Source organism: Ahaetulla prasina, chromosome 2, assembly GCF_028640845.1.
Source record: "Ahaetulla prasina isolate Xishuangbanna chromosome 2, ASM2864084v1, whole genome shotgun sequence".
NCBI lineage: Eukaryota > Metazoa > Chordata > Lepidosauria > Squamata > Colubridae > Ahaetulla > Ahaetulla prasina.
Window position 1 is genome coordinate 118,900,479 of NC_080540.1, and position 56,533 is coordinate 118,957,011.

The 56,533-nt window shown below is 39.3% G+C and overlaps 1 protein-coding gene across 3 annotated transcripts; it reads left to right on the forward strand.

Moving 5' to 3' along the window:
• The first annotated feature begins 3,211 nt into the window (after positions 1 to 3,211).
• Positions 3,212 to 51,152, forward strand: STXBP2 (syntaxin binding protein 2). 3 transcript variants are annotated; one of them, XM_058169408.1, is made up of 19 exons: positions 3,213 to 3,369; positions 30,965 to 31,014; positions 32,062 to 32,143; positions 32,455 to 32,531; positions 32,827 to 32,905; positions 35,120 to 35,223; positions 37,530 to 37,678; positions 38,153 to 38,237; positions 43,023 to 43,153; positions 43,272 to 43,379; positions 43,722 to 43,779; positions 44,697 to 44,762; positions 46,391 to 46,471; positions 46,630 to 46,768; positions 47,898 to 48,004; positions 48,400 to 48,495; positions 48,963 to 49,048; positions 49,473 to 49,630; positions 49,718 to 51,152. In XM_058169408.1, the coding sequence occupies exons 1-19, from the start codon at positions 3,333 to 3,335 to the stop codon at positions 49,795 to 49,797; spliced, it is 1,773 nt and encodes a 590-aa protein (XP_058025391.1). In that variant the 5' UTR covers positions 3,213 to 3,332; the 3' UTR covers positions 49,798 to 51,152. The 3 variants fall into 3 exon arrangements, with proteins under 3 accessions (XP_058025392.1, XP_058025391.1, XP_058025394.1); XM_058169411.1 differs by having other exon boundaries at positions 3,255 to 3,325; XM_058169409.1 differs by lacking the exon at positions 49,718 to 51,152 and having other exon boundaries at positions 3,212 to 3,369; positions 49,409 to 49,542.
• The last annotated feature ends 5,381 nt before the right edge of the window (positions 51,153 to 56,533 follow it).

The window sequence follows — 56,533 nt, forward strand, 5'->3', positions numbered from 1 at the left end:
TAATGCCTGGATGTTTGGGGTTTTTTTTTGTTGCAAAGTATTGGTGAGATATTACATAGACTGATCCCTCTACAGGAGTCAGGGGCCCAGCTCCTCAGCTCCTCAACGTCAAAATGGTCCTAGAAGGCAGTACACCGTCATCAGAAGGGGATCCTACATTAGCCAATGAAAGCTAACAAGATCCCAGCTTCTAACCACATCATCACTAACACTGTCAATTTGGCATGCTAAACATGTTGGAGAACGAAGGAAGTATTTCCTTAAAATCTGTACAGATAAGGTGGATCTCAGCTGACTCTACAAATGGCCCGGTGATGTACAGGCAGATATGTCTTCTGTGCAAGGCATTTTATACATACTAACATGAGGACATGAGGATGAACCCACTAAAAACTCTACAAGATCGATCTATCATTCCCTCCAGCTGATCAATAGCTGGAAAGCAAAAACTGGCATTCAACCAATGATAGTGTGCAATGATAGTGTAGCATTTAACCTTCATGAGGAGGAAGAAGCCCAGAGGCCAGAAGCTGAGGTGAGGCAAAGAAAAAAAACCTAATTAAAACTATTCATCCCCAGGATAGGTACCATGAACTTACATCAGCAAATACCTGTTTGGCACCACAGCGAAGTTGGACTGTTCAGCTGCCAAGAACAAGCAGAGTACAGGAACAGCAGGCTCATCCCGGAATGGCTGTCTGAAATGCCCCAAAAATCCCCAAGAGTTGGATTCTAGCTCTTCTCATCATTTTGGTTGCACCTTTTCTCCATCCTTTCCAGGCCCCAAGAGGGAGAAAATATTCTTCTACTATTTCAGAATTCCAAGATTTTTTTTCAGGTTTGGGCTGAGGGCCTGGCCTATTAATTTATTAGGAAACTATTAAAGGGCTCTTTTGCAAGTGAGCCATGAAGTAGCTTCAATCAGAGCTAGTCCAGTTTGTCCCTGCTTTTGTTTGATGTAGCCATTGTTAAAATCAGCTGTTAGCTAACACCTACTTTGACACCAGAAGAAGCTAAAGAGGCTGACCACAAATGTTTCAGTTATAGAAGTGCTAGTCTAGCTGGCCTTTTGTAGCTGTTCTGAAGAATTTAGCAAGTAGGTCCATTACAACAAGGAAAGGTAATATTAAACTGTGGTCAAGAATTGATCAAGAATGGGCCAAGAGGTAAAAAGTTCATCATTAATACCCCAAGGTAGTGTTCTTGGACCAACGCTCTTCATACTGTACATAAATGATCTCTGTGACCTTATCTCAAGTTATTGTGTTCTCTTCGCTGACGACGTCAAACTATTCAATACCACTAACAATATTTCTACCCTTCAAGATGACCTTGACTTTGTTTCCGATTGGTCTAAAACTTGGCAACTTCAAATATCAACCAGCAAATGCTCAGTCTTACATTTTGGTAAAAAGGACCCTAACATCAAGTACAAGCTTGATGGACATTACCTTACTGATGACCCCCTCCCTGTCAAAGATCTTGGAGTTTTCATATCAAATGACCTAAATGCCAAAGCCTACTGCAACTACATAGCAAAAAAAAGCTCTAAGAGTTGTAAACCTAATTTTACGTAGCTTCTTTTTCAAAAACTCTACACTACTAACCAGAGCATACAAAACATTTGCCAGATCTATTCTTGAATATAGCTCATCCGTCTGGAACCCATACCACATCTCTGACTTTAATACTATCGAACGTGAAATATTTTACTAGAAGAGTTCTTCGCTCCTCCGAAAACAACAAAATACCTTATACCACCAGGCTTGAAATCCTGGGATTAGAAAATTTAGAACTCCGCTGGCTCTGACATGATCTGTGTTTAACACACAGAATCATCTATTGTAATATCCTTCCTGTAAAAGACTACTTCAGCTTCAATCGCAACAATACAAGAGCAAACAATAGATTCAAACTTAATGTCAACCGCTTCAAACTTGATTGCAGAAAATATGACTTTTGTAACAGAGTTGTTAACGCTTGGAACTCACTACCTGACTCTATAGTCTCTACTCAAAAGCCCAATATGTTCAACCAAAAACTGTCTACTATTGACTTCACCCCATTCCTAAGAGGACTATAAGGGGCGTGCATAAGAGCACAAAAGTGCCTACCGTTCCTGTCCTATTGTTCCCTTCATTATATCAAATTAACATAGTTGTTGCATACTTTTACTTATATATACTTTTTTTCCTCTCATGATGGGTTATTGTTTATGTTGATGATTGTATATACTGTTGTGACAAAATGAAATAAAAAAAAATATGTTAAAAAAATCAGAGGATGAAAAGCTTAGCTAATTAAGTGCACTCCTTATACTTATATGGGATGTTAGCCTAAACTTGCCATTTCTTCCGTAAATTAAGAACAAGTGATGAGGTATCAGGACAGGACATCATACTTCTCTTTAATTCTGCCCAGAAATAAAGTGTTGAATTGCAGTTTCCTTTCTCAGCCCAATTATTGGCTCAAATTGTGTTGGGTAAAATAAATCGTGTGTTGGGCTGACCAACAGGGCTTTGATTTTGGCCTCTTGACTGTTCCTGGATAAAATCCCAAATCATATGGCTTTCCAGGGAATTCATAACAAGTTAGCAGGAGCCTCTTTTGATTCTGTGGCCTTAGACTGTCTCTCTCCATCTAACCCACCCCTTCTTTATTTTACAACTCACATATTCCTATCAAACTATTCTTTTTTCCTCCAAAATCTTCCTTCGCTTTGCAGTTTTCATAACCCGAACCAAATGACATCTCGATCCAATTAAAGGGAGAAAGAGGAAAGTTCTTTTTTCCCCAAATTTTTATTTTATTCAAAATACAAAATAATTATTTCAGGCAAAATAATGCTTAACCGGAACATTAAAATTAAAGCGAGAAAGAGGAAAATTAGTTCCGAAATGTTATGGAACAAATCGAAGGAGCTCCTGTTCAGTACTGGGTGGTTTCTTTTTATCTATCGCCAGTCGCTATTTTATCACCTCTGCCCTTTTCATAAGCGCGCCCTGCTTGTGCAAAGGCTGCTTCTCTTGGCCGATCAACAGCAGCCCCAAGACCTACGCACCGAGTTGACAATCAGTTGCAGGTACAACCCGTAGCAGGCAGCCCATTCCGAGCCTACGCGGGCTCCCACATCCGGTCCGCAGAGCCAACGCGGGAGCCCAGGAGCGCCTGCTGCACGTGAGGGGTGTGTCCCCGCCGGCCGGGCTGAGAGGTGGCGAGGTTCGAGGTCGGCTCCTCCCGCCTGAAGACGCGGAAGTGGCAGCCTCCGGCGGAGCAGCAGCAGCAGCAGGAGGAGCAGCAACCGAAGGAGCCAAAGAGGGATTAGGTGGGACATGGCGCCCACCGGGCTGAAGGCGGTCGTTGGCGAGAGTGAGTGTGAAAGGGCCGTGTGGGTCGCTTAACACCTGCGGAATTCGTGGCTGTGAGGATGGTAGCTTTCTCGAGATGGGGGGGGGCGCGATTAGTGCCTTCCGTTCCACGTCGCTTTTCCCCGCGAGTTTTCCCGGGGTTTATTTATCCTAAGCTTTTGGTAGCAACAGGGGCTTCTCTGATAGGCAGGTTTATGTTGGGGGGGAGGGGAGAGGAAGGGCGGGCTGACAATCCAGTCGCCTCCTCCTAACCCGCTTCTCATGGTCTTAAGGTCCGAATGTGGAAATAGGACTTCCTGAACTCTGGTGATCTTTGTTGCTTACATTTCTTCATTCTTCCTGCTGCTTGCTTCTTAAATTCTTCACCTCTACGCACAGCGGTTGATTCTATCTTAACTAAACCGTCAACATATTTGCAATCACTAATCATGCAGAAGAGTCCCCTCCTTACAAAGCCTTATTTTTTTTTCTTTCTTTTTTTAAAAAAACCTTTATTTTATTGTGGTACACGTTGTTTAAAAATAGGAGATATTTATATGTTGTGTGTTTGTCAGATTGTGTGTCACAATAATTTTTTTTCTTAATGTGTCCTTAATTTAACACTGTCAAACTATTTACTAAATCTGCACTACTATTAATCTACTCATCATTCCCATCACCAATCTCTTTCCACTTATGACTGTAACTTTGTTGCTGGTAATCCTTACGATTTATATTGATATATTGACCATCAATTGTGTTGTAAATGTTGTACCTTGATGAAGGTATCTTTTCTTTTATGTACACTGAGAGCATATGCACCAAGACAAATTCCTTGTGTGTCCAATCACACTTGGCCAATAAAAAATTATATCCTGTTCTATTCTATTCTATTTTTTTTTCCAGAGAAGTGGCACCAGATTTTATTGCTTTTTAGGTATCATGCTGTTTTTTCTCCTGTCCTAAATCAAACACTCTGGTCTGTCTACACTTCGTTCTAAATTCAAATTTTCATTCTTAAACTACCAGATGCTAAGCTTTTATTAAAAAGTACAGCATCATAATGTTTGGGGAAAGAACCATCAAAAATTCACATTTTTCCTCCCTCACTAAATTTGAGTATTGCGCAACATTAAGCCATGATATAAATAGTTTTTATCGACTTAGCATGTTGTGGGGAACCACCAGTCATAGCTTAACATATTTGAACTAGGGCAGGGATGTCAAGCTCGATTTCCTTGAGGGCTGCATCAGGGTTGTGTTTGACCTTGTGGGGCCAGGGTGGGCATGGCCAGCTCAATGTCACTTGTGTCAGGGATGCCTGTGGCGGCCTGAGCGGTCTGCCAGTGAAAACAGGCTCCCAAGCTCCGTTTTCGGTTGCGACTGCCTCCTGCAACCTTCTGCCAGCGAAAACAGCTCCGTTTTTGCTGCCAGAGGCACCATGGGCCAGTCTTTTGGTGTTTCCCCCATGGGCCAGATCTAAGCACCCCACGGGTCGGATCGCGCCTCTGGGCCTTGCGTTTGACACCCCTGAACTATAGAGCATTGTGATTTGTTTGACAAAGGGTAATCTAAAAATGGGACATAGAATACCGTTCTTCCAACTCAGGTTTAAAAGTAAAAGCTTGAATTGTTCCTCTTCTAAGTAAATTTTATTTGTATCCCCAAGGGTTCCATATCCAACACACCTTCCTCTTATTTCCCCCACAACAACAACCTTGTGAGGTAAAGGGTTGGGCTAAGAGAGAGGAAGTGGCCCAAAGTCACCCAGCTGGCTTTCATGGCTAAGGTGGAACTTGAACTCATAGTCGTCTGCTTTCTAGCTTGGTGCCTTAACCACTAGACCAAACTGGTTCTGTATCTTCATAAGCTTATAAACATGTCTTCATGCTTGGGAATTAATTTCTTAGTAAACTATGTCATAGTAAAATATTTAACTTCAACCTACCACTGATAATGGCCTGCAATTGCAGGTGCAGTTGTAGGCCACTATCAGTAAGCAGCAGGTACAGCTTTGAACCTTTCTTAGTTACTTAAAATAAATGTTCTTGAAACTTGTATATCTTTGTTGCCTTATGACGTTATTTAGCAACTGCCTACACTAGTGCCTCAAGCCCTAAATGAGCCCTCTTGATTTCTGTCTTCCTGATAAGACCCAGTATTTCTTGCTCTGCAATAAATTCCGAAACTTAGTAATGGTTTCAGTAGTTTTGCTCAATTTCCTTACTTGAACTAGGAAAAGTATTGATTAAACCATCTTGGTATTTCCCAAATATACTGATGAAATATATAATTTTTGAGATTGTTTTTGAGATTGTTATTCCAACACATAGGGAGGGAACCCAGCTAGGTAAGACAGAATTAAAACATTGTAGTAGGAATTGATTAACGTTAAATTCTTATTCATGTTTTGATTATCATTGATATGTTCTATCTAGTTCTACTGACTGAGCTCATTTTAACGAGGATTTGTGACTCCTCACTTCTAGTATAGTTGAAACAAAATGGCCTCCCCTTCACTACCATAAAATATCCAACTGATCATAGAAATAAAGGTTGGGGTAAAGGAGTAAAATGTTGGAATGTCATTTAATTCTGGTATTCAAAGTAATGCTTGCATTCCAGTGTTTCTGAATTTTAGTAATCTAGTTAACCCTCTATTCGATCCCCAAAGAACAAGAAAAGGAAAATCAAATTTAATTTCTGCAGATAAAAAAAGATTATACTCTATGGCCATACAATATATTATATACTGTAGCTATTTGGTATGTTTATTGTAAATGTAATACGTCTGATAGAAAAAATTAGTATTATCATCATCATCATCATCATCATCATCATCATACCCTGAAAATTTTGAGACTGTTTTTGAGACAGGAGAAAGGCTAATACATTGCTGATATACTAGACTTAAGAATAAATAAATAAATATTCTAGCTCATGTATCATAAAGAGTTGGATTTTAATTGGTAATATTTTACAGTCCAAAGTATCTTTTCCCTTGCAGAATTATTCTACAGTTAATGGCCATTTTACAAAGCAAGATCTTCAGTTAGCAAAAGAGGAATATTCCAATTCCACTAAAATCCAATGATACATGCATTGTTTACATTGTTTACAACCTTATGAGGTGTGCAAACAATGATCTGATTTCCTTCAGGGATGAAATGAGATGCATTAGTTTAAACAAAATTGTTAAATATTTTGCTATTCTCCTATAGACATTTTAAAACAATAGCTGAAAAAGTATGTAAATGTACTTCTTTTGAGTGTGAAGATATTTTAAACAAGATTGAAATCTTTTAATCTCTTGTAAATAAATCTCTTTTGCAATTATTAGGCACAGTAAGCATTTTTTTATACTTTAGCACTTCAAAAAGAATATGTCTCATGTACTTTGAAAATAGAGTTTTTTTCATTTTTGTGTATCATGATTAGATTCCTATGACTTGTGTTGTTAAGTACATAACATTTTAGTAAACATATTCGTTTTCTTTCCATTTTGGTTCTATCATCATTTGATTGAAAAAGATTTTTACTAAAATTTCAGGATGTTGGCATAATTCCCCTTCAACCACGAGTTGAACACACAGAAGGAAAACAACCTACAAATCCTCTGTTCCATACATTATGCCTGAAAATATTCTGCATGTAAGGAGAATAATTTTGAAAAGTTATTGGAGGAATTTAAGCCTTGAAGTAAATATTGTATCATTTTCTTTTCTTATTGAACATTTGATTTAAAAGATAATTAAAACAAAGTAAAAAGGAATGACAGAATAAATGCCAAAAACAAAGAAAGATATGCAGAAAGAAAAGAATATAGTAAAGAAAAAGAAAATATATGTAAATTATCTTCCCCTTCATAATAAATATAATCATTTTAGTAATATCACTTTCTTTTAAAATACAATAAATAATCTCTGCTTTCTCCATCTCATTTTCTATTCATAAGCAAATCTTTAAAAACTCATTCAGTCCTAATCAGTGAAAATCAATTAAGACTTACCAGAGTAAATATATCTATTTTAACCTTGATCAAATAAACTTGCATCCCTTCCCTTTATCTTTAATCTTGATCTTTAATCCCTTCAAATACTGTCCTAGAATTTTATTTGTATTCGTTTTTTTGTCCCTTCTCATAAAATCTCTCAAAACTTTAAGATTCTTTTGTAAATCAAATATAGGAAAGTTAGCCATATCACTGTTTTGGTTTGTTATTTCTATATTCTTTTTAATTATTAAGGCATCAGCCAATTTCACTTATATATCCAGTATAGTATCTTTTTCCATATCATTCTTGTAGTCGTAATTTTTAAATCCACATTCAAATCAGACTCAGTCTTTTTTTTTTTTTTTTATTCAAAAAGTTTTACAAAATTTTTTCCCCCTGCTCCCCTCATAACCCCTCCCCCGACTTCCCGGAACGAGCACAAGGTATAGTTAAAAATAAAACAAACATATGCTAAAAAATTTTCGTCCCAACTTAATTATACCCCTACAATCATCAATTCCTAACTTCCCCCAAAAGCAATCAAAAATAATACATCATAATCATTCAAAAACAGTCTGATAACTCTTAGTCTGATATCTACGTTGAATATAGCCAATCCATTTTTTCCATTCCTTTAAGTATCTTTCTTGCGTATTGTCTTTCAAAAAAAATCAGACTCAGTCTTGTCCAGTAAAACTTGTTTCTCTTCCATTATGTCTTTTAAACACAGTCTTATCTATAATGACAGAGATTTTTAAAAGTAAAACAAAATCCTTTAATATCTGATGTTAAAGTATTTTGCTGTATTCGGTATTAGTAAATCAAACTGTATTCTCCTTTAATTGTAATCATAGTTCGTTCTGGTCTCCTCTAACAATTACGGTAACCTTCAAAATCCTTTTTTTCTTTTTTCTTTTTTAGAATTCAGAAGGAGTGAATTTATAATCTTTATAATTAAGCTTTATAATTAATTTCAAAATATTATTTCAATATGGTGGCTCAAGGCTATAAGAAGCCTGTTATTAAAACCAGCTGCCTGCAATTACTGCAGGTTCAAGCCCCACCAGGTCCAAGGTTGACTCAGCCTTCCATCCTTTATAAGGTAGGTAAAATGAGGACCCAGATTGTTGGGGGGGGCAATAAGTTGACTTTGTAAATATACAAATAGAATGAGACTATTGCCTTACACACTGTAAGCCGCCCTGAGTCTTCGGAGAAGGGCGGGATATAAATGTAAACAAAAAACAAACAAAAAAAAAAACAAATCCATCTGGATCTTTAATTCATTTGTAACATTCCAAAACCTATGTTTTAATCACCCCTTTGGTGTTTATTCCAAAATAAATGAATTTTCTAATCCTCAAATCTGTATTCAAAATTTCTTTTTCTAAGGATTAAAAGAAACATACCGGGTACTCTAAAGTATGTGATCGCAAAGGTTTCTAATAACTTAAAAGCAACTAAGCAATTTTTAAAAGAAATGAGGCTGTGCAAACTATGTCCATTTTGGATCCCTAGTGCTGTGTAACAGGGTGAGCTCCCATTACTTGTCCCAGCTTCTGCCAACCTAGTAGTTTGAAAACACATAAAAAATACAAGTAGACAAATAGGAACCATCTTTGATGGGAAGGTACAGCGTTCCGTTCGCCTTTGGCGTTGAGTCATGCCGACCACATGACCACGGAGACGTCTTCGGACAACGCTAGCTTTTCAGCTTTGAAACGGAGATGAGCACCGCCCAGGGCTGAAATGCTCTCGGTTCAGACCGGATTGCCTGATCCGGTAGCAAAAATCCTTGTCTCCGCTCCCTCTGTGCCCAGCTGAGCCGCGCGATCATCAGAGGTTTTTTTTTTACTTTTTTTACTTTTCTTCAGCCGAAAAAATGTTTTTAAAAGTAAAAAAAAAAGCTTCTGATGATAGCGCAGCCTAGCTGGGATCATCAGAGGCTTTTAAAAGCATTTTTTTACAACCTCTTCAGCCAAAGCGGTTGTAGAAAAAATGCTTTTAAAAGGCTTCTCTGGCAATCCCAGCTTAGTTGCCTGATCGTCAGAGGCTTTTTTTTTCTTTTAAAGGCAAAAAAAAAATGCTTGAAGAGGTTGTAGAAAAAAGGCTTTTAAAAGTAAAAACAAAAAAAGTTGGCCATACCCACCCAATCACATTAACACCCCCCCCACCAAGTCACGCCCACACAATCGGTAGTAACAAATTTTACATTTCACCCCTGGCACCACCTCTTAGAGTCAGGAACGACTAGCATATACGTGCGAGGGGAACCTTTTTCTTTTCCTTTTACTTCCAGTGTCTCAGCTCACGAACCAACTGGTTGGTCTGTTGTGCTAGAAACTTCTTCGGTAACAAGAGAATCCAGGTTCTCTTGGATTCTAAAAGACAGAAGAAGCATCTAATTCAGTGGTAAATTCCTTTGCAATCTGTGTCTTCATCCAAATAGAAATACTGTATATTGCTGCTATTATTCAGTAATCTTTAAAATTTAATTATGTTTGCATTTTCTCTTTTTTTTTATGTTTAAAAAAGTTTTATTTTAACATTCTTATCCAATAACATATCCAATAACATATTTAATGTACCATCATATACAATTAATCGGAACTGCCCGGTCATCACCCCCTTCCTTTTACTCTCCTTCTCTACCTTCTTCTACTTTCCACAACCATCCTCCCCCTCTCTTATCTACATCCTCTCCTCCTTCTTCCCTACTCCTTTCTTCTCCCTCTTCTATCCCTCTTCCTTCCTTTCCTCTTCCTCCTCTTCTCTTTCCTACCTCCTTCTCTCTTCTACTTCCTTCTTTCCCATCATTCTGAAGTGTTAGCCAGGCAGCTCCGATCTTACATTAATTATACATCTTCAATCATCTTTGTACATTAACTATCAATCCATTTTCTACCCTCATCCCCCCTCCCCCTCCCTTCCCCTTCCTCCCCCCACCCCCCAGGACTTCCGAGAACCGAATACAGGGTATAAAACTAACAACAAAAATTAAAATATAGCACAAATCATAATCCATAATCACTCCTTAAAACCTCCACTCCCCTTCCAGAGACAAAGAAGATACTTTTCTTCCAATCCATTATATATCGGACCATTCCACTCCTAGAGTTTTCAGAAATTTCCGATTGAGTTAGTGTTTGTTCTTGAATAAAGTTAATATCCAACCTTCATCAGTCAATATCAAAACAACGTTCCATCTTCCGATATTCACCAAGGGTTCTTCTAAAATGTCTTTCTTCCTTAAGCAGTCTCTCAAGAATAGTTCATATTTCCAACTTAATTTCTTTAATTTTTCTGTCCAACCTTCAAGGGTAAACAATAGTCCATCTTTTCACATCTTTAACATTTATATACAACAAATAATATTACAAATATCCAATATATCAATTGTAATAATTAAAATCTTCACTTTACCTTACTTATATCAAATAACATTATTAAAATTACACCTATAACTTATCCAAAATATATCTATTATAACAATTACATTCTAATTAGCCATATAACAACATTACATCCATCTCTTAAATATAATATTTAATCCAAATTCCTAAATTTTACTATCTATCCTCCAAAGTTAAACAATATTCCATCTTCCTATTCCTTTATACCTTAAATATATCAAATAGTACCCCTAAAATTACACATTTATATCCAAATAAAATCATTTACAAAATTAACCATAATCATATATAATAAAGTTAAACATTCTCCTCCTTCTTCTATCTTACATTTTCCACCATCTATTCACCATTCAACTTAACATCTATTAATAAAGAATTCCCAATCTTTAATACATTAGTGTAAAAATCTCGTGCTTTACAAATTGTATTGAGAAAATACTTTCTTCCTTTATAATTCACTGTTAAACCAGCTGGAACCTCCCATCTAAAATATATCTGATGTTTCTTAAATTCATCCACTAAAAAGGCAAATTCTTTTCTCTTTCTTAACATTTTAGGAGGAATTTCCTTCATCATTATTATATCTTGTCCTAATATTTGAATTTTTTTTTTATAAAATGCTTGCAAAATTCCATACCTAATCTTCTTATTTGTAAAATAAATAACCACATCTCTCGGTAAACACTTCTGCCTTGCCCACCAAGAATTAACACGATAAATTTTTTCAATATTAACTTCAAAATCTTCTGGTTCCACTCCCTCTATCTGAGCAAAGGCCTGAATAAAAATCTCTTTCAAATTTTCTTCCTTACACTCTTTTAATCCTCTCACCCTTATAGCATATTCCATTAATTTATATTGTAATATAACCCTTTCTTCATCTGCCTTATCAACCTTAACCTGAATATCATCTATTTTATTTCTAAATTCAAATTAACTTGAACTTCATCTATTTTCCTTTGCAAATCTAAATTAATTTGGTTAAATTCATCCAGTCTTTCTTCTGTCTGTGTGCTAGATAACAATAATGGGGTAATTGATTCCTTTAATTTTTTCATCTCCCTCCTCTGCTCTTCCACCAAATCTTTAAAATCCAGTATTTCTTTCTCCATTTCAAAATTTTGAATAGCTATCCCTTTTCCCCAACTGTTTTTGGTCCCTATCATTTTTCCTTTCTCCTCCATCCTTTCCTAATCTACTCTAGTACTTTCCAGATTATGAACCAACTTTGGAGTCGATGTAAAGATAGAGATTTGTTGTCATAGCCATCTAAGAAAATTATTTACTTAACAGACCCAGCCTTAAAGTGAATAAATAACATGTAAAAGTATATACCCGTGATGGCGAACCTATGGCACCCGTGCCACAGGTGGCACGCAGAGCTATATCTGTGAGCACACATGCATTGCCTAGCTCAGCTCCAACATGCATGTGCGTGCTGGCCAGCTGATTTTCGGTCCTTCGGGTTTCCTAATTTGGAAAGAGTGTAAGAATAATGTATAGGGAAGTCAGCCTTTTTCTCTAAACTTCCCAGAGGCATGCAAATGTGATGGGTTTGGGCTATAGAAATTTGATAAATATATAAAAAATAAATAAAGGCACCAGGCAAGAAACTGGGAAATTGAGTTCTAGTTTCACCTTAGGCATGAAAGGTGCGTGACTTTGGGCTATTTATTCTTTCTCTGTCCAACTCACATCACATGGTCAATGTTGCAATAAAAATAGGAGGAAGGAATATTAGGTATGTTCACCATCCTGAGTTATTTCTAAAAATATTAAAGGCAAAATAAAAATATTCTAAAAAAATCTAATTTAAATGATGTTTACCTGGATTGATATAACAAACTGTAAAGTAAAGATGTACAGCCTAAAGCTGCATGCAGGATTTAGTCCCAGAGCCCTCCAAATATTGTTAAGAAATTGTAATTTTAATATGATGGAAGTGAAAAACAATTAAATGTCTATAGTTAATTGTCTATTAACTATATCTAATGTTGCAAATAAAATCAACTCAAATTTAGTTTCTTCTCTGTTTCCACTCCCAGCAAGTCTGGGTAAAATGACCCTATCCTATAGCATGATTTACTTATTATGATTCCCATAACATAAGACAACTTTATGCTTCATCCAATTTATATTTGACTGAAGACTACATTTCAGAAAATAACATTTCAATAAGAAAATCAATGAGGTATGCTAAGTGCATTTTATCTCCCAGTTTATACATTAGACAAACATCTAAGAGTGTGTAGAGAGAGAGAGAGAGAGGACAAGAGAGAAAGAGGGACCAAATGAAGTACGTCTAAACTGTTGTGTAATATAGGAATCAACCCTGGCGAGGCTTTCTTGCTTTCCCCACACATTTTCTTCTTTGGCATAGCATAGCTGTGGGGTGAAAATCAAGTGCTTTTATGTCCATTTGATAACTCTTAGTTTTTCATTTATTTTTTTATTTTTTTTTAATTTGAATTTATATCCCGCCCTTCTCCGAAGACTCAGGGCGGCTTACACTATGTCAAGCAATAGTCTTCATCCAAATAGAAATACTGTATATTGCTGCTATTATCCAGTAATCTTTAAAATTTAATTATGTTTGCATTTTCTCATTGCATATAAATAAGTTTACAAATTAGACTACAAAAAAGTGACACGGAGCGGAATTTAGAAAAAAGCTATGATTTGTTTTTAAAAGCTCCAGTTTAAACTTTCAGGTTGTCATTTAATAAGTCCAGCAGCTAATTTCCAAATAAATACAGCTCAATTTCTAACTACAGTATTTCCAGTTGTGTTTCTTTGGAAAATGGCTTGTTTTATTTCTCCAGCTCAAAATTTTGAATAGCTATCCCTTTTCCCCAACTGTTTTTGGTCCCTATCATTTTTCCTTTCTCCCTCCATCTTTTCCCTAATCTACTCTAGTACTTTCCAGATTATGAACCAACTTTGGAGTCGATGTAAAGATAGAGATTTGTTGTCATAGCCATCTAAGAAAATTATTTACTTAACAGACCCAGCCTTAAAGTGAATAAATAACTTGTAAAAGTATATACCCGTGATGGCGAACCTATGGCACCCGTGCCACAGGTGGCACGCAGAGCTATATCTGTGAGCACACATGCATTGCCCTAGCTCAGCTCCAACATGCATGTGCGTGCTGGCCAGCTGATTTTCGGTCCTTCGGGTTTCCTAATTTGGAAAGTGTAAGAATAATGTATAGGAAGTCAGCCTTTTTCTCTAAACTTCCCAGAGGCATGCAAATGTGATGGGTTTGGGCTATAGAAATTTGATAAATATATAAAAAATAAATAAAGGCACCAGGCAAGAAACTGGGAAATTGAGTTCTAGTTTCACCTTAGGCATGAAAGCTGGCTGCATGACTTTGGGCTATTTATTCTTTCTCTGTCCAACTCACATCACATGGTCAATGTTGCAATAAAAATAGGAGGAAGGAATATTAGGTATGTTCACCATCCTGAGTTATTTCTAAAAATATTAAAGGCAAAATAAAAATATTCTAAAAAAATCTAATTTAAATGATGTTTACCTGGATTGATATAACAAACTGTAAAGTAAAGATGTACAGCCTAAAGCTGCATGCAGGATTTAGTCCCAGAGCCCTCAAATATTGTTAAGAAATTGTAATTTTAATATGATGGAAGTGAAAAACAATTAAATGTCTATAGTTAATTGTCTATTAACTATATCTAATGTTGCAAATAAAATCAACTCAAATTTAGTTTCTTCTCTGTTTCCACTCCCAGCAAGTCTGGGTAAAATGACCCTATCCTATAGCATGATTTACTTATTATGATTCCCATAACATAAGACAACTTTCATCATCTCCACTCTTGAATACAAATACCTTCTCTGTCAGGGAGTTAAAATCATCTTACAATCAAATGCCAGCCCTCCTGTTTTCGGCTCTTTTTGTGTTGGCAATCTATCAATAATCCTTTTCAGTCATGGAGATGGACGCTGTGTTTTGTTCTGCTTTTGCAGAAGCGTTCTGGATTCTGGAGCTTTTTTCGAGCTATAGAAGGAGCGTTCCCAACAAACCACCAGAAATCATTCTGGGGCTTTTCTTGGGGGCTCTACTTCAGCCCAAATGCTCATCTCCCCCTCTTTGCCTGAGGGCAGAGATTTACGAGCTGTTGACAGCAGATTAACGCTGTCTAAACAGCTCTACAGAATCACACAGAACTGGCGGACTGAGATTGCCCGCCATTAACGAAGCGGAGCCACCCGAAGTCGCATGTTTGCATTTTCTCATTGCATATAAATAAGTTTACAAATTAGACTACAAAAAAGTGACACGGAGAGGAATTTAGAAAAAAGCTATGATTTGTTTTTAAAAGCTCCAGTTTTAACTTTCAGGTTGTCATTTAATAAGTCCAGCAGCTAATTTCCAAATAAATACAGCTCAATTTCTAACTACAGTATTTCCAGTTGTGTTTCTTTGGAAAATGGCTTGTTTTATTTCTCCAGCTCAAAATTTTGAATAGCTATCCCTTTTCCCCAACTGTTTTTGGTCCCTATCATTTTTCCTTTCTCCCTCCATCCTTTCCCTAATCTACTCTAGTACTTTCCAGATTATGAACCAACTTTGGAGTCGATGTAAAGATAGAGATTTGTTGTCATAGCCATCTAAGAAAATTATTTACTTAACAGACCCAGCCTTAAAGTGAATAAATAACATGTAAAAGTATATACCCGTGATGGCGAACCTATGGCACCCGTGCCACAGGTGGCACGCAGAGCTATATCTGTGAGCACACGTGCATTGCCCTAGCTCAGCTCCAACATGCATGTGCGTGCTGGCCAGCTGATTTTCGGTCCTTCCGGGCCCACCGGAAGTCAGAAAATGGGCTGTTTCCGACCTCCGGAGGGGTAGGGAAGTCCATTTGCGCCCTCCCCAGGCTCCTAGAAAGCCTCTGGAGCCTGGGGAGAGTGAAAAATGGGCCTTCCAGTCTCACAGGAAGTTAGGAAATGGGCTGTTTCCGGCTTCCGGAGGGGCCTCCCAAGTGGGGAGGCTGTTTTTGCCCTCCCCAGGCTCCTAGAAAGCCACTGGAGCTTGGGGAGGGCGAAAAACGGGCCTACCAGGCCCACCGTGCAATCACATGCCAAAAGTAGGGGTCGTGCGGGGGGGGTTACGCGCACATGCGTGGGGGTGGCGCATTGAATTATGGATGTGGGCACGCACACACGTGCAAACCCCCCCATGCTCCCCCTGCTTTTGGCACGCGATGGCAAAAAAGTTAGCCATCACTGGTATATACACTCAGCCCAAGTCAGCTGACAGGATGGTTGTGGGGAAAATAGGAACAGCAAGGAGTATTGGTCTATGACCTGCACAACCTTTGTTTCTCAGACATGTTTGCTCTGGTCCTTCGGGTTTCCTAATTTGGAAAGAGTGTAAGAATAATGTATAGGGAAGTCAGCCTTTTTCTCTAAACTTCCCAGAGGCATGCAAATGTGATGGGTTTGGGCTATAGAAATTTGATAAATATATAAAAAATAAATAAAGGCACCAGGCAAGAAACTGGGAAATTGAGTTCTAGTTTCACCTTAGGCATGAAAGCTGGCTGCATGACTTTGGGCTATTTATTCTTTCTCTGTCCAACTCACATCACATGGTCAATGTTGCAATAAAAATAGGAGGAAGGAATATTAGGTATGTTCACCATCTTGAGTTATTTCTAAAAATATTAAAGGCAAAATAAAAATATTCTAAAAAAATCTAATTTAAATGATGTTTACCTGGATTGATATAACAAACTGTAAAGTAAAGATGTACAGCCTAAAGCTGCATGCAGGATTTAGTCCCAGAGCCCTCCAAATATTATTAAGAAATTGTAATTTTAATGTGATGGAAGTGAAAAACAATTAAATGTCTAATTGTCAGTTATAGTTAATTGTCTATTAACTATATCTAATGTTGCAAATAAAATCAACTCAAATTTAGTTTCTTCTCTGTTTCCACTCCCAGCATGTCTGGGTAAAATGACCCTATCCTATAGCATGATTTACTTATTATGATTCCCATAACATAAGACAACTTTATGCTTCATCCAATTTATATTTGGCTGAAGACTACATTTCAGAAAATAACATTTCAATAAGAAAATCAATGAGGTATGCTAAGTGCATTTTATCTCCCAGTTTATACATTAGACAAGTGTCTAAGAGTGTGTAGAGAGAGAGAGAGAGGACAAGAGAGAAAGAGGGATCAAATGAAGTACATCTAAACTGTTGTGTAATATAGGAATCAACCCTGGCGAGGCTTTCTTGCTTTCCCCACACATTTTCTTCTTTGGCATAGCATAGCTGTGGGGTGAAAATCAAGTGCTTTTATGTCCATTTGATAACTCTTAGTTTTTCATTTATTTTTTTATTTTTTTTTAATTTGAATTTATATCCCGCCCTTCTCCGAAGACTCAGGGCGGCTTACACTATGTCAAGCAATAGTCTTCATCCATTTGTATATTATATACAAAGTCAACTTATTGCCCCCAATAATCTGGGTCCTCATTTTACCTACCTTATAAAGGATGGAAGGCTGAGTCAACCTTGGGCCTGGTGGGACTTGAACCTGCAGTTAATAACAGACTGCATTAGTCTGTTGAGCCACTAGAGCCCCCTATTATTGACTTATTTGATAGATTTCCTAAAGCTCCTTTCCTCCAAGAGCTTAAGGTGGTGAACATAGAACTTCCCCAATTTCACCTCCACCATCCTGTGAGGTAGCTGGAAAGAAAGAGAAAAAGAGGAGAAAAAACCCCAAATCACTCAGTGGGCTTCTGTGATTTAGGTTTCCCCTGTCCTAGTCTTACGCAAAGTTAACCTCAACTTTAGTCAAATTGTGTGACCCAGATTCATATTCCAAGATAGGAAAATGGCTTTTTTTCAACATTAACAACCCTTTAGAATTCACGTGAAATGCTAAATTGGGACTAATGGAAAGTTGGAGAAAAGAGTTTCCAATCCCATTATAGCTGAAGTTAAGGGAATGAAAAAGAAACATAAATGAGTTTAAGTCCCAGTGCAACTTGTTCCTGTAACAAAATGTTCATCATTGTTGAACATTTTGAACAAGTAGTATTTTTAGCCTAAAGAACAAAACACTTTTCTATCCATTTGTAAAAGCATAGGCACTCAAAATGTTTGTGAAAGACTCTGTGACTTCTAGCCAAATATATTTGTAAATTATGATAGCTATAATCAGGCTGTGTACAGTGGGATGCTGCCCTTAAATGTGAAAAAAACTGCATTCCTTGTTTCCTATTCCTATAAGTAAAATATAGGACAAAGATGGTGCCTAACCGAACCCTTAAAGCCAGAGTAGTGACTGATGTCTTTTTAAGAAGGAATTAAGGTATTACTAGTTATACCTGTTCGATGGGACTTGAACCCACAGTTCTAGTATTGGCTCCAGAATTAAAATAGGAAGTCCCCAAAGCAGAGATAAATTAAGAAGATGAAGAGGATCCCAAGGCTGTCTGATTCAGAAGAAAAGTTCTTTCCCTTCTATGTATTGGAGCTGATCCAATCATCAATCCAAAATCAACTTGATTATTTATTACATATATATATTCTTTTTACAATCCTGTGATCCCTTGCGTTGGGGTGGGGTCTGGGCAACTAAATGGAGCTGAGCATTTACTGGCCAGATGCTCTTACTGATGCCTATGCAGAGTTCACAGCAGATATTTTCTCTTTGTGCTCTGATAGAGAAACGTCACTGCCTAGGTTTGAACTTCCAACCTTCTGCGTGGGAGGCAAGTGTCTTCACCTCTAGGCCACTGTGCCATTCATTTATTACCATATATACTCTGTAGAATCCCATCCATAGGTAAACCAACCCACAATTTTTTAATTAAAATATCATGAAAAATGCACTGACCACAAATAAGCTGAGCCTTAAAATTTTTGTAAATTTTAATTTTTACAATGGATTTTTCCATGTGTTTTCTGGCCAAAGCCTTGGATGGATTGTGCTTGTTTGCTAATATCTTTGCAAATTAACAATAATTTAATAGTACAAAGGGTTAAATTGTAAAATGCAATGTTAGTAAATATTAAGCTGGAAGATCTAACAGTGAATATTTTCAAGTGCTTAGAATGCTTAAATTATTTTTTAAGTTAGAACTGATAAATAAATGTTTTTTACCTGTTAGTTTAAAATAAATAGTGAAAGTTGCAAATCCAGTATGTTTTCATGATTAAGTTGCACTTCAATGAAGAATCTTAGTTTCAATCCCCATCTGATCCTGAAACTATTCACAGTCAAAACTTCTGTTTGAACTAAACCCATCCTCATATGGCTATGTGATGGAGATCAAATATTCAGAGATTTCCATGTACATTACTTTGGACTTCTTGAAGAAATGCAGGCTATGATTATAGGAAATAAAATGGAAGGCTGTCTGTTTTGTCAAATATGGCAACCAGACTTGATACCACATTGCCTGCCTGATAACTCAGTTGGTTCAAAATGATTTTTTTTCATTAAATGAAATTATATAAATGTTTTTCAAGAGCTTTTATCAGTAGTAATGTTCAAGGGGCTGTACAAGAGTAAATGGATAGGTATGAATCATTTCCTGCTAGAGAACTTCTTAAGGACAACAGCAAATGAGCCTGGGAAGATGAGAGCACTTACATACTGAATTAAGAGATCAGGTGATGAAAAAATAATTCAATAGTTTGTCATCTACCTTGTTGAAAACTCTATGAGAATAATAATATGCCTTCATAATGTGTCTTAGATATTTCCCATTTGTTTTTTTTACTATTCCTCAGTATAATCATTATATCTATTTTCTTTTTAAACATTTTTCAAAATTTCATTTGTATTTTTATTGTGTTTTAATTTTATTATATTTTTATTCAAATTAGCATTCCTCCCTCTTTTTTCTTTAGTTCAACTTCTTTGTTTGAGTATAATTGCTTTGAGGGAAGGGAATATGATAGAAATTGAGATTCTTATGTCAAATTAAGAAGCACTAGAACAAACCGGATTCCACATCAGAATAGGAACAATACAGTGTTTTGAGAGGGTTATAGAAAGTATTAAAAATGGCCTTGATGGATACAAGAAAGATTCATTTCCAAGGCAATGATCAGACAGTTACTTCGAAGACTGCTAGGGAAATGGAGAAAACCTTGTTTTCTCTTCTCATTTGAATTCCATTTTCTATCTCTGTTTTACAGAGACAGCCTGATTTTTTTCTCCACAGAAAGCAAGGGCATGGTGACCTCACTTTGTAGGTAGCCCAGGGCATGTAATTGTATTTTATGCAGATGTAGATTCCATGTCCAAAATTATGTGTACTAGGTATGTCAGAGCAAGAAAGACTAGCAAATAAGCCATACTCTTGAGTGGAATGCATGTTTTAGATAGTAACTATACCTAGCCAGGGATCCTTTTCCTTTAAAGTTGCCAGACCTGAGATCTAAGTGATCTAGAACTATGTGGTAATAGCAATGAATAGATTGATAATATCCTAACTTTGGACAGACGCTAAACAAATGGTGATAAATCTGTAACTACCTGTAACGCTTACTCATGAATTTTAATAGTGTTTTCCTACTCTTGCCTCTTCCAATTCCTGATATTGTAGATTGACTTGCAACTTCCCAGTGTTGAAACTGATTTTCTCCTTGCAAGCTTCCCACATATACAGTAAATGGGAAAGCCAGCAGGCATTGGGGGGAGACAGGGAGGAAGAATATTTTCGATGCTCCCTGCCAGCATCCCACAAAGAAATTTAATGATGAAGCCAGCAGGAAGTCCCTCTTGCTCCCACTGCTCTTTTTTTTTTTTTTGCCTGCTCTGTGGTCATTCTATTTCTCTCTTTAGATAAGGAAAATTTCTTGAGATGATGACTCAATAGTCACGGGTATCTATTGTACCCCAAATTGAACTAACAAATGCCTATCTAGCCTTTCTTGAAAATAACCAAAAAAGGAAGGGATCCTCCTTCTCTTGGTAGCTATCTGTAGGATTTTCACTGATACCTAGCTAAGCTGGTTTCCCTCCAGCTGCAAACATCTGATGTTTGACATATCAGTAGTAACAGGACTGAACATTTGCTCCATGTCATATCCTGACACTTTTCTTCAATGAAATGTAATCAGTAGCACTGACAAAATGACAGAAAACTGATCATTGCAATCCTACTTTTAGTTTCTACGAATATTAGATGTGGACCATAGAGACTTCAGCTTCCTGCTATGCCTTAACGTGTGACAAGTTTTGATGATAAATTATAATTCTAGATTTTTGGCAGCACTTAATAATTGTTAGGTGTGACTACTGGTAGTTTGTTTTTTAGTAAATTAGTTGAATTAATAAATTCTACTGTGCACTCTGCCACATCTGTAAAAATATTTTGTCTCTAGTACATGGGCAATGATGGTTGTAAAATAGCATTGATGTATGATGATTCTCATGAGCTGGGAATTTTTGGGTTACTATTCTAGACTTTTTTTTTAGAAATAAGATCAAGTTGGTAGATCAGCTCTTATGAAATGGGTATAAATTAGTTTGAATTCTCCGTATTTCTGTCCTGGAAATTGTGGTACTCCATCTAATTAAAACAGTTCCAAATTATTTCCACAAACCCGGTGTAGTGTTTATACCACTTTCTGAATAGAATTGACATTGCTTGCTTCCAGAAGAGTTTCACTGAAGGTAGCGTGTAAATATTGCTGTACAATTTTTTTCATATCCCATACAATATGGAGGGAATGAATAAAATTTGTATTTAAAAAAACCATGGTGTGGGGTTGAAGAGCCATTTAGGCCTTTGGTCCTAAAACATGTCTGCTTTCTATCATAACCTTATCAAATCTTGAGTGAGAAAGATCTTATTGCATCTGCATTTGTTTTTAAATCATCATGATTGGTAGCTACCATTTATATTAGAAAGTTATACATACCTTAAGTGTTCTCGTGGCATGTCCATTCCTCAACAGACAGTCAGCTTCTATAGCTATTTTTAGTATTCTCTTAATATTGGAGTAAGCAATCTGTCATTTTTCAGAGGCCTGAATAACTGCCCTCACTAACTACATCCAGTCTTGTCAGGTATTGGTTTAGACCATGGGTCCTCAAACTATGGCCCATGTGGCCCACTGAAGCCATTAATCTGGCCCACACAGGACCACGAGGTTGCCCTGCCCACATCTCCCCGCCCACCCTTCAGCCGAGCGTAGCAGCCCCACAGGCTGGAACTGAAAGGTAAGGCCAACAATTTTTGCCTGCAGAATGCTGCTGGAGGTGGGGGAGTTGAAAAATGGGGCACATGGACACCCCAGGAGGCAAAAAAATGGGCGAAAACTGCCTGTTTTTCACCTCCAGAAGAGAGAGAGAGAGAGAGAGAGAGACGAGACACACACAGAGAGACAGACTTGATTGTAAGCTCCTTGGAGCTGAGAAGAATTGCTGCAAAACTGAGTTTTCTGAAGTGAACCACTAGACTCCTAAACAACTGAAAAAATGAACTAGTAAAAAGAAAAGTCAACCAAAAGAGCAACATGCAAACAAAAGCAAATAAAACACCCCCAAGAGCAAAACAAATTAAAGTTTAATTTGTGTGCATTGTTTAATGGACTGTTAAATTAGCTATGCCTACCTAGTCTCATGACCACCTAGCCACGCCAGCCCAGCCAGTCCGGCCCCCCAATAGTCTGAGGGACCGTGAATTGGCCCCCTGTTTAAAAAGTTTGAGGATCCCTGGTGTAGACCATCTGAAGCTCATGTTGTTTTCTTCCGCGTGTTCAGGATCAGTAGTATTAGATTTTGGCTCAGACTTTGCAAACAGAATGTCATTTGTAATAAGTAGGAGAATCAAATGAGTTATATTCAAGTATACAATACATATATTCAATGGACAAACATGCTCTTATACCCACAACATTGGTCCTATTTCAAGAATCTCTGTTCTTGGCTACCTATTGTCTGTTCAATGTTGCTATCCCACTGATTGTTTTAAAGACAGATTAGTTTGTTACATTCTCATCAGCCTCGTATCCGGCCTCTGGCACCAGCTTCAAGCGGGTTTACTTAGGACACTGCTGTCTCCTACGAATTACTCTGCTCACAGACCCCAGAAAGCATTTGTTCCTTAATTAAGTCAGCACCACACTTATACTATAGTTCTAGATATATTTAGTAAAGACTAAGTCCCATTGAATTTGTAGGACTATGCTTCTGAGTAATAACATACTACTCCTATCCAATGTGTAGATTAAGATTAATAGTAATGGTCCCACAGTTAGGTAGAACTTTGAGAGGACCAGTGGTAGTATCCTAACTGAGGTGCTTACTTTCAAGTGGATCCTGGTGAGCTCTGTTCTGTATTTTAGACAACAATTAACAAAATGCCTATTTAACCAGGCATTTGTAGGATGGACTGCAGGAACTGTCTGCTAGATTACCAATGGAATAGCTTTTATTTTTGTTAATGTATTCTGTTTTAATTTTTATGTTTATTTGTGAAGACTGACCCAAACAACAAGATTTTATTCTTGAGGTCTTTTATTAAAATTGTTTTTAGTGTTCTGGGTTCCTCTAGTAAAGGAGTAAAGATTTAAAACTAATAGTTGTAGAAATAGTATATAAAGCCACAATAATAACGCTATCAAACAATTATTGAGTCTTATCTTGGTAGAAAGTATTTTCTGATTAAACCAAAGCAGTCGATTGTCTTTCTAATATTATTGCTTTCAATTTGAAGGTATACTTAGCTCAGAATTATTGAAGCAGTATTTTCAGAAGCACTGGTAATATCAGTACTGTTGGTCTAAATATGTTTTAGGAAAGCTGCCTGTCATACTAATAATAACGAAATCAGTCTTAGATTGAAAAGAGGCTCTAAATTCCTTGGGGTTTTTTTGTAATATTTTCCAGTCTTGACTTTTACTCACATTAGAACACAAAGCAGGCTACAGAAAATCCTTCAGAAGTTTCCTACCATATTATTGGTCAAGCCAATGTTCCATTGTGTACCTCAGACCATGCCTTGGGATTAGTCTCAAGAGTTTAGTGGTTATCTATACGATAAAATCGTTCAGCTTCGGGATGGATTGGATCAAAATTGGGTTGATCCAGGTGAGAAGTCGGAGACGTGTCTTGTTGAGACTATTTGGGATGAATTTGACCCTGTGGCTCCCAAGGACATGGACAGGTTGTTGGGGAGATTGAATGCCACCACGTTTACTGGACCCGTGCACCTCCTGGTTGGTACTGGCCACGCAGGAGGTGACACGAGGCTGGCTCCAGGGGATTGCTAATGCTTCTTTGTTGGAAGGGGTTTTTCCTACTGCCTTGAAAGAGGCGGTGGTGAGACCCCTCCTCAAGAAGCCTTCCCTGGACCCAGCTGTTTTAGGACATTATCGTCCGGTCTCCAACCTTCACTTTGTGGTGAAGGTTGTAGAGAGTGTGGTGGCACGTCAATTACCCCAATACCTGGATGAAACTGTCTATCTAGACCCATTCCAGTCCGGCTTTCGGCCCGGATACAGTACGGAGACGGCTTTGGTCGCGTTGGTTGATGATCTCTGGAGGGCCAGGGATAGGGGTTATTCCTCTGCCCTGGTCCTATTAGACCTCTCAGCGGCTTTTGATACCATCGACCATGGTATCCTGCTGCACCGGTTGGAGGGTTTGGGAGTGGGAGGCACCGTTTATCGGTGGTTCTCCTCCTATCTCTCCGACCGGTCGCAGACGGTGTTGGCAGGGGGGCAGAGATCGACCCCGAGGCGCCTCACTTGTGGGGTGCCACAGGGATCGATTCTCTCGCCTCTCCTGTTCAACATCTATATGAAGCCGCTGGGTGAGATCATCAGTGGTTTTGGGGTGAGGTACCAACTGTACGCTGATGACACGCAGCTGTACTTCTCCACCCCAGGCCACCCCAACAAAGCTGTTGAAGTGCTGTCCCGGTGTCTGGAAGCCGTACGGGTCTGGATGGGGAGAAACAGGCTCAAGCTCAATCCCTCCAAGAAGGAGTGGCTGTGGATGCCGGCATCCCGGTACAGTCAGTTGCAGCCGCGGCTGACTGTTGGGGGCGAGTCATTGGCCCCAATGGAAAGGGTGCGCAACTTGGGCGTTCTCCTGGATGGACGGCTGTCTTTTGAAGACCATTTGACGGCCGTCTCCAGGAGAGCTTTTTACCAGGTTCGCCTGGTTCGCCAGTTGCGCCCCTTCCTAACCGGGATGCCCTATGCACGGTCACTCATGCGCTCGTGACATCTCGCTTGGATTACTGCAATGTTCTCTACATGTGGCTCCCCTTGAAGAGCATCCGGAGGCTCCAGTTAGTTCAGAATGCAGTTGCACGGGTGATAGAGGGAGCCCCTCATGGCTCCCATGTGACACCACTCCTGCGCAGGCTGCACTGGCTACCTGTGGCCTTTCGGGTGCACTTCAAGGTTTTGGTTACTGTCTTTAAATTGCTCCATGGCTTAGGGCCGGGTTACTTACGGGACCGCCTACTGCTACCGAATGCCTCCCACCGACCCGTGTGCTCTCACAGAGAGGGACTCCTTAGGGTGCCGTCGGCCAGGCAATGTCGGCTGGCGACCCCCAGGGGACGTGCCTTCTCTGTGGGGGCTCTTACCCTCTGGAATGACCTCCCCACAGGACTCCGCCAACTTCCTGACCTTGAACCTTCCGTCATGAGCTCAAGACACATTTATTCATCTGTGCAGGACTGGCATAGGATTTTAGATTTATATGGTTTTTAATTTTTTATGGGTTTTATTATTCTAAATTTTTAATCTTGGCCAATTGAATAAGTTTTTTAATTGTATTTTAATAGTATTTATATTGTAATATTATTGTTTATTTTATCTGGCTGTGAACCGCCCTGAGTCCTTCGGGAGAAGGGCGGTATAAAAAATCTAAATAATAATAATAATAAAGCAGTTTTGAAATGGATTATTCCTAAAATAATTGGGATTTTTTAAATTTACCTCTTCTTTTTGTTCCAATGATGAAATATTTGTGTAGCCAGAGGTTATCAGAGCTATGTAAGTAAGACACAATAGCATCTAGTAGATTGCTTAAAAATTAAGCAAAAATTACCTGTACCTAATTCCTTTAGTTACCCTTCATTGAATTTAGCCTTCAAGCTCCTTACCATCTTCCCTCTTGTCCCACATATATCCAAAGAACCCTTTTTATTACTTTTTGCATTCCTAGCAAGCTTTAGCTCATGTTCAACTTAGCCTTCCTGACCCCATTCTTGCAGATTTAAAACCATTTCCTGATATTCTGCTGCTTTTATATGCCCTTAATCCGTTTTCTAAACTTGTCCCTCTTGGTTTTTGGTTTTTTGTTTGGTTCATCAAAGGGGTCTTGGTATAACCACACAGGTCTTATCCGGTGTCCCCCTTCACCATTCCTACCCTCACCAACTGGTTTGGTATTTTTGTATTTGAATCTTAATTATTTTATTTTTCAAAATTTCCCAACTCACCTGAACAGTTTTTCCCTTTAAGATGTTCAACCTTTCTATTTTTTCTTTTTAGCTTGTTGAAGTCAGTTCTGTTGAAATCTATAATACCAATTTGGCATGTTTACTCTCTTCCAAGGGACCTACCATTTCCATTTCTTCCCTGTTAGTATTAAGTCCAATATAGCTGATCTTCTATTTGGTCTTTTTGAACTTTGAACTTGTCTGCAAAGCACATCAAGAGTCTGTTGGATCTGTTTTTTTTTATTTACTTGAAACACATATATAGACACATTATCTTGCATACTATAAGTCTAGACAGCTTATGGAACAACAGTAAAAATTATAAAAACCATAGAAAAAATTTTCAACCTCACAAAGTTAATGCACATTCATATTTAACTGACATGGCTCCAGCCTTGCTCTACTCCAGTGTTTCTCAGCCTCAGGCCCTTTAAAATGGGTGGACGTCAGCTCCCAGAATTCCACAGCCAATGCATGTTGGCTGGGGAATTCTGGGAGCTGAAGTGCACCCATCTTAAAGGGCCTGAAGCTGAGAAACACTGCTCTACTCAATCCTTGCAGGAGCTTCTGAGTTGTCACAAAGTTTGATTCCCAGTTAATATCAGGGCAATTGAATTCCCCTATTCTCAAAGTGATGTTTTTCCTAGATACCTTGGCCATCTTGTCTGTGAACACTTTGTATCTTCTGCTTGGTTGAGTGTCCTGAAGCCCACATCAGTACTGTCATTTTTGTTTGTTTCTTTTTCATATTCACCCAGGCACTTTTAGCGGGGGTCTCATCCTTTCATTCTCTACATATAATGAAGCTCCAGCTCTCAATTTGTTGTGCCTGTTTCTTTTGAATAAATTATATCTTTCTAGGAGAGGTAATCCTCAACTTCAGACCATAATTGGAACTGGAAAGCAGTCATAAAATGCCTGATCATAAATCAAGAACTGTTCTGTACTGTATGTTAGTCATGAGATCTTTCCCACCATTGACTGGCAGTCAATCAATGGATTTAGGCCTAAAATAATATACAGCCTTATGATAACGTAAGCATGTGATGAAAATATTTTATCTTCTGGTTTATATAATTACTCGCTAGGTAAATTATTATTATTATTATTATTATTTGCATTTATATCCCGCCCTTCTCCGAAGACTCAGGGCGGCTTACACTATGTTAGCAATAGTCTTCATCCTATTTGTATATTTATATACAAAGTCAGCTTATTGCCCCCAACAATCTGGGTCCTCATTTTACCTACCTTATAACGGATGGAAGGCTGAGTCAACCTTGGGCCCGGTGGGACTAGAACCTGCAGTAATTGCAAGCAGCTGCTGTTAATAACAGACTGCATTAGCAGTCTGAGCCACAGAGGCCCCTCTGTTTTTAATCTTTTAATTTTAATCTTTTGTTAAATAAATCAACCCAGACTTCTTTGTTCCAGGTTCAGTATGTTACTCACTATGTACTACTGGTACACATTTATGAAAATTCATGCTTTAGGGTTTTTTAAAAAAAAAAAATCTGAAGATTTTCTGCAATTAGCTGTTTTGCATAGGAAAATGGCATATGGAGCCTGCTGTACTCAGTCAGAGGTCAGGCACTGAAATCCTTCCATTTATCTTGTTGCAACCACTTTTTAGAGCTTGTTTTACATTCTCTGGTTATTGCTACAGCTTTCCAAACCAGTATTACCGGTTCTTTTTTTAATTTCTATCTGTCCTGTTAGAATAAGTATGTGTGAGAAAAAGGCAGACAGACAGACAAACATTTGGTGCAATCTGAATAGTTATGCATTTTAAGTACCTGGTAGATTTATTTAATTAACCTGTGTGATTAATTTAGACAACCAAAAAACCAGAAACAACAACAACACTACTCTTGAGCTGCTTTCTGAAGATTAATTCCATCAAATTTCATTTGGATTCTTAAACTCAGGCGCTTTATAAATATATTCTGTATTTTTAGTAAAGAAGGACCACTTATCTCATTCCTAACCACTAGCTCAATTTTCTGTTTGAATTTTAAGATAATTATCAGGTATTTGGACATTACAGCTCAAGAGATTGGTTCAAGCTGGCATAGAGTGACTGTTGTAAAAACAGCTTTCCATAATTAATCCATGGGAAACATCTGCCATTAGTCAATTAGAGATCAGAATGAGTTTTAAAAATAGAAATCTTGGCTCTTATTTCTTTTCATGGAAAGACTAATGTGTTGACATTGGGGAAAATGAGCTTTTGGTCCCAGGATCCCTGGAATTTAACCTCCTCTGAGCAAATGCACAATAAACAGGGAGCTGATGCTCTCTTTTTTTTCCCCCTGCAGGAGAAGCAATATCCAAACCATACTTCCCTGTCATTTGGGACAAGTCAGTGCCCTGATTTCTGCTGCCAGAGACAGGGGAATCTGGAAGCTATAGTTTCAATATAACTGAAAGGCTGATTAAAAGCTTCTGGATTCTTATTAATATTTGCCATTTTTATTGCCGTCTTGAAAATACAATCACAACACCACTTAGACTTCACAGTGCTTTACAGCCCTCTCTAAGCGGTTTACAGAGTCAGGATATCCACCCCCCTCCCAACAATCTGGGTCCTCATATTATAAGAAGCAATATTGTGATTCCTTGGGTCATTGCCAGCAATCCTTCCGTTTTCAGTAATTGGTCAAATTAACATGGAGGTATAGAAATTGCGTTATTGAATGCGCCCCCTCCATATCATTGTAATGCAGCATCCTGTTTATTTGCAACCATGTTTATCTCACTTTTTTCAGTAAAATATTTTAAAAGTCATATATAATATAGCCTAAATTCAAATTAACAGCTTTAAATGATGTTTTTTCTAACAGTCGTCTTCAAATTGAATTTAGGGAAAATTCAACCAAGCATCCAAATAAGATGAATCCTGCATTGGAAAAACATTAGCCAAGCATAGTTGCACATAGTTGCATAGTTTAATACTGCAAGGCAGCAGTATTAAAAAGGACCTGCCCATCACCTCACCTGTCAAGGAGAAGTGGGGGGTCTCAGAATCAGGCCTCTAACATTGCATTTATGTACAACATACACAGTCTGCTCTTTACAAATAGAATCCAATGCAAAGTACACAGTACCAGTTGAAAACCTAAAATAGTGTATGTAGCAAAATACCTAAAAGATAAAGTTAGAACCTCCAGCAGAAAGAGCCACAAATGCAATATTTTACATGCACTGGAAAGCTTTCAGACTTAAAAAGCTAGGTTAAAACAAAAAAAACGTTCACTGAATAGTGAAAAGACTATAACGTAGTCAGATGAACCTTTCTTAGGAGGTCATTCCACAATACACAGTATTTTATTATATCTAAAACATTTTAAAAACAGCCTCCAAAAATCTTAAAAAACAGACAGGCTACTAATGGTCATTTTGTCTCATGATAACAACAGGCTTCTCACAACATGTCCTTGCCTCTAAATAGCAAAATGTTGCCTTGGAGTAGTTTTTCTGTCACCTGTGTAAAATTCCTCAAGGCAACCTGAGGGCGTTCCACAACCAGGGTCCTATCACTGGGCATTCCTCTCAAATAGCTACCCTCTTATTTCACACAGTAGGGGAAAGCTTCTGAAGATCTTGAAGACCAGGTCAACAGATGGGGTGAGGTGCTGTCCATGTTGTGCGGGAATGGTCTTTTAAATCAGGGGTCACCAACCTTTTGGACCTCAGGGACCACTAAATTCATAATTTTAACTCCCGCGGACCACTAATATAATCTGCCTAATGATTGGCTGGGTGGCCATGGTTAGGTGGGCATGTGACTGGGTAGGCATGGCCAATTCGATGTCACTCGTGTCAAGGGGTGCCTCACCGGCCTCTACTCGCCCCTCCCCTCCCAGCCACTCCTCGCTTGCCCGCCAGGGCTCCTTAGGGCCCCAACAGGAAGCAGTTGTTGGAGCTAAGCAGCCACCACGAGAAAGTTAGCAAAACAGCTGGCTCAGTTCAAATTGGATCTGGCCGAGAAGGAGGCTCAGCAGAAGCACCTCATTGAGGACTAGGAGCATAAGCCTTCCAAGCAGAGGGAAGACCTGTGGGAATGCAAGGCTAGGGAGTGTGAACCTGGAAGCTCAGCGGGCTGAGATGGGCAGTCAGTTCCAGGCCATGAGGCAGTTCCATTGGAACAAGGCCCTCCGGCTCTTCGCCACCAACGGTGCTTCCCTCCAGCCTTTGCCCAAAGCCCCACACCAGGAGGCTGAAACACAGCCCAAGCCGGAATTTCTACCCCCCCTCCAATCTGCAGGGGGAGACTCTCTGCAGCAACACAAATGATCATTGCACATATCTGGCCCAGGGACCATAGTTTGAGGACCACTGATTTAGTGCAATAGAAAAAATGCAAATAATTTGCACTGACCACCAGTTGGTGACTGCTGTTTTAAATAGTTGATTCCAGAGAGTTAGATTCACTTCAGAGATGCTGCTATATGTCAGAAACCTGAACACTTGCTGCCGCTTCAGAACATAGGCTTCACCTTCCTGCTCTAAAACCCATGCAAAAATATCTGTGTGTGTTTTGTGATTTTGCTCAAAAGCCCTACATTTTGGCTTGTATCTGTGTCAAGAACAACCTTTCTTATTGTGACAAAAACCTATTTTGGGGTGATAAGAAAATTATTTATCTGGCACAGGACTCAGCTAATCATTCTCATTGTAGCAAAAAAAAAAGTCTCCATTCTAACTTAATTGATCTTCACTTTTCAGAGATCCTGAATGATGTTATACACAGTATGAAGAAGGAAGGAGAATGGAAGGTTAGTACAACTCTGTGTCTTGGATGAGTTAAATTTGTCTGATCAGTTTACTAAACTAAATTGTATGCATCTGCAGTGGACTTTCTGTTTATGTGTTTTAAAAAAATACCTGGTGCAGTTAATTCATTGTATAGTAAACTCTGGGCCTTGTGTTCAGTAGACCTGCTGTATCCTTCACCGTGACACTTAAGGATCTTCACACTTCTCATATCTTTTCCGGATGCAGCAAGGTAGCAAGTGAACCTTGAAATTACTAACTGAGACAGTCAGAGATGTTATTAAATTAGTTTTCCTCTACACTGCAAGTGTGTTATGTGGCTATGCTGATTATCTCATATCTTTCCTACAATTTGCTGTCAAGTTAGTAAATATTCTCCATCTCAGAATATTCTCAAATATAATTGCCCCTTTAAACTATACACACACATAGTTTTTATACACACAAACACACACACACAGAGATGGAACCCCCATCTGAGGATAGAAAACAGATCTGAAAGTATCATTTCCTTTACCTTTCTGGAGAGAAGTTATATCAGTGATATAATGGGTTTTAAAGGACTCTCCAATGCAAGTAAAAATGTTTTAAATGCTAACTCTTCTCTATAGTAGAACAGGACTAGTAAATGTTGACTTACATAACCCCTTTAATAGCAAAGTGGTACTGGTATTATGATCCAGCCATTCATAATGATAAAGATGCCTTAGAAAGCAGGTCAGATCCCCAAACTAAAAACCTCCAGGCTTATCCTAAAAAAGGGGTTGGTGGGAGGTGGGGGCAAGAAATGAATGTGAGTGTGAGCATATTTCAATTATCTATACAAGTTTGGGAGTAGAAATAAAAAATTGGAAGATCAATATCGAGCTGAATAGGAGAATAGGATTCCCTAGTTTTATAATTTCATTACAAAGAAGGAAGTGCTAGGAACATGAGCGTAACTATTTATTGTTTCATGCCTTTTTATGTAATTATTTTAATTATACCTTTGCCCCACTTTAAAAATTGCTTCTTTATATATAATATTATTTTCCTCTCTGTCCCTGAAGGTCCTCATTATGGATCATTCCAGCACCCGCATCCTTTCCTCCTGCTTTAAGATGTCAGATCTTCTGGCTGAAGGAATCACAAGTGAGTGACCCCTGCAAGATACTATCTGCCTATGGTTGATCTTGTCAGCAGAGGCCTTCATTAGAGCTGGAAAGGCTTCTATCTTTTGTGGCACAGCTCTGCCTCAGTTTCCCAACCCAGTGTGTCCATCCAGGTACAGCTGGGCCTTGATTTCTTTAGATCAGTCTACAGTAAAATACTGTAGATACTGTGAGAATTAGATATGTATATCCTTTTACTATTTTTTTTTCCTCCTTCCATACCCCCAGGGATTGTTGCCCAATTCTTTGTCCTTCCATCCAGACATCTAATACACATTTTACTTTCTTCAGTTATTGAAGATATAAACAAGCGCCGAGAGCCCCTTCCCAGTCTGGAAGCCATCTATTTGATCAGCCCCATTGAGACGGTAGGTCCATTGCCTAGTTAGGCAGTTAATACATTGATAAATGCCTCCTTAAAGATAGATCCTGTGAAATTTCCACAGATACCTAGGCTAGTAATTAGAGCTTTCTGCCAACTCCTTGGAAAGGAAAAAAAAGGTGGGAAGAACAAAGACAAATGTCTCAAGAGGAATATTATCCACCCCATAGATCACAATGATTAAGGGAGGTTAGTATATCTGGAGGGTCAAGATGTGGGACGTAGTAGAAAATGTTTGGGATTTGTACAACTGCTGCTAACAGCCTGTTCTCCATTTGCAGTCTGTCCGTGCTCTGATAAACGACTTTAAAAGCACTCCCACATTCACCTACAAGGCTGCCCACGTCTTCTTCACAGACAGTAAGTTCAACGAATGTTCTCAGGCAAACAAGAAGATGTGTAGGACTGTCTTTACTAACTTGGTGTTTTCTACATTGGGGGATCCTGGGATAACATTTATTGGGAGCTGTGTTAGTGAAGAATAAAAGCAACTGAACAGATACTTAGCCAATCTAAGTGTTGACTTGTAATATATTATATTTTTTGCTATGAATCAAAGGGCTTTTATGCAATTGCTTGAGATATAATAGCAGAGCTGTATGGCTGCTGGTCCTAGGGAGATGTTTTTTTCTTCCATTTAATCATGTCTGATGCTCAGAGGCTGCCTAGACAAGTCCCTTCAGTTTCTTCACGAGGTTTTCAGAAGTGGTTTGTCATTACCTCCATCCTAGGTCTGAGACAAAGTGAATGGTCCAAGTTCACCCAGTTGGCTTTGTGCCCAAGGCAGAACTAGTATTCAGTCTCCCAGTTTCTAGCCTGATGCTTTAACTACTACCCCAAACTAGGCTCTCTAATCACCGACTGGTGGTCCGTGGATCACTGGTGGTCTGCAAGAAAATTTTGGTGGTCCGCAGACAAATTATTTGCATTTTTTCTATTGCACTAAATCAGGGGTCCTCAAACTACGACCCCTGGGCCAGATATGTGCAATGAACATTTGTGTTGCTACAGAGAGTCTCCCCCTTCAGGGTTTTTTTGTGTGGGTTAGAGAGGGGCAGAAATTCCAACTCGGGCTCTGCTTCAGCCTCCTGGTTTGGGGCTTTGGGCAAAGGCTGGAAAGAAGTGCTGTTGGTGGCGAAGAGCAGGAGGGCCTTGTTCCAGTAGGACTGCCTCATGGCCTGGAACTGACTGCCCATCTCAGCCTGCTGAGCCTCCAGGTTCTCGCTCCCTGGCCTTGCACTCTCGCAGGTCTTCCCTCTGCTTGGAAAGCCTATGCTCCTAGTCCTCAATGAGGTGCTTCTGCTGAGCCTCCTTCTCGGCTTGGTCCAATTTGAACTGAGCTAGTTGTTTTGCTAATTTTCTTTCTTTTCTTTTTTTAATTCAAAAAATTTTACAAACATTTTTATCCATACTTCCCCCCCCACCCACCCACCTTCACCCAATCCTCCCACCCCCCACCCCGGACTTCCCAGAGCAAAATACAGGATATGTCACCTAACAGTCATAAACTAGAATAAGAAAACAATCCATAAACTTCCATCTCTCCCCTAGTACCTTAACCCCCTTAACTATTCAAAAAAAAGAAAGAAAAGAAAAGAGAACAAACTATTACAATTACATTCTATCCATTCTTAGCTTTTCAGTCCTTCTTCTCCATTCCAATATTTTAGCTCCAACAATCTTTTGGGGCCCTAAGGAGCCCAGGTGGGCAAGCGAGGAGTGGCTGGGAGGGGAGGGGTGAGTAGAGGCCGGTGAGGTGCCCCTTGACATGAGTGACATTGAGTTGGCCATGCCCACCCAATCACATGGCCACCTAACCACGGCCACCCATCCAGTGATTAGGCAGATTATATTAGTGGTCCGCGGGAGTTAAAATTATGAATTTAGTGGTCCCTGAGGTCCGAAAGGTTGGTGACCCCTGCTCTAATCCATAGTTGATGCGTTTTATCTATTTGATTCAAAATTGTACAATTCAAGTTAAGCCATGATTAGTTTAACAATGATTTGATGACCCAAAGGTGCTTTTTCAGGAGGCAACTGGACTTTCTTGGGGTTTTTTTTTCCGAAGATGTTTCTCTTCTCATCCAAGAAACTTCTTCAGCCCTGACAGGATAGTGGGGAATGTCAGAGCTGAAGAAGCTTCTTGGATGAGAAGCAAAACAAGGAAGTCCAGTTGCCTCCTGAAAAAGCACCTTTGGGGCAACCATGACCTGGATGACCAAGAAACTCTGCAGACTCATGATTTTATGAATAAAATAATTGGCTCACGAATTCTGTTGAGAGGTAAACTATGTTTTACACACCATAATGGCACATTACATCCCAACGGACAAAAAAATTATGTCCTGGTGTGGGTCATGAACTCATTTCACTGAGATTATGAATTGTGCTAGACCCCAGAGAAGAAGTTGACCAAGAGGGCTCAAAAGTAAATTTCTATTCTGAGGCATTTTTGAAATTTTAAGTGTACTTAAGTGTTTCTGGGGTTGACTTATAACCATAAAAATAACTTTCAGTAAAATGAATGGTACATCTGGAGGATGATGAACATTAACTCCCACCCTTGTCTTTCAGCCTGCCCAGATGACCTCTTTAATGAGCTCAGCAAGTCCCGGATTACGAAAGCAATCAAGACACTCAAGGAGATCAATGTTGCCTTCCTTCCCTATGAATCACAGGTGAGGGGGAAAAAGGGAACAGAGGAGGGACCTCTAATTTTCATTATAGTCTCAAAATTGTAAGGATACATGAATTAACACTTTTGCTTTGAGAGATTTCACTTTTAACAAAAATAATTATATCAAGCTACTAGCCATCACTAAAATCCTTGCAGAAGAAAAGACGCAGAGCTTCTTTTAAGGGTCTATGGAACTTAAGAGGGGAGGACATGATGGCTCAGTCATTAGGAAGCCAAGCTTGTCAGCTGGAAAGCTGACAATCCAGGTTCAAGACCTGAACACTGCGTGACGGGTCATGCTCCCATACTTGCCACAGCTCCTGCCCACTTAGCAGTTTGAAAGCATGAAAATGCAAGTAGATAAATAGGTACCACTTCGGAGGGAAGGTAAGTGTTCCATTTTCACCACATGCTCTGCGGTGTGATGTCATGTTGGCCATGTGACCACGGACAATACTGGCTCCCTCTGCTAAGAAATGGAGATGAGCATCACCTCCTAGAGTCGGGCAGGACTGGTTAGGGGAAACTTTTATCTTTAGAATTTGAGGATGGAGCCTGTGCAATTATGGAAATTATGTCCTGGTCCTTTCCAATTGTTCTGGATTCCAACTGTCATTAGAATGGCTAGTGACGAGGATTTGGAATTGTAATGTCAATTTAGGTAGGCATTATGAAAATCGACTATTATAAAATCATTATGAGAATCTACTACTTTCTAGTAAGTAACCAGAATCATTAATACATTGGAGTCATGTAATGTTACATGAATATATTACATGAAATTCCAATGGTAACTCTTGGAGTTCTAAAAAATAATCTGTAATTTTCCCAATTTCCAATTTGCGCAAAAGACTTGCTTGACCTAAATGTTGAGAATGGGGGTTTTTTTTGTCAGTCTTCTTGATCAGTTGTGTCTATTACATTCACTTCTATCATACCGTATTTTTTGGAGTATAAGATGCACCTTTTCCCCCCCTAAAAAGGGGTGAAAATTTGGGTGCGTCTTATACACTGAATGTAGCCCCACCCACCCACTGGCCCCCACCCTTTGGCCTCTGCCTCCCAGCAATTTACCTCCTTGAAGCAAGCAGCAAGAAGAAACAGCCCATTTCAGCTTCAGCACAGCCTAAATAGCACAAGTTGATTGTCCCCGACTCTCAGCTGTTTCAGGCTGCAGGGATTGCCATTGGCTATTGCTGCGTGGGCCCCTGCTGCTTGCTGCAAGGAGGTAAATTGCTGGGAGCAGGGGGTGTTTTTTTTGTGCTAATCAAGCTATGCTGAAAACGAAAATGAAAATAAAGCAGGCTGTTTGTTGTTTGCTGCAAGGAGGCAAAATTGCTGGGAGGCAGAGGCAGATTTCTTTTTCTTGCTTTCCTCACCAAAAAAGGTAGGTGTGTCTTTTAGTCTGGAGCGTCTTATACTCCGAAAAATATGGTAAGTCAAGTACCCCGCAGCTTATTCTCATGTATTTGAATAGAGAGAATGGTTTTCTTTTTTCTTTCTTATGAATTAGCTATTGAATTTATAACTGGCCTGCTTGAGAGCCAGGTTAGTCTAATGGTTGAGGCACTACACTAGAAAATAGGAAACCATGAGTTCTAATCCTGCGTTAGGCATAAAAGCTGTTTTGGTGACTTTAGACCTGTCACTCACTCTCAGTCCATTTCATCCCCCAGGGTTGTTGTTGTGTGGAAAATAGGAGGAAATAGGATTAGGTATCTTCACCGCCTTGAGTAATTTATAAAAACAATAAAGGCGGAATTTTAAAAAATCTTTAAAAACTCCTGTGTTTGTACACCCACTGTTCCTATCTTTTTCTGTCAAATTGCCCTCCACCCACTCAGCATTTTGATTACTCTTAAGACGTCAAGCAAGAAAGTCCTTAAAGCTTTGATTCAAGATTCTTTTAAGATTAGATGAACCAGAATGTACAATGTTAATTGCAAAGTTCTCAGAGCCAAGAAACTGGCAGCATTTAATGAAGTGTTGCACATCCAGAATATTCAAATAACCATTAGCTCTGGTCCTAGCAGTAGCATGATGGCTTGAAGTTCTGAATGAGGAAACTATGTCTAGAGGAGTGATATCTAAGGTCGTAGTATCCTGTCAAATAAAGGACAGGGATCCATTCAGGACGAGTGGTTCCTGGAGGAACAGTCTATTTTTTAAGGAACTGGACACCACTATTTGGGGGGCAGGGAAATGTTACCAGAACACTGTATGAGTTTACACTGCCTTTCTCATAGATCACTAATATAACACTCCTATTTTCCCCCCATTTCCTCTCTCCTCCTTCCTTCTCTTCAGGTATACACCTTGGACAGCGCTCAAAGTTTCCATCATCTCTTTAGCCCCTACTGCAGGGAAGATAAAAACAACCACTTAGAGAAGATGGCAGAGCAGATTGCTACACTGTGTGACACCCTGAAGGAATACCCCTCAATTCGCTATAGGAAGTTAGTACAAAGGGAAGAGGGAGGGGAAAAAACTGATATTCTACCAATGCTCTGTTTAAAACCATATAAAGAGAATGAGGACAAATTGGGATGTAATACTTGACAACATTGGGGTGCAGTTGTGGAACATATTGGGAGGCCGCATCTGTCCATTATGCAATGAAGCATCCGGCTACTTTTAGTTGATGCAGACAGGGACCGGCTACTTCTTATAATGAATGTCTGCTGTCAGACCAGCTCATCTGCAGGATCTAATGCTTTAATCATGTGCGGGACATTGTTTCATCAATTGAGCCCCCTGGACACATCTCTGCTGCCAGGGATTGAAAACAAAGTTTCTTACAGTATATGTGTTTAAGAAAGTGGGCCAAGAAATACAAGAGGCAAGACACTCTTTACTTTGTCTGGGCATTGGTCTCCCTTCTAGAGTGCCAGAAGCCCTGTTTCTAAATAACTATGCATTTGTGGTTGCAGTGGTTCTGAAGAGTGTTGCCTATTGGCCCATGCAGTGTTGGCGAAGCTGAATGCCTTCAAAGCAGACAACCCAACCATGGGAGAGGTGAGCAATCCCAGAGTATCCCAGAATGTCAAAGAGCAGACAAGTGGGTGGGACAAGATAGCAAAGACTGTTGTGTCACTTAGTGACAGATTTAAGAATGAACAGGTTGGGTGTAGAAATGGAACATTTTCTAGTCTCTCATCTCTAGTTGGAAGAATCTAGTCTCTCATGAAAAGTTGGAAGAATCCGTCTTCCGAATACTATCCTTGATCTTAAACAACATCTTTAATTTAAGTGAAAGTGAAGATGCCCAGCCAAGCATTGTCAAGATGCTTTTCACAGAGGTCTTCAGGAGGGGCCCTTTGGCAGCAGGATAGTTCTTTCCAAGACACATTTAGACCTTCACTAAGGACCAAGATCACAGGGAAAGATGACTGCAGTCTCTTTTATTGTGGATTATCTATTTAATTGGAATAATACTATCTGTGTACAATGGTGCTGCTTTAACCCTTTCCCGGACTTACTATTCAGCACATCACTTTCTCCAAGTGGCATTTCTAGTGGGTGAGCAAGAAGTCAGGAAATCAGACAGCGATCAGAAAAATAGCGACAAGATTGAAGCATGCTATTTGCACAAATTCTCGCTGCTGCATTTCAATTCTAAATAAATTGTTGTGGGAAGTCCTCAAGGTTTTCCACATACCATCTAGTTGGTCTTTATGATTAGACACAGAAATGCCCACGTCCTGCTGTGGTGCCTCACCATGCTGATGGGGATATTTCTGGGATGCGATGAGCAAAGAATGCCAAGAATATATATTCCCTGAAGATTTACCCAAGGCATGAATGAAATCTCAGCTGTCCAGCTAAAGAAAGCAGGTACCTATAACGCTATACAAAGATGCTGGAGGCAGATGATCACTCTAATGACAACGGCAAAAGCATTGTTTCATACTGCACAGGAGAAAACAATAATAATTCAAGAAAAAAGCATGGATAAAAATATAAAATGATTTACAATACAATGCTGGGTGATGGCTGTTCAGGCTGGGCCATCAACTTACTATTGTTTTTCTTACTACTTTTCTTACTACTAAAAAAAAACCTGAGGAGTGCTAGTGATGTTTATGACGTGGCTAGATTAAAGAAGTCTAGTTGTTGATTTTGTCAAACAGGAAAAGAATATCCAAAGCCGCAGAGACAGTATTATGGTGGGGACATGAAGCGTAAGAACATGAGAAAGCTCAACAACAGTGAAAAAGTCAAACTACTACAAAATGACATCATGGGCAACAGCGAATGGAGATAGACTGGAGCGCCACGTTTTGTGTCAGAGGATCACAAAGAACCAAGATCCTGGTTACCACCTTTAAAGCGCTCCATGGCTTAGGACCCGGGTACTTACGAGACCGCCTGCTGTTACCTTATGCCTCCCATCGACCCGTACGCTCTCACAGAGAGGGCCTTCTCAGGGTGCCGTCCGCCAAACAATGTCGGCTGGCGGCCCCCAGGAGTAGGGCCTTCTCTGTGGGAGCACCAACACTCTGGAACGAACTCCCCCCTGGCTTACGTCAACTGCCTGATCTTCGGACCTTTCGTCGTGAGCTTAAAACATATTTATTCATTCAAGCAGGACTGGCATAAATAGTTGATTTTAAATTGGGGTTTTAATAATATTTTAAATTTTTAAATGTTTTAATTATCGGCCGTATAGTAATAGTTCATTTTAAATTCTTTTAATTGTATATATTCTGTGTTTTTATTCTGGCTGTACACCGCCCTGAGTCCTTCAGGAGAAGGGCGGTATAGAAATTTAATAAAATAAATAAATAAATAAAAATAAATAAATAAATACTACTCAAGACATGAAAAACAGGGCTGGAAAACTGCTTTTATAGTTAGGAAAGGTATAGCAAGAACAGTACTTGGCTGCAATCAAACGTATCAATTAGACTTGTGGACAGTAACATCATTTAGATTTTCAGTTTGACATTTATCTTAATGTTTGCTCCAACGACTGATATAGAAGCAGAATTTGATGGTCAAGCTCAGTTTGAATGTGCTGCTTGTGATTGGAGACTGCCAAAACTGGAAATATTAAGGAAGAAAATGTAGTTGGACTATATGACTTAAGAAACCAAAATGAAACAGGAGAATGTCTTACTGATTTCTGCCAATCCAGTTGTCTCTGGAGATTCTCAGTCATCCAGATCATAGTTGTCCCAAAGGTGTTTTTTCAAGAAGCAACTGGACTTAAATCTTGTTTTTTGCTGTTGTTTTTCTTCTTTGAAGATGTTTCGCATCTTATACAAGAAGCTTCTTCAGTTTTTGTCTTCACAGAAAAACAAGAAGTCCAGTTGCCTCTTGAAAAAGAACCTTTTGGACTGCCAATCCAGTTATTTCTTCATTACTAACACTGTCTATGTGGACATCTGTAGATGGAATAGATAGAAATCAAATTGACTACATTATTGCTAAAAACAAGTGGAGTTGTTCAATAATATGACCAGGTGGTGACTGTGAAACAGATTGCAAACTGCTTATGTGCAAGTTCCCATGTTAAAGCCAAAAGAAGAAGAAAGCCAACCAGTTTCCACCTTGAGCCTATACCCACCATTTTCAAGGTGAGCATCATGAATTGCTTGACCTGAAGACCTGAATTTCAGATTAGAACTTGGTAGAATAATCGTGAAGGCCTTAGAAAAGATACTCAAATGACTTTGATGTCAGCATAATGCAGGACCAGTGCAGAGCAATGCAGATATTCTTTCTGACACTCTATGGAAGGAAAAGTTAAGAATTTGAAGAAACAGGATAGAAAAAGTGGTCACATTTTAAAATCTGATGTTGGAGAACACCCCGGGAATATTATAGACATACCAAAAAAAAATCAAATGGATTACTGAACAAATCAAACCAGACACAGATGGCCATGCTCAAATCATCATACTGTAGACATATTATGAGACCCAGGTCTCTGAAGAAATCTGTAATGCTGGAAAAGGTGGAAGAAAAGCGAAGAAGAGGGCAACAAAGATTTAGATGGGTGGACTCTGTTAAAGTGCTGCTGGTGCACTAATGGAAAACCTGAAAGATTAGGTTAAATCCAGATTATTATGAAGAAAATATACTTAAGAGTTCACAACAATATACTATCAATATGCATACAACAATGTGATAGTATACAATCATTCAATTCATTATGATAAGAACCAAGATACTCTATCTATGTTTTCAAGAAAAAAATGCTCTTGTTTTCACTCATTTGTAACAATTATGCAACACGGTAATTTGTCATAGTGGTATGTCAGTTGCTGCATAAAGAAAAGGCCAGACTGACTTTTGTTGATGGATGTGAAATCCTCTTAAAATAAAAATAAAATAAGGAATGTTAACAGGGAGGGAGATAATAGGAGAATTTTGTTATTGTGTAGGGCAAGAGGAGAAGGAACTTGTTCCTCATCTCTGGCTGAGATCTTCCCATGCAATTACTTGAACCAACTTCTTTGCACTGAATGATTTTTAAGCAAGGGTTTCCATTGGTTGTAATTTATTTTTAAACAACTGTATTAATGAACAGGAATGCTGCATCAAAATGTGGTCTTGGAAGTGGAGGACTGTTCTTACTGCTGCCAACCAAAGGACCTAATGCAGATATTCCATCTCTCTGTATTGAATCAGTTTTTGTGGCAAAAAAGATAAAACAATGAAAAGCAAACACAAGACATTATTGTGTGAAAACCCAACAGCTGCAGAATTCTGTGTGCAAGGCAAGGTGACTTCATAACAGAAACTCTATCTAGAAAACTGAAAGTGTTGTTACTTTTGAATAGGAAGAAATACTGCTTTTTGCTTTAAGAAAGAGATAGTAGTTTGACGTTGATTTATCTTTAACAAGCAATCTTGAGACACATGCTTATAACACACATTTTCTACAACCCATGCATGCGTTTTTATGAGTTACGGAGTAGTCATTAAACTCCTGAATGCATGAAAAGGGATGCTATTTATCTTTCTGCATCAGTGGTGCTTGGATATGTTAGCTTTCCCCTGCTAGTAGCTATGTGGTTGAGATTTCTGAGATTGTGCAGTTCCAACATAACCAGCGAACATTTGCTCAGAAAAGGCTGTTCTAACCTACATCTGGAGTGCTACTATGCTCACTGAAAGGAAAATTAATGTCCATAGGCCTCTGTAGTGTATTTGCATGCCACCTGCAGGCTAAATGATGTATTGCATTGTATTTCAGCATCCAACAGTGCTACAACTATGTTGAATACTTGAGCATGCTGAAAATGCCTTGATAACAATGATGCCCTTGCCTTTGTAAATGTCTTAACTGGATGTTAAACATCTGGCGGCATTTCGATAAAACTGGGTTCTCCTGCCATCCTCTCCCAATCATCATAACCAAAGTACTCTCAAAACTTAGGACATTATTAGGTCAGTTAAAGATATAGTTAAAGATACAGTGGACATGGTGGGATGTCCAGGTAGAATCTAAATGCTTGTTTCAAATGGCTCTAGAGCAGAATCTGCACTACAGAGAATCAATAGGCTCTAGCTTGCCTCTTTTGTTGCTTGCAGAGTATCACAAGTATAAGTCCATTATGCTTATGGGGGTATTTATTTCACTTGAAAGGGGGTTTGCATTGTTGAATAAATACATTTTTGACCAGGCTCCCTACCAAAGATTATTAGGGTGTGTCCTGTGGATGACTTTCAGACCACGCCTAAGGACTCTGCTTAGCAAGGAAGGATGCGGCATAACACACAGATCAAAATCACAAGGTTGTTGGGTTTTTTTTGTTTTGTTTTTTGTCTTTCCCTTTTTGCTGCTTTCAGGGCCCTGACAAATCTCGATCACAACTTCTGATAGTTGACCGCAGCTATGATCTGGTGTCACCACTTCTTCATGAGCTCACCTTTCAAGCCATGGCCTATGACTTGCTCAACATTGACAGCGATACTTATCGGTGAGAGCTATGGTTGGGGGATGAAGAATGAATAAGAGAGTAAAAGAATTTTGTGCCTTCCCACTTAGAGAGCAACTATATGTTTCTTACAGAATATTACTCTGTTGCCTTCCTTCAGGTATGAATCCACAGGCATCAGTGACTCCAGGGAAAAGGTAGTACTCTTGGATGAGGACGATGACCTCTGGGTGCAGTTACGCCATATGCACATCGCAGACGTATCCAAGTGAGACCCTACCCATCTATGCAACCCTACATACAACTACCTGGTTGCCTGAATTTGTGAATCAGCCAGAATGATAACTGGCTGGAGCAATATAACCCTGCTGGAGTCCTTCTTCCTAAATTGATCTGGATTGCCATTGGTGCCCATTGTGAAGAGTGGAAGGGGGGGGGGTGAGAATGTTGCTTCAACCATTAACCTCTGTTCCAGAATTACTGCCATTTCTGGTGCAGAGAGCCCTGGACTTTGAAGGCTGCACAGAGTCCATTGTTGTGGGAGAGATAAAGAGTTGCACTTTTGGGATGAGTGTTTGTATTTGGCCTTGAATGTGATCTCCTTCCACAGGAAAGTGACCGAGCTCCTGCGGACCTTCTGTGAAAGCAAAAGGCTCACCACAGATAAGGTAGGATGGCCAGAGCCGCCTCTTGGCTGTGATTTGCCTTCCTGAGAGACATGCCGGGTGGGGAGGGGGGGCTTGTATTCTACATCTTGCAAGCTAGGCTTCTTTGGTTTAAGTTGACAGTGAAAGAAAACATCAGATTGCTGTTTGGTTTTTCAGGGTGGAAAAACAACCTTACTTAACTAGGTCTCATTTGTTCTGGACAACATTTTGAAAACCTAGTTATGTGCACAATGCACAAGAAAGGTCGAGAGGTACAGATGGTGCGAAAACAAGGGAACCTTTGGGTACACTAAGATGAGGAACCTTCAGGCAGAGCAGCAAAAGTGACATTGAAGTCATTTGGAAGAATAAGAGGCAGTATGGGATAGGGAGTGACGTTTCTCCATATAACTTTCATACAAATGGAAATTCTGGACAAAATTACTTATTTCCATTCTTCAAAGTTTTAACATTAAGTTTCTTCATGCATCTTGAGTGACTGCTATAGAAATTTAAAGCTTACTTAGCCAGACTTAAAAGATAGAGGAACCATCAGCCTGTAGGTCTTATAAGACAGCTTTCATTAACCTGAAATTCAGTAGCAGTAACAGTGTTGGAAGGGATCTTGGAGGTCATCTAGTCCAACCCCCTGCTCACGTAGGAGACCTGTACTAGGGATTCAAACCGTCGAACTGCTGACCTTTCTGATCGACAAGCTCAGTGTCTTAGCCACTGAGCCACCTAGTCAGGATCTAGTGTGGATACCCTGCACATATCTTGGGGCTAAATCCAGGGTATCTAGGAGTATTAGCTCATTCAGTCAGGTTGTAGGGAGCTGTTGTAAGGTGAGAGAGTTGCTTTTATCTGAAATTTTACTATCACTTTACTATCACTTTTATGTTGAGTTTGTCATGGGCAATGGCTGTTTTTCTTTCTAGGCTAACATTAAAGACCTCTCTCAGATCCTGAAGAAGATGCCTCAATACCAGAAAGAACTTCACAAGGTAAAAGATGCAAAATGTATCTTGTACTTAATTATTTGTGTGCTGCAATCAGTTATATATGTGATTTAAAATAAGTCAATCCTATAAATCAGCCACTATCAATTAGCATAAATTAGAGTACACTGACAGTACAAATTGTCAAAATGTCTTTAAATCTGACACTAAAAGGCTGAATAAAAGCAACTGGAGGCATGTCCACATAGGCTCTTGCACCAATCTAAAATCTGGACATGTTCATCTATGTTTAATTGCTGAGCTAATATATTTCTGATTCATGCAGCAAATCCAATATCAGAAAAAAAAAACTTCTTCCCATTTATAGACATGGAGGTCTATAATTTTTCCAGCAGTAAGAATGTTTGCCTCACCCAACCATCTGGCTCTTTGACTTCAGCTGACATGGTACAGTCTTCCCAGTTCTTTATCTGCAGACCTGTAAAAACAAGTATGAGTTTACAACTTCTAAACTAAAAAGTTTAATTCCTTCACCCATCCATGTGTATCTAAATGGCCTGGCAAAATTTAAGCTCTAGAAGAATTGAGTCAGGACATGGATTGTATACAGTACCTTATAATATGACAGCTCCAAAAGACTGCAATTCCTATTGTTACAACTTCCACAAAGCTTAGCCAGTCTCCTATTCTCATACTTTCTGAATGTTCTGTACCAAACTGCTGCTGCTTTCTTGAGCTTCCGTGGAATCTAGCTGTTTTTTTGAGAACCATATTTGGTTGTGAGAAAGATCTCTCATTTTGTGTTGTGTTCAAAAATCATGATTTTCCACATACAGTTCTGAGCCAAAATCTTTACCCAGAGACACCCTGAGAATCTCATCTCTCTCTCTCTCTCTCTCTCTCTCTCGAAATAGCCAGGTTTCTGGCTGCTAAGATGTGTATATAATTGCCACAAATTCTCAAGCTCTTCAGCCAGCCTTCCAAAGCTGTAAGGGCAGTCATTGCACTGCGAGAAGTACAAACAGGACAGATTGTGCAGAATAATCACAGGGACCAGCTTAATTTCATTTGTATAACTTTTATTGATCAAGGCATTTCTAGCTACTACAGAATGTGGCTATTTTTTCAGGAGTCTCTTGGTCCTTGCCTTGCTCATTATCTACAGGCCACTTTTTGTTCATTGGAGGAGCAGGAGGGAAAAACTTCTTTTTTATATATCTAAAAGTTTTTATTTTTATTTCTCATAAACATATTTGAATGTACAGTTGTTTTCCATTCATCCTTATCTTTTTACTTTCATTTTTCATTGTTCGGGCTGCTCTTTACCATTTAACCTCCTTTATTTTCTCACAATCTTTCCTCTTCTTCTCCCTTTCTCTTTCTTCTTCCATTTCTTCCTACTTTCTTTAGTCCTCCTCTCCTCTCCTTCCCTTTCCTACTTCCCCTTCCTTTCCCCCAATCCTCTCTTCTTCCTCCCTTTCTAACCCTCTCTCCTACTCCTCTTCCCCCTCCCTTTTCTTCTTCTCCTTTCCCTGTCTTCTATCTCAACTTCTCCTTTCCTCTCTTCTCCCCTCCTCTCTCTCTACTCTTCCTTTCCCTCTGTCTTGTTGTTGAGAGAAAAACTTCAATGCTGGCAAAAAGCCCACTTTTTACCATCCTATTTCATCCTGCAGTATTCCACCCATTTGCATCTGGCTGAAGACTGTATGAATACCTTTAAGGGCACCATAGAGAAGCTGTGCAGCGTGGAGCAGGTAGGCGCATTATGAATTCAGGGGAGGTGAGAACAAGAGAGAACGGCCATCACAGCCCAACTCTGTTCACAGTGAAGTACAACCTACTTTGAGTGTCTTCCTCTCTTCCCTGGTGAAAAGGATCGATTCTGATGGGCCTTTCTTCTCCCTCCTCACAGGACCTGGCCACAGGGGCAGATGCTGAAGGGGAGAAAGTCAAGAACCCTATGAAGAGTATTGTGCCAATTGTCCTTGATACCAGTGTGGAGGCATTTGATAAGATTCGCATTATCCTCCTTTGCATACTTCTCCAGAATGGTACCATTGCTGGATAACTTCTCTCTCAGCTGCCTAGGTTAGGGAAAAGGTCCCCTGTAAGGACCAAAAGGAAGAGAAATTTCAGGATGCTTGTTGCCCATAACTGGATGCCATGTTCACACAACACTGCTGGGTGTTACATCTGTCTCCTAGGAGGTGTTAAATCCCCTCTGTGACTAGCTACATCAAACTCATAAGTCTCAAGTGGTTGTCTCAAATGCCATTTTAAAGTCTTCTGAGCTACCACAGAAAAGAAGGTCCTTGCTTCCGTTGTTAATTTTTATTTCTAAAGAACATATTTTTAAAAAGCATAAAAATCCATCACACTCATGGTTAGTCCACTTCCACTCCTGGGTGATGAAAACTGAAATAGCAACAGAAACTGAGAGAAATGCTGGCCTAGAAACCAGGAGACTGGGAGTTCTATTGTCCCTTAGACATGAAGACCATCTTGTGGGGAAACTAGGTGATGACTTACAACCAAAAAATGCAGATTGTGCTAAGAAGCAGAAGAAATAGATTCACAAAAAGATTCACCAGAGCACCTGTAAAAATTGGTGGCAACATTGAGTTGAAGAAGTAGTTGTACAGAGCAAGTTGAAATATTGTGGTATTACCAGATACAAACTGATAAAGTCTTGGAGCATAACACACAGGGGTGAAATTCAGCAGGTTCTGACAGGTTCTGGAGAACCGGTAGTGGAAATTTTGAGTAGTTTGGAGAACTGGCAGATACCACTCTGGCAAATACCCAGAGTGGAGTGGGAATGGAGATTTTACAGTATCCTTCTCCTGCCATGCCCACCAAGCCACAGAACCAGTAGGGAAAAATTTTGAATTTCACCCCTGATAACACACCAGATTTAGCAGTGGTTGAGAAAAATAAAGTGTGGATGATTGATGTGGCAGCAGCAGGGAATAATATAATACCATGTTTCCCGGAAAATAAGACCCTGTCTTCTATTTTATTTTATTTTTTAACCCTGAAATAAGCGCTTGGCCTTATTGCCATGCGCTCAAAAGCCTGATTGGGCTTATTATCAGGGGAAGTCTTATTTTGGGAAAAACAGAGTAGAAGGCAAAGGTTATCAAACTCTGGATGACTCTGAGCTGTATTCCTTTTACTTAGGCATTAACGAGGAGAACCTCACCAAGCTCATCCAACATGCCAACATCCAGCAGGAGAGAGACATCCTCTACAATATGCACTGTCTGGGAGCCGCCATCATGCCAGAGGTATTTCACGTATACACCTGCCTAGTGACGTTTGTTGGGCAGGTAGCTTGTGCCTGTGCGGTTTGTGCATAGTTACCACTTACTAGTGCAGTCTGAATGATGGCCTTGGCAGTTCAGGGACAAGAGTAACCTCCAGCTATCCTATTGATGAAAACGAGAATCTTTCTTATTTAGTCTGCCAGTGTTGTATGTTTCTCTCTACTCATTCTTCTCTCTGCTCTTTTCCTCACTTGCCTGTCCTTCAGCCTGTCCTGCTGGAGCCATTTAGGTAAGCCACTCCATCTTCCTCTAAACACTGAACTTTCCTGAACCATCTTGTCCATCCCCTCCTGTCTTTCTTCCAGCAGGCCCAGTTCCTGCTCTTTCTATTTTTTAATGGGCTTTTCTATTCGCAGGACACTGCTGGAAACCTGAAGCCTGTGAGGAAAGTGCGGTTAGAGCCTACTTACCAACTCTCCCGGTGGATTCCCATTCTTAAGGATGTCATGGAGGTACACAGAAGGAGGGAGAGGGAGCTGGCTGCCTTAAGTATTGGTTGTGTACTTGAAGATGGATTCAGCTTCAGTCCTGAGGCAAATCCAGTGGAGAATCCATCTATCCTGTATACCTTTGTGACCTGGATTGCACAAGAAAAAATATTAAGCTCTTGCCATCGAAAATAAAGAAGAGATAAATCATGAAGACCTTATTACTATGTTGTTCTGTAATCCAGATCTATTGTGCAGCCAAACTGCACAACTTTGACTTCTTGCTTAGACAGTAGTTGTGATTAGGATGAAATTTTTGAGAATAGAACACCCCCGGGAAAAAGACAAAGGAAAATGGTTGTGCCTGGACATGCAAACTGAGCAGCCAGGATCAGCCATATAGCTTCTGTAGCCTTTTACACATTCCAGGTTTTATCAAACCAGAAAAAAAGGGGAACCCGTCTTTTTACTTTTTGTTCCTCTTGACACAGGATGCCATTGAAGACAAGCTGGATAAGAAGGTCTGGCCCTATGTGTCTTGCCCTGCCCCTGGTCCCTGTTCCCAAACTGCTGTGAGGTAAGCGATGCTCCAAATAGAAGCAAGCATAAGGCAGCACCGTTTTTAACACTGAGACCAGATCTAAATGTAAATGATAAGGAGAACATGTACTCCCCCCTTAGGTAAAGATGTTTGCTTTTCCACTTAAGCTTTGTTGAAGAACACTCTCGCATCACATGTGCTCCTGTTTGAAAGAATTGTAGGTGCAACGTCACCTCTCCTTGAACAGCCGAAGAGTATACGATAGAGCTGATTCTTTCTATATACCCTTGGGTGGGTGGGATCCTTCATCTCTTGGGCCTGCTTTGGTATTGCATGTTCCCAGGGAGCTGTCTAGCATGCAAGGAAAGGCCTTTTTTTTTTTTTTTTTTTTGCCAGATTGCTAGGCTGACAGTCTTTTTGCAGATGGTTCCTCTACCCACATCTATCCACTGTCTTACAGTGCCCGTTTTGGACATTGGCACAAGACCAAGACAGCAACTGAGTACAGGACAGGACCCCGTCTAATCTTGTATGTGCTTGGTGGTGTTACCATGTCAGAGATGCGTTGTGCCTATGAAGTCACGGAGGCTACTGATGGAAAATGGGAAGTGCTGATTGGTAAGAGCATAGCCAGTGGATAGGCTGATTCTTCACATGTGCCTTGTTTTTTATGGGCTCCTGTGGTAATCCTTCTCTTCCCAACAGGGTCATCCCACATCCTGACCCCCAAGCAGTTCCTGGAAGATGTACGCAACCTGACTGAGCAGACACCCCTGAAAACCTAAAACTTCTACTAGCCCCTAAGAGACTTGCTGGCAGCAGTTCCATTAGCTACCTTTTTCTTCAGCAAGATGGCTTCCTCCTCATCAATGTCTTTGTTTGAACTCTTCTGAGGCTGGCCCTATCTTGATCCAATCTTAGGCCAGCTATCATGATTGAATTGACACTGGAAGAACCTCACCCAGAGCCTAGACTGAAGATAGCGATCTATCTTTATCTTCATCTCTTATGATGTGGTTTCTGGACACCCTTTATTTTTCTGCCCTTCCACAAATAAGGGAAGAAAGGGGGGCTATGTAGTTCAGGAATAACTCTCTCCTACTCTTGCCTGCAAGTGATTTGTTCCATTACATGAGGACTTGGCAAGAAATCAGTTCTTTTAACTTGACCTACACAACTTTGAGGCTTTCATCAGAGCCTGATTTTTTTCTTTTCTTCCCCCCCCCCCCCCCCAGCAAAGGAGATCGATCAACAAAAGTGATTGCTTGTTCCTCCTTTACGGAAATGTTCTGGAACAAACTGTCATTTCTGGATTCCCACATTTAGAAGCTTGGCTGTTCTTTTAACACTTAGCTTGAAAGGATGATTGATTGCTGCTTTTAAAAAGCGGGAAAGATGATTTTGCTGAAGAGGTCATGTGCATTCTTCATTATAATGATCCTACAGCTCAGCTGAGGAATCTCAGTCTTTAAAATAAATATGAAACTGAAGATTGTTGGCATTATCTCTTCTGCAGAGGACAATTCAAGCTGTGATAGTTAGGCAAGAAGATAATTTTTGCTTCCCATATAAAGAATTGGGTATGTCAGCCTTCATCTTGGAAAAGTTACTGTGCCAGTTGAAAATGGTATTCTTTATTTTGGCCTTGTCCCACAACGTACTACAAGGGGCTTCCTGATAACAGCATGGGAACAATAGCCGGTCAAAAATGTGGCAGCAAGACTGTTCACCATGATGCAGTGAGATGTATGCTACTGCTTTACACTCCACAAGTGTCTTTGCTTGTATTTCTGGCCTTGGTTTAAAATGTTAAAATTAAACATTTAACCAGAGCTGTCTCTTTTCATACATGCTGTCCAAATGGTCTTCAGAATACCTTCAGATATTTAACGTATTTATTATTAAAAGATGTTGCAATATTTTAAGTTTAGTAACTTTCAATAAATGTATAAAGATTATTTACGCATTTCTGAGGAGTTAAAGGTATTAGGGATGTTTTCAGATGGTCCAACTCAGACACCCTCCCAAAAGGTGAGATGGAGACCGTAATGACACTCGTCCTAGAGAGACTTATCTGTCATAAATGATCACCTTGGAGCCAGAATAAGTTTCCTGTGAAAATAAACAAGGCTTCATCTTTGTTTTTGCTTTTGTTTTAATCTACATTTGAACTGTTGAACTCTTTCTATGGCACAGATTTATTCAGGCTTTCTTGTATATTTGTTTCTTAATGTTTAGAGGGGGTATGTTATGTTGCGCTATCTGATGTTGTATAAGTTTAAGCTGCGTTCACTGAACTGCCCAGACAAAATGTAGCTATTGGCTTTACAGAGAGAAATAAAAATAGAAAAAGAAAATTTTGCTGTGCCATGAGAGGAAAACATACACTTTTTGATTTTGTGCTAAACATGGAGTAGCTTTATACATTCTGTGATAATTGCAGGTAGAGAGGTCCTTTTTGATTAATATTTTGCTAAACTAATCAGCAAAAGTAAAGATATATAAAACAGTATTAAAGGATCAATACAACCTCATAATTGACAAGTACAATAATAATAAAAAGAGAGAACGAGAAATTATATGTAATTGCAAAGACTTTGTATTGCTCAAAAGTTTTCTCCTTTCTCTTTTGTTGAAAAAAATTCATAAGGTTACAAGCATGTAACAACAATCCACCACTGCAAATTAGTTGTAGATTTCTCTTTCCAATGTGTATTGATTCCTTTAGCCAACTCCCATGTTGGATACTTCCCCTCTATTTTACTTTGATTGTTTCCAAGTGGAATAATAATCAAGTACATAGGGGACTGCAACTCAAGCTGTAGACACATATTAAGAATCCTATTGATTCTTAAAGCCCAAAGCACAATTATAACAGGGAAAAAATAATTTTTAGCAGTTAATGTTCCAGCTTCTGAGTTACAACAGGGTGATTGTTATAACTAACCCTTATTGAAATTCTGTGATGCATCTCTGAGTAATGCAGGTAGAATGTAAGTTTCTATAAGAAATTCCACGCAAGTACAAGCAGAGGTTTTTAGAATGGATTCATATTTAATGTATGGAGCATATCCAACTATTGCAAGAAGGGATAGTGCTACCTAAAGTGCGAGTAACACAGTGCATGACCACACAAATATATTTTAAAACGATAGCACATTATTCTGCTTCAATACTTTTACACCAATATAACATTGTGATAAATGTTTGCAACTGAAAATTGAAGCACAGTCATCTTTAATACATACTGTATATATACGATGTTCCAAACGCATCATTAATGTGTCAACATTAATGACCTGGGATGGGCTATAATGTGGGTGATGAATTGACTGTTAGAAGTTATTGTCTGACTTAGTGTGTGAGTTAATTTCCCATTCATGCTGGTTGAATTCTGCTATTTTTCCTATGTGTTGTGGCTAGGCTTCATATTTTTTTTTTAGATTCAGAAGTACATAATACAGTTTTTATGTACTTACACCTGGCAAACTCTTGTATGATGGTTGAGATCTCAGTATCCTATAAGTCGTATGATGTCCTGTTGCAGATCTTTTTGTGGACACCCCCGCATAATCTGCTCTGTGTAAAGCTTTAAGTCGTGACTCCTGCTTGGGAATTAATTGCAATTACTATCCATTTGGATAATTACTGTAAAGCAGCTGTCTTGAGCGGGATAGTGGGTCGGAAGAGGGGGATGTGTGTGTGTGAGAGAGAGAGAGACAGAGGAACAAATTGGCTTTTTTGACATCTAGATGTCTTTCTGCCTAGGAAAGCAGCAAGGAAGGAGCTGCGGTATAAGATGGCTTTAGAATGACTTCTGTAGCTACACTGCCAAAAGCTTCTAGTGCAAGAGCCAGATATACTTTCCCCTTCTGGCTTGGTAAAAGAAAATGATTGTCAAAAGTGAAGAAAATATTTGTTTCCCAACAAGCTGGTTTAAATCCTTTGAGCAATTTTATAGATTTTCATTTGTGTGCTTACGGCATCTTTTGCAGATGAAGGTAAATGTTTCCATGATTGCCTATATAAGCCACAAATTATATACAATGCCAGAGAGGAATGCTGTCTATAGGTGGGATTTTCAAACTTTTCAGGCAACAGAACCTGTTTAAAAGAAAATTCTAAGAACCCCTAAGCAAGAGGAGAAGTTCTAGTTGTGAAGAACGGTTGCATTTAAAGAGAACTTTTTTCCTCTTTTCTTTTAGTTCTTAGTCTCTCACAGAAACCTATTTAAGTTCTATGTGACACAATTTGATAAACTTTGCTCTAGGGCAGGAAAGACAACTATTTTCATAACCTGATTATCATTAGGCTAGTCATTGGGCTGCTGGCAGTGATAGTCCAATTCCCCTCAGACTTCGTTCTGCGGGGAAATGGGAGTCCTTTATTGAAAAAGAGCTTCAAAGATGAATTACACACAATTTTGCAGTATATTTTTGGAGCAATGCCTTTCCTTTTTAATTTGGTTCCATTTCCTCCCATCATTTCATCCTTTACTGGAGGGAAAAGCTTATATAGTAGAGCTGGGCAAATTTGAGTTCTAAATGTAGTGGGCAATTTCTCTGACATTGTAAAATGTCAGAGAAATTGCCCACTATCAAAGAAAAGAAAGTGTCAAACAACTTTTCAAGAGCTGAACTCCCTTTGCTAGTAATTTTAGTATTGCTGTGGAAAAGTCAGTAGGAGGAAGCCTGTATGGTTAACCAAGGGAGGCCAGGCAGCTAGAGGAAAGATCCTAGCACCAAGAAATGTTGACACAATATTCTTTCCCATTTTGTCTCTAAATAAGTACAAAATACTTTCCTCAAATCCTTTTCAAAATACTCTTCTCCTTTGAAAACATCTGTAAAATACTCTTCCAAATGAAAAACTGGCAGCAAAACACAAGTGAATTTCACCGTCTTGTAGTAGTAGTGAGGCTCTGCAGCCCTTTGCTTTGCTGCTTGAAACCTCCCACAGATGCAAGCATAGAGGAGCTGGAGTTACGCAATTAGCTCCTAGTGCTATTGTAAATTTAGCAAACAACCCATATCCCATCTGTTTACGGGATGAATTGAGCTTTTAAACCTCATTTCCTAATTACTGGACAAGCTCCAGCAACCCCACTTGAACCAATCTATTCTAAGCCTGCTAACTGGTGCTGGACAAAAAGTTGAGATCCAATGAGTAATATGCTTTTTTTTTTTTTTGCGTAGGAAGCAGCGTAACGGGGGGGGGGACCTCTTCCTGTGTGCCACTTCTTTAAATACCTTTAAGTAGGCTATAGGAGGTGATCTAAGCCTTGTTTGATCACCCCCTTTTAATTTTTTTTTAAAATTTGCATTTATATCCCGCCCTTCTCCGAAGACTCAGGGCGGTTTACACTATGTCAAGCAATAGTCTTCATCCATTTGTATATTATATACAAAGTCAACTTATTGCCCCCAACAATCTGGGTCCTCATTTTACCTACCTTATAAAGGATGGAAGGCTGAGTCAACCTTGGGCCTGGTGGGACTTGAACCTGCAGTAATTGCAAGCAGCTGCTGTTAATAACAGACTGTCTTACCAGTCTGAGCCACCAGAGGCCCTTTTATTAATTAAATTAAATTAAATTAAATTAATTTTGCCGTGGCTGAAACAAGAGAAGAGGGCAGAAAATGTCAATTTTCTGCACTTACAGCACTTACAGGCATGGTACTTTTTGACAAATAAGATCAAAGTACTTTATAGTCTTCAGGTGTGAATGTTTTAGAGGAGTTTCTATTATTACAGAAAGGGAACTAAGCTATTTTAAAAGGACTGCATGCTGAGTCTGCATTAAATCGGAGGAAATTAGTTTTTAACCTCCTGGATTTTACTCAGTGTACTACCCTTGGCCTATGTGTCTGAATTAATGAGATATTCCTTCCTTTGCATTTAGAGCATACAATTCCTGAAGGCCAAAGACAAAAATAATAAAACAATCTAAACATACTCTGTTTTAGTTATATGTACCTACAGAAATGGTAAATGTAAGAGTTTATCTGCAGGACAGACCTATAGCACAGGCAACTGAATCAGTTTCATCAGTGACATGCTTCCTCAATCTATTGGCCTCTGTTGGTTTTGGACTTTGGTTCCCATATGCCACAGCCATCATGGGAATTATGGAAGCTGGATTTTCCAGAGCTTGAGCGCAACATACTGAGATGTTCTATTACATTGCAGAAAACGTGATGAGAAGCTGCAGCCAAGAATAGCTGGTTAGTTCCACTTACTGTACCACTTACTGTCAAATAGGATTTCCATAGGTTGGTCCTGTTTCTAAGATGCATACCTGATTTCTGCATCTACATAGAATACAAAGGAACGAAGTAGATTGAGAACAAGGCGCATGTCTGCTGCTACTCCTGTTGTCTTGAACAAAATCTATAAACATTTCATGTAATTAGGCATTACGCACACATTCATTTGAAATAAGGATAGTCATTAAACCTCTAGGCATTTCCTGAAAATACTTTGGATAAAACTACCTTAGCATTGCTCGCTAATAATGGATATTTTTAATCATAAGAGCAACTCTGTAACATCGGACCATAGAGCTGTGTAGTTCAACCTCCTGCTCTCTGTTGTGACCAACCAGTTCCCTTGAGAAACCCCCCAATCACAAGCCCAGCAACTAGCATTGCAAACCTATTCCCTCAGGTATCAGAGCAATAGGTGACAGTCATGACTGGTAACCAGCCAGTGGATAGTTCCCCCCTCTGTGTATTTTCCTACCTGGACACCATTTGGTTCAAGCCAAATGAATATTGAAGGGATCTCATTTGGGGCCATTTCAACTATAGGTCCTCTTGCTTCTCTCAGAAGAACAAACCCACTACTATTTATTTTATTAAATTGTTAAATGAATCAAAAAGTTGGGGATGCACTGCAGTAAATTAGCCAGCTGCCGATACCATTTTTTAAATGGAAGTAACCTGAGGCATTGCACATCACTTCAAAGTTGTACGTACTTTGTGGAAGATGTGAGTTGAATTGCTGGGAATTACCTGAATTAGAACATTCAGCCCTAGAGTTACTTGAAACAGAGAGGGATGCCTCTGTGGAAGTACTAAAATCTCACAAAAAAGCCATTCAATAGGAAAAGGTGAAATGCTGCATAGTGTATTGGTAATAAAAAGCACTGTTTATTCAGAAGTCCCCTTTTAATCTATGCACGAACTGTTTGTGAGACATTTCCTGGCACTCAAAATTTCCACTTTAACTTAGAACTTACAAAAGGGGCCACCATAAAACTGATTCACCAAATGGAACAAAGTATTAACACCTACAAGTGTGGCAGTTTCCCTAAAGCCCCTGTAATTAAAGTGTGTGAAAACAGAAGAAGAAGAAGCAGCCCTCATTCTCTTCAGAATCACTTTTAAGGACAACTGCACTTGCTTTGCTCTTCTGAAGCAGTCTTCTGTATGCCTGGGCATTGCTCCTGGGTGAAGGAACCTTCTGCATGGATCTTGCAGGAAAGCAGCTCTAGAGTCATGCCTGCCCATTTAGTCATTA

Coding starts and splice junctions, on each gene's coding strand:
- STXBP2 (XM_058169408.1), top strand. CDS start 3,333: ATGGCGCCCACCGGGCTGAAGGCGGTCGTTGGCGAGA. Junction 43,154..43,271: donor ATTGACAGCGATACTTATCG/GTGAGAGCTATG, acceptor GCCTTCCTTCAG/GTATGAATCCACAGGCATCA. Junction 48,005..48,399: donor GAGCCGCCATCATGCCAGAG/GTATTTCACGTA, acceptor TTCTATTCGCAG/GACACTGCTGGAAACCTGAA.